Source organism: Coregonus lavaretus (assembly GCF_964263955.1).
Source record: "Coregonus lavaretus genome assembly, chromosome: 24".
NCBI classification, from domain to species: domain Eukaryota; kingdom Metazoa; phylum Chordata; class Actinopteri; order Salmoniformes; family Salmonidae; genus Coregonus; species Coregonus lavaretus.
This window is the reverse complement of record NC_140011.1, coordinates 16,419,197-16,491,285: the sequence shown is the minus strand read 5'-3', so window position 1 is coordinate 16,491,285 and position 72,089 is coordinate 16,419,197. Positions and strand designations below refer to the sequence as shown.

At 42.4% G+C, this 72,089-nt stretch overlaps 1 protein-coding gene across 1 annotated transcript; it reads left to right on the top strand.

Moving 5' to 3' along the window:
- The first annotated feature begins 27,831 nt into the window (after positions 1-27,831).
- Positions 27,832-63,017, top strand: LOC311100001 (tumor necrosis factor receptor superfamily member 10B-like). The gene is made up of 10 exons (XM_084140730.1): positions 27,832-28,084; positions 50,096-50,267; positions 53,109-53,240; positions 54,775-54,886; positions 57,424-57,557; positions 58,189-58,281; positions 58,386-58,444; positions 58,763-59,068; positions 59,503-59,539; positions 60,777-63,017. The coding sequence occupies exons 1-10, from the start codon at positions 28,052-28,054 to the stop codon at positions 61,076-61,078; spliced, it is 1,380 nt and encodes a 459-aa protein (XP_083996856.1). The 5' UTR covers positions 27,832-28,051; the 3' UTR covers positions 61,079-63,017.
- The last annotated feature ends 9,072 nt before the right edge of the window (positions 63,018-72,089 follow it).

Sequence of the window (72,089 nt, the reverse complement as noted above, 5' to 3'; positions counted from 1 at the left end):
GTAGAAAACCTGTGGAGGGAGCTGAAGGTTCGAGTTGCCTAACGTCAGCCTCGAAACCTTAATGACATGGAGAAGATCTGCAAAGAAGAGTGGGATAAATCCCTCCTGAGATGTGTGCAAACCTGGTGGCCAACTACAAGAAATGTCTGACCTCTGTGATTGCCAACAAGGGTTTTGCCACCAAGTACTAAGTCATGTTTTGCAGAGGGGTCAAATACTTATTTCCCTCATTAAAATGCAAATCAATTTCTAACATTTTTGACATGCGTTTTTCTGGATTTTTTTGTTGTTATTCTGTCTCTCACTGTTCAAATAAACCTACCATTAAAATTATAGACTGATCATTTCTTTGTCAGTGGGCAAACGTACAAAATCAGCAGTGGATCAAATACTTTTTTCCCTCACTGTATGCTTAGTCTAATACAGTGACAACTAAGATACCAAAAACGATTTAGTCCAATCAACGTAAGCTAAATATGATATGGCTGTCCATGGGTACTGATTTCTCTGTGTGTGTGTGTGTGTGTGTGTGTGTGTGTGTGTGTGTGTGTGTGTGTGTGTGTGTGTGTGTGTGTGTGTGTGTGTGTGTGTGTGTGTGTGTGTGCAAGTAGAAAAAACATGTTGACTCATCCAGAAAATCCAATGCCATCCTCCTCTCTTTCATGACTCTGTCATAGAGTACACGCTTTTAGTTTTTATTGTCCTAATCTACCTGGCTAAAGTGTTTGCTTGCTAGCCTAACTTCCTTTCATGGGAAACAATGCGCCAGGCCAGCTAGTTAACATTAGCTTACTACATCTACAGTTAAAGTCGAAGGTTTACATACACCTTAGCCAAAAACATTTAAACTCAGTTTTTCACAATTCCTGACATTTAATCCTAGTAAAAATTCCCTGTTTTAGGTCAGTTAGGATCAACACTTTATTTTAAGAATGTGAAATGTCAGAATATTGGTAGAGAGAATGATTTGTTTCAGCTGTTATTTCTTTCATCACATTCCCAGTGGGTCAGAAGTTTACATACAATCAATTAGTATTTGGTAGCATTGCCTTTAAATTGTTTAACTTAGGTCAAACGTTTCAGGTAGCCTTCCACAAGCTTCCCACAATAAGTTGGGTGAATTTTGGCCCATTCCTCCTGACAGAGCTTGTGTAACTGAGTCAGGTTGGTAGGCCTCCTTGCTCGCACATGCTTTTTCAGTTCTGCCCACACATTTTCTATAGAATTGAGGTCAGGGCTTTGTGATGGCCACTCCAATACCTTGACTTTGTTGTCCTTAAGCCATTTTGCCACAACTTTGGAAGTATGCTTGGGGTCATTGTCCATTTGGAATACCCATTTGCGACCAAGCTTTACTTTCCTGACTGATGTCTTGAGATGTTGCTTCAATATATCCACATAATTTTCCTTCCACATGATGCCATCTACTTTGTGAAGTGCACCACCAATCCCTCCTGCAGCAAAGCACCCCCACAGCATGATGCTGCCACCCCCGTGCTTCACGGTTGGGATGGTGTTCTTCGGCTTGCAAGCCGCCAACTTTTTCCTCCAAACATAACGATGGTCATTATGGCCAAACAGTTCTATTTTTGTTTCATCAGACCAGAGGACATTTCTCCAAAAAGTACGATCTTTGTCCCCATGTGCAGTTGCAAACCGTAGTCTGGCTTTTTTATGGTGGTTTTGGAGCATTTATGGCGGTTTTACATTAATCTCTAGGAGACAGAACGCTTCTCCTTCCTGAGCAGTATGACAGCTGCATGGTCCCATGATGTTTATACTTGCGTACTATTGTTTGTACAGATGAACGTGGTACCTTCAGGCGTTTGGAAATTGCTCCCAAAGATGAACCAGACTTGTGGAGGTCTACAAAAATTTTTCTGAGGTCTTGGCTGATTTCTTTTGATTTTCCCATGATGTCAAGCAAAGAGGCACCTATCAGAAGCTTCTAAAGCCATGACATCATTTTCTGGAAATTTTCAAGCTGTTTAAAGGCACAATCAACTTAGTGTATGTAAACTTCTGACCCACTGGAATTGCGAGACAGTGAATTGTAAGTGAAATAATCTGTCTGTAAACAATTGTTGGAAAAAATTACTTGTGTCATGCACAAAGTTGATGTCCCAACCGACTTGCCAAAACTATAGTTTGTTAACAAGAAATTTGTGGAGTGGTTGAAAAACAAGTTTTAATGACTCCAACCTAAGTGTATGTAAACTTCCGACTTCAACTGTACATATTGAACTTAGGCCAGGGGCACAATGTATGAATTTATGGTTAGATCAGAATCGCCGTTATATCATTGGCCAGTACGGAGAATTAAGTAAAACCACAAGTCCGAATCTCTATCTCCATCCATGGCTAATTTAGGAAAGGGACGATTTTAGCTAGCGAGCTATCCACCAGGACAACGACATAACGAGATGCAACAATTCAAGTTTTTTCTGTAAATTAAGTTTGTCTTGTGATTGGTGTGAAGCCAAATCCAAACTGTCTTCCCTTGACAGTTTGGCTTCCTTCTTTTGGTGCACCAGGGCCATTCACAGTTGAGCTCACTCAGTTTAGTTCAACGCTGATTGGCAATTATTTTTTTATTAAGGGAAGCCAAATGCTTGCATTCAATGCAACGGGTAGCAATAATGTCATAATCTTTTTGACCAGACAGCATCAGATAGATGGCCTACGCATACTGAGACAGAGGGGCGCTGTTTCGCTTGCTCGGATGCTTTCTCCGATGAGATACATTCAGCCTCTTGCGAATTGAAGTGTTATGAAACACAGAGAGACGAAAGATAAATTATTGAAAAAAATTATTGGTCATTTTTTGGGGGAAGCCTGGCTTCCCTTGGCAATCATGAATACACGCCACTGGAAAATACATTTAACCAAGACAAATATGATTCTTTGTGTTCTGAATTGTTCAGTGGGGTCTTTCTCTAACGTATCATTAACGTTATATAAAAAAAATATGGATTTTGTAACCTAATACATAATAAGCACTCAGCTGAGCACTGTTGACATTTCACAGAGACACGCTTGTTTTTGTGAGAAATCTTCGAAAAATAACAGGAATTTCGGATTAATATGAAAAGTGTATACTAAAATATGAAAATACTACATGTCATGTCTCAAAATCAATATCTATCTTACCTCTATACTGTTTTAGGGGTAACACTTTACAATAAGGTTCAATTTGTAAAAGGTATATGAAGGGGTTATAATTACATTATTAATGATTAGGCCTATTTAATTGTAAATGCATTATAAACCATTAATAAATGGTTATATCGCATTGATCAAAATAGCGCAATAACTGGTCAGTGTTTGCCAATAAGTGAGCCAATACAGTGCATTCGGAAAGTATTCAGACCCCTTGACTTTTTCCACATTTTGTTACGTTACAGCCTTATTCTAAAATTGATTACTTTTTTTCCCTCATCAATCTACACACAATACTCTATAATGTCAAAGCAAAAACAGGTTTTTAGAAATCTTTGCAAAAAAATTTTTTGACACAGAAATATCACATTTACATATGTATTCAGACCCTTTACTCAGTATTTTGTTGAAGCATCTTTGGCGCCTTTGGCAGCGATTACAGCCTTGAGTCTTCTTGGGTATGACGCTACAAGATTGGCACAACCCATTATTCTCTGCAGATCCTCTCAAGCTCTGTCAGGTTGAATGGGGAGCGTCACTGCACAGCTATTTTCAGGTCTCTCCAGAGATGTTAGATCGGGCTCAAGTCCGGGCTCTGGCTGGGCCACTCAAGGACATTCAGAGACTTGTCCTGAAGCCACTCCTACATTGTCTTGACTGTGTGGTTAAGGTCGTTGTCCTGTTGGAAGGTGAACCTTTGCCCCAGTCTGAGGTCCTGAGCGTTCTGGAGCAGGTTTTCATCAAGGATACTTTGCTCTGTTCATCTGTCCCTCAATCCTGACTAGTCTCCCAGTTCCTGCTGTTGAAAAACATCCCCACAGCATGATGCTGCCACCACCATGCTTCACCATAGGGATGGTGCCAGGTTTCCTCCAGACGTGATGCTTGGCATTCAGGCCAAAGAGTTCAATCTTGATTTCATCAGACCAGAGAATCTTGTTTCTCGTGGTCTGAGAGTCCTTTAGGTGCCTTTTGGCAAACTCCAAGCGGGATGTCATGTGCCTTTTACTGAGGAGTGGCTTCCGTCTGGCCACTCTACCATAAAGGACTGATTAGAGGCCACTGTGTTTTTGGGGACCTTCAATGCTGCAGAAATGTTTTGGTACCGTTCCCCAGATCTGTGCTTCAATCCTGTCTCAGAGCTCTATGGACAATTCCTTCAACCTCATGGCTTGGTTTTTGCTCTGACATGCGCTGTCAACTGTGGGACCTTATATAGACAGGTGTGTGCCTTTCCAAATCATGTCCAATCAATTGAAATTGCCACAGGTGGACTCCAATCAAGTTGTAATAACATCTCAAGGATGATTAATGGAAACAGGATGCGCCTGAGCTCAATTTCGAGTGTCATAGCAAAGGGTCTGAATACTTATATAAATAAGGTATTTCTGTTGTTGATATTTTATAAATTTGCTAAAATGTCTAAAAACCTGTTTTCGCTTTGTCATTATGGGGTATTGTGTGTAGATTGATAAGGAACATATTTCATTTATTCCATTTTAGGATAAGGCTGTAACGTACAAAATGTGGTCTGAATACTTTCCGAATGCATTGTATTTACCTCCAGTTATTACCCATTTATTAATGCACTTACAAATGCTTATAAGATTAACCCTTTTGTATCATCATGCAACCTTATTTTCAAAAGTTGCACAGTTGAACAATAGTTACAATAGTGTGATGCATTGGTGCTGTCCCAGGAACAGAAGAGGTTGGTTTTCATGATGTGTCTTGACCCACCTTTGAAACCCTGATGCTTTGGCCAAATTTACGTCCAGGACATTATTCAATCATCATTCCTAACATATTACCACTTACCAGATTATATGAACACACTTACCACTTCTCTGTGATAGTCCAAGTATGGTGTGAAATGGTAACCGTAATACCTTCTTTGGTTGGTGAAACAGTGGAAGAGGTATCCTCTCACCACGTTGAATGTTTTGGTCTTCATACCCACCATTAATTGAGTGAACATATTTAACAAAGTGTTGAAACTTAGCTGATAATAACAAAAGAAGAACAATATTTACATGGCTCAAAGAGAAGGAATATAATATCTATTGTATACAGGAAACTCATTCAACAATTCGAGATGAAGTTGCGTGGAAAAAAGAATGGGGGGGGTGGGGGGGGTGGGGGGGAATATACTTCTCCCATGGGCAAAGAAATTCAAAAGGGGTGATGATATTAATTAATAGTAATTTCGATCCGAATGTGCAAATTGTCCAAATAGATACGCAAGGTAGATGGATTATTTTAAATATGTTATTGGACCATAAACAGATATGGCTCATTAACCTTTACGGACCAAATAATGATGATCCACAATTCTTTGACAATATAATAAATTATCAACCCAGCAAGCAATTCAAGACAATATTATTATGGTGGGGGATTATAATACTGTTTTAAATAGCTCAATGGACCGTAAAGGAAATCACACCACAGACAATCACCCACATGCTCTTAAGGAAATTGTGAATGTCATGGATACATTAGAACTAGTAGATATATGGAGGCTTAAATATACTGATCTAGTGAGATATACATGGCGGAGACTGAATCAAGCTAGTCGTCTTGACTTCTTTCTTATCTCATTCTCGTTGGCACCAAAAGTAAAAAAGGTGTTGATAGGGGACAGAATGCAGTCGGACCATCATATAATAGGCATATACATTACTCTTACTGAATTTCCACGTGGGCGAGGATATTGGAAATTTTATCAAAGCCTATTGGATGATAATTTATTTATAATTAGAACAAAGGAATTTATAACAGACTTTTTCCAACATAACATAGGTACAGCAAATCCCCTTATTGTATGGGACACCTTTAAATGTGCCTTTAGAGGCCATGCAATTCAGTACTCATCTCGAAAACAAAAGTAATTTAGGTCAAAAGAGTTTATACTAACAAAGGAAATAGAAAGTCTAACAGAACAGATAGATGGCAATAAAAGGAGGAGGAGGAGGAGGAGGAGGAGGTCGTCGGGTAAGCTTGGCTTTATACATAGCTTGGCTTTGTCGAGTAAGGCTTAAAACTATGTATTTTGATTGTAGTTAGGTATTGTAGGTAGGTATCGTGGGTTGTTGTAGGTAGTTATTGTATGTAATTATTGTAGGTTAAGTATTGTATTCGGCGGTGCCGGGTGTAGCACGAAGCTAGCTAGCTAGCTAACTCACCACCTGGACTAGCTGGCGAGTAGCTATTAGCAACGGTATAGTTGTTTCACGCCTGAGAGTGCCTATAATTACGCCAGCTGGCTGCCTACAATAATTACATACAATAATTGCCTACCATTCAGCTGTTTTCTAACCTCATTGTCTGAACCGTTAACGTTAGGTAGCAAGTGGCTACTGCGCTTGAAAATTAGCAAGCTTGTTGCAACCTGGATAGCTACTTGTAAACAATAGCTGGAACGACCGAGCGAACAGACGCGAACTGGCTGAGTCAATTCAGTGGCTAGCTTTGCACTTGGCTAGCTAACACTAGCTGCTAGGAGTAAGTCATAACCTACACTTGTGTTTTGTTTTTTTTACATATTGATAGCCCGAGTCGCTCAAGGAATTCGGGACATGGGTGACTAGTTAACGTTAGTTTGGCTCTCTCTGTGTATTCGTGCCGTGAAAGGAGATGTTCTTCTTTGTCTGAAAGCAATGGCTAGCTAGTTTACTAACTATTCTAGCTAGCTAACTAACTAGCTATCAGCAACGGTATAGTTGTTTCACGCCTGAGAGTGCCTGTAATTACGCCAGCTGGCTGCCTACAATAATCGCATACAATAATTGCCTACCATTCAGCTGTTTTCTAACCTCATTGTCTGAACCGTTAACGTTAGGTAGCAAGTGGCTACTGTGCTTGAAAATTAGCAAGCTTGTTGCAACCTGGATAGCTACTTGTAAACAATAGCTGGAACGACCGAGTGAACAGACGCGAACTGGCTGAGTCAATTCAGTGGCTAGCTTTGCACTTGGCTAGCTAATAGTAGCTGCTAGGGGTAAGTCATAACCTACACTTGTGTTTTGTTTTTTTCTTCATATTGATAGCCCGAGTCGCTCAAGGAATTCGGGACATGGGTGACTAGCTAACGTTAGTTTGGCTCTCTCTGTGTGTTCGTGCCGTGTGTTATGACGAGGTGCCCGGACGTTTTTCACGGAATAATACTGCACCTAGTTAGCTAGCTGAATAAACTAGGTTAGTCTATTCCTAGAAAACATTGAACCGCTGTAGTTTACAACAATTATAGTTTCTGAGGTGGAAGTTGGGAGAGTTATTTTTGGGAGTTGTGGCTCTCTCCTTTCCCAGATGTTTAGTTCATTTTATTCCGATCTCCTCTGCATTATTGTAGCCATCTGCTGCAGCCTGTCAACTATGCCTCTGCCTATCCCTGTTCTCTCCTCTCCGCACAGGCTACACAAACGCCTCACACCGCGTGGCTGCTGCCTCTCTAACCTGGTGGTCCCTGCACGCACCACACACCTGGAGTTCCAGGTCTCAGGCAGCCTCTGGAACTGCCGTTCTGCTGCCAACAAGGCTGACTTCATCCCAGCCTATGCTACCTTCCAGTCCCTCGACTTCCTGGCGCTGACGGAAACATGGATTACCACTGAAAACACTGCTACTCCTACTGCTCTCTCCTCGTCTGACCATGTGTTCTCGCATACCCCGAGAGCATCTGGTCAGAGGGGTGGTGGCACAGGAATCCTCATCTCTCCCAAGTGGACATTCTCAATTTTTCCCCTAACCCATCTGTCTATCTCCTCATTTGAATTCCATGCTGTCACAGTCACTAGCCCATTTAAGCTTAATATCCTTGTCATCTATCGCCCTCCAGGTTCCCTTGGAGAATTCATCAATGAGCTTGATGCCTTGATAAGTTCCTTTCCTGAGGATGGCTCACCCCTCACAGTTTTGGGGGATTTCAACCTCCCTACGTCTACATTTGACTCATTTCTCTCTGCCTCCTTCTTTCCACTCCTCTCCTCTTTTGACCTCACCCTCTCACCGTCCCCCCCTACTCACAAGGCAGGCAATACGCTTGACCTCATCTTTACTAGATGCTGCTCTTCTACTAATCTCACTGCAACTCCCCTCCATGTCTCCGACCACTACTTTGTATCCTTTTCTCTCTCGCTCTCCTCCAACACTACTCACTCTGCCCCTACACAGATGGTAATGCGCCGCCGCAACCTTCGCTCTCTCTCTCCCACTACTCTCTCCTCTTCCATCCTATCATCTCTTCCCTCTGCTCAATCCTTCTCCCTCCAATCTCCTGATTCTGCCTCCTCAACCCTCCTCTCCTCCCTTTCTGCATCCTTTGACTCTCTGTGTCCCCTATCCTCCCGGCCGGCTCGGTCCTCCCCTCCAGCTCCGTGGCTTGATGACTCATTGCGAGCTCACAGAACAGAGCTCCGGGCAGCGGAGCGGAAATGGAAGAAAACTAAACTCCCTGCCGACCTGGCATCTTTTCACTCCCTCCTCTCTACATTTTCTTCATCTGTTTCTGCTGCTAAGGCCACTTTCTACCACTCTAAATTCCAAGCATCTGCCTCTAACCCTAGGAAGCTCTTTGCCACATTCTCCTCCCTGCTGAATCCCCCCCCCCCCCCCCACCCCCCCCCCCCTCCTCTCTCTCTGTGGATGACTTCGTCAACCACTTTGAAAAGAAGGTTGACGACATCCGATCTTCGTTTGTTAAGTCTAATGACACTGCTGGTCCTGCTCACACTTCCCTACCCTATGCTTTGACTTCTTTCTCCCCTCTCTCTCCAGATAAAATCTTGCGACTTGTGACTGCAGGCCGCCCAACAACCTGCCCGCTTGACCCCATCCCCTCCTCTCTTCTCCAGACCATTTCCGGTGACCTTCTCCCCTACCTCACCTCGCTGATCAACTCATCCTTGACCGCTGGCTATGTCCCTTCCGTCTTCAAGAGAGCGAGAGTTGCACCCCTTCTCAAAAAAACAACACTCGATCCCACTGATGTCAACAACTACAGACCAGTATCCCTTCTTTCTTTTCTTTCCAAAACGATTGAGCGTGCCGTCTTTAGCCAACTCTCTTGCTATCTCTCTCAGAATGACCTTCTTGATCCAAACCAGTCAGGTTTCAGGACTGGTCATTCAACTGAGACTGCTCTTCTCTGTGTCACGGAGGCTCTCCGCACTGCTAAAGCTAACTCTCTCTCCTCTGCTCTTGTCCTTCTAGACCTGTCTGCTGCCTTTGATACTGTGAACCCTCAGATCCTCCTCTCCACCCTCTCCGAGCTGGGCATCTCCGGCGCGGCTCACTCCTGGATTGCGTCCTACCTGACCGGTCGCTCCTACCAAGTGGCGTGGCGAGAAGCTGTCTCCGCACCACGTGCTCTCACCACTGGTGTCCCCCAGGGCTCAGTTCTAGGCCCTCTCCTATTCTCCCTATACACCAAGTCACTTGGCTCTGTCATATCCTCACATGGCCTCTCCTATCATTGCTACGCTGACGATACACAACTAATCTTCTCCTTTCCCCCTTCTGATAACCAGGTGGCGAATCGCATCTCTGCATGTCTGGCAGACATATCAGTATGGATGACGGATCACCACCTCAAGCTGAACCTTGGCAAGACGGAGCTGCTCTTCCTCCCGGGGAAGGACTGCCCGTTCCATGATCTCGCCATCACGGTTGACAACTCCGTTGTGTCCTCCTCCCAGAGTGCGAAGAGCCTTGGCGTGACCCTGGACAACACCCTGTCGTTCTCCGCTAACATCAAGGCGGTGACCCGATCCTGCAGGTTCATGCTCTACAACATTCGGAGAGTACGACCCTGCCTTACACAGGAAGCGGCACAGGTCCTAATCCAGGCACTTGTCATCTCCCGTCTGGATTACTGCAACTCGCTGTTGGCTGGGCTCCCTGCCTGTGCCATTAAACCCCTACAACTCATCCAGAATGCCGCAGCCCGTCTGGTGTTCAACCTTCCCAAGTTCTCTCACGTCACCCCGCTCCTCCGCACACTCCACTGGCTTCCAGTTGAAGCTCGCATCTGTTACAAGACCATGGTGCTTGCCTATGGAGCTGTGAGGGGAACGGCACCTCTGTACCTTCAGGCTCTGATCAGTCCCTACACCCAAACGAGGGCATTGCGTTCATCCACCTCTGGCCTGCTGGCTCCCCTTCCTCTGCGGAAGCATAGTTCCCGCTCAGCCCAGTCAAAACTGTTCGCTGCTCTGGCACCCCAATGGTGGAACAAGCTCCCTCACGACGCCAGGACAGCGGAGTCACTCACCACCTTCCGGAGACATTTGAAACCCCACCTCTTTAAGGAATACCTGGGATAGGATAAAGTAATCCTTCTACCCCCCCGCCCCCCCCCCCCTAAAAAAAAAATATATATAAAAAAAATATAAAATAAAAAAATTAAGAAAAATAAAACAAAAACAAAACAAAACAAAATTGTAAAGTGGTTATCCCACTGGCTATAGGGTGAATGCACCAATTTGTAAGTCACTCTGGATAAGAGCGTCTGCTAAATGACGTAAATGTAAAAAAAAAAAAAGTTAAAGAAAAACTGTAACATAGAATATATTAGAGGAAAAACAAAAAGAAATGGAGAAACTTATTCAAGAAAGATCAAGTGTAATATATTATAAAAATAAAGCAAACTGGATGGAATATGGGGAAAATGCACAAAATTCTTTTTTAATCTTCAAAATAGGAATGCTACCAAAAATAACTTAATGAAACTGGTTACAATTGACGGAGTCACCCATGATTCACCAAATGATATTTTGAAGGAAACAAAGTACTTTAAGCATATGTTTTCTTTTCAGTCGCCTCCATCTCCAATAACTGAAGCTAATTGTAGAGATTTTTTTTCTATTGATAATGTCAAATTAACAGCCATACAGAAAGACTCATGTGAAGGTGAAATTACAGAGGAGGAACTTCTGGATGCAATTAAAGACTTTAAGTCTGGGAAAACTCCAGGGTTGGATGGCATACCAGTCGAGGTATACCAAACCTTTTTTGATATACTAAGAGGACCGTTATTAGCATGTTTTAACCACTCCTATGTAAATGGTAGATTATCTGACACTCAAGAAGAAGGTCTGATCTCATTATTACTGAAACAGGATACAAGTGGAAAATATAAAGATCCAGTCCATTTACAAAATTGGAGGCCCCTTACACTTCAGTGTTGTGATGCAAAAATTCTAGCAAAATGTATAGCGCATAGAATTAAAAAGGTATTGTCGGATATTATTCATTCTAATCAGACAGGTTTTTTACATGGAAGATACAGTGGGGAGAACACGTTTTTGATACACTGCCGATTTTGCAGGTTTTCCTACTTACAAAGCATGTAGAGGTCTGTAATTTTTATCATAGGTACACTTCAACTGTGAGAGACGGAATCTAAAACAAAAATCCAGAAAATCACATTGTATGATTTTTAAGTAATTAATTTGCATTTTATTGCATGACATAAGTATTTGATCACCTACCAACCAGTAAGAATTCCGGCTCTCACAGACCTGTTAGTTTTTCTTTAAGAAGCCCTCCTGTTCTCCACTCATTACCTGTATTAACTGCACCTGTTTGAACTCGTTACCTGTATAAAAGACACCTGTCCACACACTCAATCAAACAGACTCCAACCTCTCCACAATGGCCAAGACCAGAGAGCTGTGTAAGGACATCAGGGATAGAATTGTAGACCTGCACAAGGCTGGGATGGGCTACAGGACAATAGGCAAGCAGCTTGTTGAAGTGTACCTATGATAGAAATTACAGACCTCTACATGCTTTGTAAGTAGGAAAACCTGCAAAATCGGCAGTGTATCAAATACTTGTTCTCCCCACTGTATATGGCAAATAGAAATAGAAAATAGAAAGTCCTTCCATCTACAACTAACTTGTACTAGGTTGGCTACCCAGCCACCCAGGAACTTCAAACCTTCACATAAGGAAAGACAAACATTCACAATGGTTAACTTGATTAATAAAGCATAAAACACAGGATTAATAGAACACAAAACACAAGATTATTAAAACATAAAACACAAACAGGGAAGTAAATTTTGGCCCCCTTTAGACACCCTCTACGGTGTCACTCCACCAAGCCTGGTAGGTCATATCCTTCATTCCTTAGGTCGGAGTCCGGGATTGGGCCGTATCTCACCATCTGTTGGGAAACCGCCTTCTCCATCGCCTTTCTCACCAACCCTCGGACACAGGGAATAAGACAACATCCACAAAGAACAAGTATACCCATAGAAGCTATAACTTCACCCAGAATAGTTACAACAATAGTTTTCCATTTACCAAATATGTTATCAAACCAACCGTTTAGGGAGCTATCAATACCAGAGTTCTCAACCAGTTCGTTCGCCAGCGTGGTGAGTCCCTGAAGCGCTTTGGTCACGGACCCGTCCGGTGCTGTATTGTTGGGGATGAAAGTACAGCACATAGATCCAAACAGAACACAAACTCCGCCCGCCCAGCCAAAAGCATATCTAAAGCTATTCTATTCTGCCATGCCATTAAGCTAGTTGCCGCTGTCTGCTCAGCCAATCCCTTTATTGCATCACGAGTGTGGTTTATAAATCTTGGCTGGTTATAGTAAATATAATTTATCCAATCTACATTTTTATTAATAGTTGACCACCAGAAAATACTTGATTCAAACCCAGCTGCGATCTGATTCCTAGCTTTGAATTCTTCTGGAACCCCTCGAGGTACTCCTATCCCATCACTATATATCCTTTCATCAAAGGATCCCGGGAGGTGGTCCCACTTTCTACGTGACAACTCACCAGTCTCTGACATCTAAGACTCACAGCTGTAATCACTGTAATCACTGCCAAAGGTGTTCAACCTTCCCAAAGTCACCCCGCTCCTCCGCACACTCCACTGGCTTCCAGTCGAAGCTCGGCATCCACTACAAGACCATGGTACTTGCCTACTGAGCAGCAAAAGGAACTGCCCCTCCCTATCTTCAGGCTATGCTCACACCCTACACCCCAACCCTGTATATGGCCTCGTTATTGTTATTTTATTGTTACTCTTTTATTTTTTTACATTAGTTTATTTAGTAAATACTTTCTTAACTATTATTTTTCTTATAACTGCATTGTTGGTTAAGAACTTGTAAGTAAGCTTTTCACAGTAAGGTCTACACCTGTTGTATTCGGCGCATGTGACAAATATAATTTGATTTTATTTGAACCAGAGTACTCCGTTCTGCCACCTCTGGTCTCTTGGATATCCCACCCCTACGGGAGGGCAGATCCTGCTCAGCCCAGTCCAGTCCAAGCTCTTCTCTGTCCTGGCACCCCAATGGTGGAACCATCTTCCCCCTGAAGCTAGGACATCAGTCCCTGCCCATCTTCCGAAAACATCTGAAACCCTGTAAGTCGCTCTGAATAAGAGCATCTGCTAAATTGCTCAAATGTAAATGTAAAATGTATTGACTCAGGGGTTTGAATACATATCTAATCAAGATATGTTAGTGTTTTATTTTTCATTAATCTTTTACAAATGTTAGAATTTTCCACTTTGACATTACAGAGAATTGTGTGTAGATCGTTTGACAAAAAATACAATTAAATCCATTTTCATCCCACTTTGTAACACAACAAAATGTGGAAAAAGTAAAGGGGTGTGAATACTTTCTGGGTACTGTACTGACAGTGATTTGATTTCATAGAGATAAACAATATTGGTTTGATAATGATACAGACTTACCACCACCTTAATTATTGTAGGGAGTCCAATCAAAAAATATGTTAATTGTGTCGATACTCCTCTAAAAAAAACAATTGTCCAAACCTTGTGTCTCTATCATAATCTGTTATTGGAGATTTTACCATTGTAGGATAGGCAAAATTAGGCTGACTAAATCAATGGAGGCCAGGGAAAAATAAAATAGCATTGCGTCAGCTAGGCTGGATGCTGTGCGAGAATTAAGGCTTACTGACAGGCTCAACGTTGAACTTGTCATCTTTCTTCTCAAATTCGGAGGACATAAAACGGTAACAATAAGGGTCAATTTGTAAAGGTTTTATAAAGGGGTTATAATTACGTTATTAACAGTTATTCATAATTTATAAATGCATTATAAACCATTCATAAATGGGTTATAACAAATTGGTCAAAATAGTGCGATAGACAGTAAGTGCTTGCCAAATAGTGAGTCACTATTTACCTCCAGCAATTAACCATTTATAAATGCACTTAAAAATACGTATAATATTAAACCTTTATGTATCATCATGCAACCTTATTTTCAATGGTTGCAGAGTTAAACAATAGTTATTTTATCACTTTTGGGTGTGATTGATTCATTGTTGCCCTGTCCCAGGAACAGAATGGTTGGTTTTCTTGCTCCACGTTTGAAACCCTGATGATGGATTGGTACACTTATTTATTCCAGGAATTAAGGCCTCATCTGAAGATCTCAAGACATATTATTGGTATGGTTCACTAGTTTTTGAGAAATTCCCCCGATCTGCCCATCTGTGAAACACGCTTGAAACAAAGACGAACTGGAACGTGCCCAGAATTTATGTGTTGGCACTGACATCAAGTGACAGTGCGTCGTGAAGACTCAGGATGGCAGGCTATGGTGAGAAGAAATGGCAGAACTGCAAAGTTGGTGAAGATGAATGTCCTGAATGGACAACAGTAGGGTCGGAAAATGGAGCAAAAAGGAAATTGTCTAAAATTGGAGTGGATGATACATACAGTGGGGGAAAAAAGTATTTAGTCAGCCACCAATTGTGCAAGTTCTCCCACTTAAAAAGATGAGAGAGGCCTGTAATTTTCATCATAGGTACACGTCAACTATGACAGACAAATTGAGGAAAAAAAATCCAGAAAATCACATTGTAGGATTTTTAATGAATTTATTTGCAAATTATGGTGGAAAATAAGTATTTGGTCACCTACAAACAACCAAGATTTCTGGCTCTCACAGACCTGTAACTTCTTCTTTAAGAGGCTCCTCTGTCCTCCACTCGTTACCTGTATTAATGGCACCTGTTTGAACTTGTTATCAGTATAAAAGACACCTGTCCACAACCTCAAACAGTCACACTCCAAACTCCACTATGGCCAAGACCAAATACAAAATTGTAGACCTGCACCAGGCTGGGAAGACTGAATCTGCAATAGGTAAGCAGCTTGGTTTGAAGAAATCAACTGTGGGAGCAATTATTAGGAAATGGAAGACATACAAGACCACTGATAATCTCCCTCGATCTGGGGCTCCACGCAAGATCTCACCCCGTGGGGTCAAAATGATCACAAGAACGGTGAGCAAAAATCCCAGAACCACACGGGGGGACCTAGTGAATGACCTGCAGAGAGCTGGGACCAAAGTAACAAAGCCTACCATCAGTAACACACTACGCCGCCAGGGACTCAAATCCTGCAGTGCCAGACGTGTCCCCCTGCTTAAGCCAGTACATGTCCAGGCCCGTCTGAAGTTTGCTAGAGTGCATTTGGATGATCCAGAAGAGGATTGGGAGAATGTCATATGGTCAGATGAAACCAAAATATAACTTTTTGGTAAAAACTCAACTCGTCGTGTTTGGAGGACAAAGAATGCTGAGTTGCATCCAAAGAACACCATACCTACTGTGAAGCATGGGGGTGGAAACATCATGCTTTGGGGCTGTTTTTCTGCAAAGGGACCAGGACGACTGATCCGTGTAAAGGAAAGAATGAATGGGGCCATGTATCGTGAGATTTTGAGTGAAAACCTCCTTCCATCAGCAAGGGCATTGAAGATGAAACGTGGCTGGGTCTTTCAGCATGACAATGATCCCAAACACACCGCCCGGGCAACGAAGGAGTGGCTTCGTAAGAAGCATTTCAAGGTCCTGGAGTGGCCTAGCCAGTCTCCAGATCTCAACCCCATAGAAAATCTTTGGAGGGAGTTGAAAGTCCGTGTTGCCCAGCGACAGCCCCAAAACATCACTGCTCTAGAGGAGATCTGCATGGAGGAATGGGCCAAAATACCAGCAACAGTGTGTGAAAACCTTGTGAAGACTTACAGAAAACGTTTGACCTGTGTCATTGCCAACAAAGGGTATATAACAAAGTATTGAGAAACTTTTGTTATTGACCAAATACTTATTTTCCACCATAATTTGCAAATAAATTCATAAAAAATCCTACAATGTGATTTTCTGGAAAAAAAAATCTAATTTTGTCTGTCATAGTTGACGTGTACCTATGATGAGAATTACAGGCCTCTCTCATCTTTTTAAGTGGGAGAACTTGCACAATTGGTGGCTGACTAAATACTTTTTTCCCCCACTCTACAGTTGAAGTCGGAGGTTTACATACACTTAGGTTGGAGTCATTAAAACTCGTTTTTCAACCACTCCACAAATTTCTTGTTAACAAACTATAGTTTTGGCAAGTCGATTAGGACATCTAAGTCAGAGTACATTGTAGACTCTGACATTGTAGAATAATAGTAAAGACATCAAAACTATGAAATAACACATATGGAATCATGTAGTAACCAAAAAAGGGTTAAACAAATCAAAATATATTTGAGATTTGAGATTCTTCAAATAGCCACCCTTTGCCTTGATGACAGCTTTGCACACTCTTGGCATTCTCTCAACCAGCTTCATGAGGTAGTCACCTGGAATGCATTTCAATTAACAGGTGTGCCTTCTTAAAAGTTATTTTGTGGAATTTAATGCGTTTGAGCCAATCAGTTGTGTTGTGACAAGGTAGGGGGGGGGGGGGGGGGGGTATACAGAAGATAGCCCTATTTGGTAAAAGACCAAGTCCATATTATGGCAAGAAAAGCTCAAATAAGCAATGAGAAACGATAGTCCATCATTACTTTAAGACATAAAGGTCAGTCAATACGGAACATTTCAAGAACATTGAAAGTTTCTTCAAGTGCAGTCGCATAAACCATCAAACACAATAATGAAACTGGCTCTCATGAGGACCGCCACAGGAATGGAAGACCCAGAGTTACCTCTGCTGCAGATGATAAGTTCATTAGAGTTACCAGCCTAAGAAATTGCAGCCCAAATAAATGCTTCATGGAGTTCAAGTTACAGACACATCTCAACATCTACTGTTCAGAGGAGACTGTAAATCAGGCATTCATGATCGAATTGCTGCAAAGAAACCACTACTAAAGGACACCAATAAGAAGAAGAGGCTTGATTGGGCCAAGAAACACGAGCAATGGACATTAGACCGGTGAAAATGTGTCCTTTGGGCTGGAGTCCAAATTGAAGATTTTTGGTTCCAACCGCCGTGTCTTTGTGAGAAGCGGTGTGGGTGAACGGATGATATCTACATGTGTATTTCCCACCGTAAAGCATGGAGGAGGAGGTGTTATGGTGTGGGGGTGCTTTGCTGGTGACACTGTCTGTGATTTATTTAGAATTCAAGGCACACTTAACCAGCATGGATACCACAGCATTCTGCAGCGATACGCCATCCCATCTGGTTTGGGCTTAGTGGGACTATCATATGTTTTTCAATAGGACAATGACTCAACACACCTCCAGGCTGTGTAAGGGCTATTTGACCAATAAGGAGATTGATGGAATGCTGAATTAGATGACCTGGCCTCCACAATCACCCAACCTTTACCAAATTGAGATGGTTTGGGATGAGTCGTACCGCAGAGTGAAGGAAAAGCATCCAACAAGTGCTCAGCATGTGTGGGAACTCTTCAAGACTGTTGGAAAAGCATTCCAGGTGAGTAGCTATTTGTGTGCAAAGCTGTCATCAAGGTAAAGGGTGGCTATTTGAAGAATCTCAAATATCAAATATATTTTGATTTGTTTAACACTTTTTTGGTTACTACATGATTCCATATGTGTTATTTCATAGTTCTGATGTCTTCACTAGTATTCTACAATGTAGAAAATAGTAAAAATAAAGAAAAACCCGTGAATGAGTAGATGTTCTAAAATGTTTGACCGGTAGTGTAAATCAAAACTGGAACTCGGCCACTCAGGAACATTCACTGTCTTCTTCGTAAAGCAACTCCAGTGTAGATTTGGCCTTGTGTTTTAGGTTATTGTCCTTCTGAAAGGTGAATTAATCTCCCAGTGTCTGGTGGAAAGCAGACTGAACCAGGTTTTCCTCAAGGACTTTGCCTGTGCTCCATTCCTTTCCTTTTTTATCCTGAAAAACTCCCCAGTCCTTAACGATGACAAGATGCAGCCACCACTATGATTGAAAATATGGAGAGTGGTACTCAGTAATGTGTTTTATTGGATTTGCCCCAAACATAACACTTTGTATTCAGGACTAAAAGTGAATTGCTTTACCACATTTTTTTTACAGTATTACTTTAGTCCCTTGTTGCAATGAGGATACATGTTTTTGAATATTTTTATTCTGTACAAACATCCTTCTTTTCACTCTCTCAATGATGTTAGTATTGTGCAATAACTACAATGTTGTTGATCCTTTGTGGTTGAATCTGTGTTTGAAATTCACTGCTCGACTGAGGGACCTTTACAGATAATAGTACGTATGGGTTACAGAGATGAGGTAGTAATTCAAAAATCATGTTATACACTGTTATTGCACACAGAGGGAGTCCATGCAACTTATTATGTGGCTTGTTAAGCAAATTTTTACTCCTGAACCTATTTAGGTTTGCCATAAGAAAGAGGTTGAATAGTTATTGACTCAAGACATTTCAGCTTTTCATTTTTTATGAATTGGCATTATGGGGTATTGTGTGTAGGCCAGTGACAAAAAAAATCTAAATTTTATCCATTTTAAATTCAGGCTGTAATTCACCAACATATGGAAAAAGTCAAGGGGTGTGAATACTTTCTGATGGCACTTTATGTGCCATAGAGTGCAGTATATATAATCAACCACTAGATGGCAGTATATGTAAGACCTATGTTTTCCCCAGCTATTTCGAAAATGGTGAATTGGCATATACAGACATCTTCATGTTATTAAACTTTATATGGTAAGTAGTTTCCAGGACATATTATGCAGCCTCACACTCTGGTATGTGTAGCACATTAAACCTCTGTGTAGGGTCTCAGTTTACCATGGCACTGTGTGCAGATAGCTACACCCTGTCAGTTCATGACAGAAGCCTCTCAACACTTGGACAGGGGACAGGGAATACAGCTCATAGAAGTAGAATTAAAAGAACAACAAACATCCCCAACCGCTCATAGAATTAGAATAAGTAGAACAAACATTCCCATTCAAACAAATGTTCTGTGCACTGGAAAGAAAGTGTTCCCAAATGTGCTTCAGCCCAGCTTGAACAAAAAGGGAATCAGGTGTTCGACTAAGGGAAATGAAAATCCCCAAAACATTCCTTACCTCAGGACACTTCAACGGGAGACTATCCAGGAAAAGAAAGAAAAAGGAGCAGTCTGTTTCTGCATAGATCTGATAGAATTATTGACGGGACATACAAACAGGCGAATGTGTTCTGTGCAAGGAATCATAATACATTATGCTAAAATACAGAACTTTCCCAGTTTTATGACCTACAGATATATTTGATTTATGCTTATTGCAACAGATTTAGAATTTCTAAGATTTGGATTAAGATTTAGAATTCTATACTTATCACGCCATCTCTCAGAATCTAATGCCTTTCTCAGACAGTTCTCTACACATGATGCAACAATGGCAAACTTTACATGCCAGCCACCACAGCTCATGGTGGAAAATGTGAAAGATTCAATGGATTCTAACGACAGGCTTGTTCTCCTCATTCTCCTAATGTCCAGCTAGAATTAGCTCAGTGAAGAGGCCCAGCCATGCAAAGTGTATCTCTCTCCCAGGCAGGCAGGCAGGCAGGCAGGCAGGCAGGCAGGCAGGCAGGCAGGCAGGCAGGCAGGCAGGCAGGCAGGCAGGCAGGCAGGCAGACCTTATGTGTCCAAGGGCCGGCTACAGTGAGGCCAGCCAGACCGGGCCTCCTTCCTTCCAGACGCTACACATCCTCTCCCCCCCCCCCCCCCCCCCCCCCCCCCCAACACACCCTAATCCACCTTCCCCCCCTCCTCTCTCCCTTTTCACCCCCTCCCCCGGCCTGCATGCCCCTGAACAACTGCTCTGACTCAAACGGATTAAAGATGACTCTCTTCTCTCTCTTTCTCTCTCTCTTTTTTTCATTCTCTCTCTTGACTTGTCTTTTCTTTCCATGCCGGATGAAAGGGCTCCCAGACACCCACTCCATACGCATACCATTCAGGCCGGGACACACAGGAAGTCTGTGTGCTCGCTGCTGCACAGAGAGGAGGGGAGGGGTCAAGAGGGGGAGGGGGGGGAGAACAGAGTACAGAGGGAGAAAGTGGGAGAGTAAATAGAGAGAGAGAGGGACTAGAGAGAGAGGGGTAAATGCAAGTCATGTGAACCTCATGAGCGCAAACTTTTACAAAAGTCGGAATCTTGTTTTCTCACTCACCAACTGGCCTTGTTTTGGACTGAAATCTTTTATTAGCCTTCTTTTCTCACAGTCTTTTACTCTCTCACTTCTCTGCTGTTGTGTGTTGTAGTTGGGACCATACTCATTTGTGTTTGTTGAGTTGGCCAATATTGCTATATGTTCCTGCATACAATCAGATATGTAGGCCTACCTTTAATTGAGTTGGAATTTGGAACAAAACAGCGCAGTCTTTCCTGAGTGCATTGAACCAGAGGTGCTGTTGTGTTGCTCGTCAAACACTAATTGAAACGTTAAACGTTAAATCTGAGGTCCTCTCTCTGAGGAACCTTGGGATTTTGTGGATGCAGCAGATAGTATAGCTATAGCAGCTATATACAGTATATACGTTGCTTTATAAAAAGGCAGTGAAGCCATTTGAAATATATTGTTTTTCTTCAAGGTACCATTGCATTGAAAGGTGATTAGCTTTAGTATGCATTTGCTATGGAAATTGAAATAATTGCAGTCACGTGTGTGTGTGTGTGTGTGTGTGTGTGTGTGTGTGTGTGTGTGTAACCACACATCTCCCACTCCCAAGGACCGGCGTCAAGTCGCATGCTTTGAATTACTGTACATTTGTGCCTGCTAGAGAGCCAACTGCCTCTCGCTGGATCAGACAGTGGCTGAGGCATGGTTCCTCCTCCAATGTCTCTGTTTCTGTCTCACACACTTTCTCTCTTTCTCTCCCCTCTTTTTCCTTTCCCTCATTATCTCCCTCTCTTAAAATGTTTCCTTTTGTTATTTTTCTCTTTCACACTTTCTTTCTCTCTTTCTCTTCCCTCGTTTTCCTTCTCTGTTCCTTCTCTCTCTCTCCAAATGTTTCCCTTGTCTCTCCAATAAACACTCACATACTATACATATACACACACACACACACACACACACACACACACACACTGAGAGCAGAGACTCATTTTCCACCCTATTCATGGTGTTAATTCTGTGGTAAACTGAGGCAGCCTCCCTCTCCTCTGCTAGGTTTGGTAAGGGAAAAAGTGTCAGGTGACTAATCAGGCCACATTACAATACAGCTTGATCATGCCCTCCTGACTGCCTAGCTCTGACTGTGTGTGTGTGTGTGTGTTTGTGTGTGTGTGTGGCTGGTTGGTTGGCTCCTCCCGTGGAATCTGCAGAGGTGCCAGGGAAACACTGTGACGTCACAGGCCCGCTCCAGGACCCTACAAAGAGAGACACATTCCTCTCTGTCAGATCTGAGCCTTCACCATGTTAACACTGACTGTACTGCACCGACCGACCGCAGCCAGACTGAACCAGTCAGGAGTCTCCCTCTTACATTCCTTTTCTATCTCTCTCTCTCTCTCGCTCTCTCTCTCCTTTTACCAGGCCCCGACCCACCAACGCACGCTTGCCTGTTTTAGATCTACCGCTTGTGTGTGTGTGTGTGTGTGTGTGTGTGTGTGTGTGCGCGCATTCCCCTAACCCGATGAGCAGCAGCAACATAAGCAGTTGTAATCCCCTGCCTTTCCGGCCTTGACCTCCATCTCAACAGAACATTCACCCCCACGACCCCTGACCTTTGAATGTAAACAGACAGGTCAGCTCATCCGGTTGTTGCCCTTGAGCTATCTCACTCTGCAGGCACTCCTTGCAGCTCTTAAAGTACCCCTGTACTTAAAAAGAAAAACACTTCCTTGAATTCCCAATGAGTGTTTGTGAGATAGTCAAGAGAAGAGCTCCTCTAAAACCGTTGTATTGAATTCCTAAATGTGTGTTACATATTCAAGAGAAAGGCTCCTTTAAAGAGATAATTCAAGATTTTGGGAATGAAGCCCATTATCTACTTCCCCAGAGTCAGATGAACTTGTGAATATCATTTTGATGTCTCTGCATGCTAGCTGATCCCGAAGTCTTTGCGCTAAGCTAGTTAGCATTGGCTCGCAAAACTACCTCTAACTTCATACTGGACGCAGAAACATACATTTTTATCCACTAGTACATTTGATTCTGGGGAAGTCGATAAATGGCTTCATTGCCAAAATCCCCAACTATCCCTTTAAACATTGAATTCCCAATGTGTGTTTGTGAGATACTGAAATTATTTTGCTACTTAGCAAGAATTGCTACTTAGCAACACCACAAGAGTGTGTAGTGTGTGTACCACAGGAGGTTGGTGGCACCTTAATTGGGGAGGATGGTCTCATGGTAATGGCTGGAGCGGAATAAGTGAAATGGTATCAAATAAATCAAACACATGGTTTCCATGTGTTTGATGCCATTCCATTTACTCCATTCCAGCCGTTATTATGATCCGTCCTCCCCTCAGCAGCCTCCACTGGTGTGTACACTGACCTCTGTAGTCTTTACTGAAGGAACATGTACAGTTTCTATGGCTGTATTGTTCTGTGTATGTCAGGATGTTGACAGCCGAAATGCTGTGAATGCATAGGTCATGTGGGTTGAGGATGGCGTGCACAACTGCTGTGTACTAAGTCATGATCCCACTGTCTGGTTTGTCAGTTTGTCTCTGCCGTCAATTAGTGTCGTTGAACAACTCACTCACTCTCACCCAGTGTCAACCCACCCTGACATCCATTCCATTCCTGGTGCCTATAAGGTCATTATAATGCTGCATAGGGAGACAACCCTATATACAAATGTTCCTGTCTAAGTCAAGTCTGTCAGCTAATGCTTTGGGTGCTGTAGTAGTGGTTACACTTCTGAGAAGGTTATTGCTAGTTTGTGTAGATTGTCGCATCATAATCTGAACAAAAAAATGTAATTGTGTTTCGGTCACACGTGTTACCACTTAGTGTCTTGTAAAGATAAATCCGAAGGGGGTTTAGAAACAGTGCTAGGGCTAATGTGTCGATCGAAGAACATGATGGAAGTGATCAGATGTTTAGCATTCATGAGGATAAAACAGTTGTGTCCAATGCAGGGACACTGTAAAAGAGCAAATCGAAGTCTTTCAACTCAGTCTTTTGATAGAGCAGAGCAGATGTAGTGAAGGGCAATATCATATTTTCATAGAACTGCACAGCCTGTTGTTGATTAGCCCTTGGATGCTGTAGAGTTCCATACCTTAGCAATTAACATGTGATTACTGCGATATTACATGTTTAGTGCAACATGAGACATCTCTATATCTGTCTGTTCAATCTGCACAGTAAAGTATTTCATGCAGTAATTCGTGTATTTCATGTAGTAGTTCATGCTCAGTAAACCAGAGTATGTTGTGTAGTATTTCATGACATAGTTCATGCACAGTAAACAGAGTATTTTCAAGCATAACCGCACCGAACCACATGAGATCTCCCCTGAAAGTGAATTTCAAAGTGAGTCCTCCAGCCAGGTGCAAACAGAATCCCTGTTCCCCCCGTTCTCAACAGGTTAACTGGGCTTTAAACCAACATCTCCCTTCCAAGCTCAATTTCTCTCTCTCTTTTTTCAGCCTTCCTCAATAGCCCGGAGAAACAATACCCAGCAGGCGTCACAAGATAAGTTGTTGACGCTCAGGAAGGTTTTCCTTCCCTTTATTTTTGGTTCCCTTTCCCTCCACAGGTCAGTGCTGGTGTAACAGCCAACCCACTCCCCTCCTCCAAGTGGAGTCCTCCTCTATCTGACTTCCCATCCGTCCACACAGGAAACGCAAGATTACCACCGTCAACTAATTCATCTAATGTAATCACTTAATGAAAAGGGTATTTATTTACTGATTGGATGATTTTGGGGTGAATTCTTAAAAAATAGGTTAAGTTTTTGAGTGCTAAAATTCATTGAGTACATACAGTTCCAGCTCCTGTGCCCAAACTAGTCAGTGTGTAATAGCAACTTCAGGCTCTTTCAGGAGAGGCCAGAGAGGCTTGTACACAAGCCTATCACAACACTTCCTGTTGTTGAGCACGTCGTCGAATGGCCTCACCAGAAGCACCAGAAGCAACACAGGAAGTGATCCGGGTGGAAGAAATGGTCGCTAATGATTTCCTAGATAGTACAAAAGCTGAAACACATGTTTATTTTATGTGAAAACTTTTGAATGGGGATGATGCAGCTGTTATTCAACTCAAACTCTTTTTCCATGCCAAAATTAGGCAGTTTGAAGTGTTTGGTTACATCATGTTTATATCTTCTATTCAAACTATGGTAGTGGGAGATGATGGATTTGGCAGAGAGTTTTTACCTGAGAAGACTGATGGTGAAAATATTATTTTCAACACTTCCTTTTAGTATAATGCTGTGAATGAACCCACTGCACCGTATTACTCTCTTTCTCTTTCCCTCCGAAATTCAGTGTGGGATTTCATTACTAAAGCCAAATAAAGTGGCAGTGCGAGTAAACAGCATCTCTGTGTGAAGACTGAGATGTTTAAACTCGCCAGGATTAGGGTTTCCAATGGCAAGCCACAAGAATGAGTCAATGTCCCGAGTCAAGTCCTCTGCAGTTTGATGGTTACCCACAAGTCTCACTACAGTGGCACTGAAATGTTTTTCTACAGTGTTCCTTTTCACAACAGAGGTCAAAATCAAATAAAAGTTATTGGTTGCGTACACAGATTTAACAGATGTTATAGCAGGCGCAGCTAAAGGCTTTTGTTAATAAATCAAATCAAAATAAAATAAAATAAAATGTTATTTGCCACAAGCGCCAAATACAACAGGTGTAGACATTACCGTGAAATGCTTACTTACAGCCCTTAACCAACAATGCATTTATTTCTTAATAAAAAAGTAAAATAAAACAACAACAACAAAAAAGTGTTGTGAAAAAAAGAGCAGAAGTAAAATAAAATAACAGTAGGGAGGCTATATATACAGGGGGGTACCGGTGCAGAGTCAATGTGCGGGGGCACCGGCTAGTTGAGATAGTTGAGGTAATATGTACATGTGGGTAGAGTTAAAGTGACTATGCATAAATAATTAACAGAGTAGCAGCAGCGTAAAAAGATGGGGTGGGGGTGCAAATAGTCCGGGTAGCCATGATTAGCTGTTCAGGAGTCTTATGGCTTGGGGGTAGAAGCTGTTGAGAAGCCTTTTGGACCTAGACTTGGCGCTCCAGTACCGCTTGACGTGCGGTAGCAGAGAGAACAGTCTATGACTAGGGTGGCTGGAGTCTTTGACAATTTTGAGTGTGCTCAGTCCTCTTTTTTTTCCTGTAGTCCACAATCATCGCCTTTGTCTTGGTCACGTTGAGGGAGAGGTTGTTATCCTGGCACCACACGGCCAGGTCTCTGACCTCCTCCCTATAGGCTGTCTCATCGTTGTCGGTGATAAGGCCTACCACTGTTGTGTCGTCGGCAAACTTAATGATGGTGTTGGAGTCGTGCCTGGCCATGCAGTCATGGGTGAACAGGGAGTACAGGAGGGGTTTTAAGCACGCACCCCTGAGGGGCCCCCGTGTTGAGGATCAGCGTGGCGGAGGTGTTGTAGCCTACCCTGACCACCTGGGGTCGGCCTGTCAGGAAGTCAAGGACCCAGTTGCAAAGGAATGGATTCAGACCCAGGGCCCTGAGCTTAGTGACAAGCTTGGAGGGCACTAAGGTGTTGAAGGCAGAGGAGTAGTCGATGAACAGCATTCTCACATGGGTATTCCTCTTGTCCAGGTGGGGTAGGGCGGTGTGCAGTGCAAAGGCGATTGCGACGTCCGTGGATCTGTTGGGGCGGTGATATGATACTTCACTCTCAAAGCACTTCATGATGACAGAGTGCTACGGGGCGGTAGTCATTTAGTTAAGTTGCCTTAGCTTGCTTGGGTACGGGAACAATGCTGGACATCTTGAAGCAAGTGGGGACAACAGACTGAGAAAGGGAGAGGTTGAATATGTCAGTGATGGCCAGATTTTACCAAAGATAATAGTTTTAGTCAGAGATGTAGAAGTGGAGGTCTTAGTTTGTCCAGTGGGTAAAGGGACATTCCTTCATTCTCTCCATGTCTTTTGTCAATGGAGCATTTTCCTAGCATAGTTGGCATACCAGTTGTCAAGATGGACCCAGACACCCTCATACAAATGCTGCTCAACTCAGGCAAAACTGCATCCTACATACAGTAAGATGATCAAGCTGCAATATAGTCTTATTCGCCATCTCAAATCAAATCAAATTTTATTGGTCACATGCGCCGAATACAACAGGTGCAGACATTACAGTGAAATGCTTACTTACAGCCCTTAACCAACAGTGCATTTATTTTAAATAAAAATAAATGGGTGAACAGAGAGTACAGGAGGGGACTGAGCACGCACCCCTGAGGGGCCCCCGTGTTGAGGATCAGTGTGGCAGATGTGTTGTTACCTACCTTACCACCTGGGGGCGGCCCGTCAGGAAGTCCAGGATCCAGTTGCAGAGGGAGGTGTTTAGTCCCAGGATCCTTAGCTTAGTGATGAGCTTAGAGGGCACTATGGTGTTGAATGCTGAGCTGTAGTCAATGAATAGCATTCTCACGTAGGTGTTCCTCTTGTCCAGGTGGGAAAGGGCAGTGTGGAGTGCAATAGAGATTGCATCATCTGTGGATCTGTTGGGGCGGTATGCAAATTGGAGTGGGTCTAGGGTTTCTGGGATAATGCTGTTGATGTGAGCATAGAGGAAGATGTCATCCTCCTGACGAGGATGAGCTGACCAATCAGCGGTCTACTTGCATGAATATTTTTAATGACCGGTATACGCCCACACCATTGTTGTTGGGGTACGGTCACACCATTCCAAAACAGAAACACTGGACAGTTACTTTAAAGAAGCAATCAAGTGTTGGAATTCCCCTGGGTGCAATTGTTTACTCCTAATGAATCAGATGATCTGAGAGCCATACCTATGGCTTATTCAGGTAGGCCTACGTTACAGAAGGTTCAGATATACTATATTTGATATTATCGCCAAACATTGTAATCCAAAATATATTTAACACACAATGTCGGAATGAATGAAGAAGGTTGCAGGTAGCCTAGTGGTTAAGAATGTCAGGCCAGTAACTAAAAGTTTGCCGGTTTGAATCCCTGAGCCAACTAGGGGGAATATCTGTTGATGTGCCCTTGAGCAAGGCACTTAACCCTAATTGCTCCTGTAAATTGTTCTGGAAAAGAGCATCTGCAAATGACTAAAATGTAAAGAAGAAAAAATACTCTATCTAATGTACATAAAATATTGTTTCTTTATTGATGTCAGCCTACTGTCGCCTACTTCTTGTTTTTTCACTCCAAATTGAGTAATGTGATTGGTATATGGGCATGACGTCAATGAGTATAGATGACTTTCTTTGAAAGAAGTATGCCATTGGTGGTGGGACTGTCCCAAGTTAGAGTGCTCAAGGCAGACACCTCTTCAGTATATATTTTTATAACTAAATGCATGGAAACAACCGGATGTTTTAATAGTGGATTTTTTATTTACAATGTGTTTCTTTTGCAAATAGTCGTGGTTTGAGGAAGTTTTAAATTTCTAAACGAGGTTGAATTTTGGATGATAGTCGCGTGAGTTCGGAGTTCCAAGATGAACTTCAATCTGACGTTCATCAAATGTTCGGTAAGAAAATAAAATATTGTACAGTGCCACATAGTAAACTATGTTGTTTTCTTATGTTTTGATAACACTGAAATGTGTGAGACGTGTATCACTCTATTCGAGAAGTGTGTAAGTTAGTCAAGAAGTGCAGCCTATAGCCTGTCAAGACCACTGGTTGAACTGAAGTGATTAGTTTAGGTTTGAACGATACCAAGTAACTTTTACTCCGGCTGAAATAGTAGCCAATGGGCCGATGCTATGCAGATTAAATACTTTATTTAACCTGTTACAAACGAAGACTTAAGTTTACCCGAAGTTTACAACTTGCTCTTGGGCGAGGGGCCACGCTCGAGCAGCCGCTGCGCCGCTGACCAAGAGATGCAATAGGCTACTGCAATCTCAGCCATCCATTAGATAACATTTCTCAAGACGTATTGATTCAACTGTAACTTTCGGTAGTGTCTGAAATTGTAGCCCACGTGCACTTGAACATCATTGCGTGATCACTGCTGCGCATTTTAAGTGGTGTTTGTTTGTTTACTGGGAAACAGGATTGGAAGTTTATACTGTGGCTACTCTACTGTACATGTGTTGTATAATTTCGACCCCTTCCCCCATGACAACAGTCACCATCTGGTGCAGAACATGATCCCACCCTATTAATTCAGCCCCCAGGCATCAGCACTGTCTTGGACATTGGGTTAAACAAACCAGACCCTGCTGGTGTCTTCTAAATTGGTGTCTTATAACATAACTCCAGTTATGATTGTATATAATTTGTTATATTCATGTATAGGCTAGTTATTACCTTGATGTCAATGGGGGTACGCCTACTTACAATTTACACAGCTAACTACAGTATAGCCAAAGCCAACCTTTCAATGTAAGCCACCATGTTGATCAAAACATGGTTTAGCACCTCTTTACTAGAAGTTTCAAAGTATACAGAACCCTTGGTATGCAGAGAAATGTGGTCTGCAAAATATCACAGCTTCAATATTCATGAATACATTGCGGAAAATGAACCTAGATTCCTAGGTCACGCACCCACTCACTCACACACACACGCACACACACTCACACGCCTATATATTTAATATAGAGTCGTAGTAAGTCCTGCCAGTGTAAAGTTTATTCCACACAGAAAGGGCCATTCAGTGCTGTGCTGTTGTTTTTTCCAGCCGTGCAGTGCCAAAGCCTGACACTATAAATATGGCCTCAGTAAAACCTGAAACACTTTACCTTGAATAAAAGACCCTTTGGGTTTGACACTAAATATTAGAAAGTCATAGACATAAATACGTTGGGATTGTTTTTAAATGTGAAGACTTGCAATATCAACCAATTAGTGAGTCATTTTCATGGAAATAACAATCAAACAGATTCATTTATTGCCACACAACCATAGGTTGGTGGTATTTGTTATTTTATTGTCAGTTGGTTAATGGTTATTGTCAGTTGGGTAGGGGTAGGCAACATAAAAGGACATAACTTTTCCATTTCTACAAGCCAGCACCAGAGGTTGTTTTGGACAGAGTAGCCTAATCACCAGATCCAAGTTTGAAGTCATGCATTGTTCTGCTACTTAGACCAAATGACTTCGCTTTCTGGTGTGGCGATGTCATTGTTGATATTTTCTGCAAACTACAGAAACTTCTGGAGTCTTCTCACCAGTCAGTGCTTGTTGCTAGGGGACTATGCGGGGGACTTTCAAACCCACTAACCCCTCTCTCCATTGCAAATGACTGCAGTGTACGTGCATGTCCCTTTAGTAAATACTGATTTACAGATTATTAGTGGCATCAATCTAGTCGTGCCCAGCCCACGCTCATTTACACTAGATGTTATCTGTGGTTTGGTTTACTGTGCTACTGGGTGTGGGTTCACACAACAAACAAAAAGACAACCATCAGGGAGTTATTACATTTACATTTACGTAATTTAGCAGACGCTCTTATCCAGAGCGACTTACAAATTGGGTTATAGGTTATAGGCCTACTACTTCTATATTAGTAGAAGAACAAGTTCAACAGTGTTGCTTAGGATATTGGTCAACAAAGTGATTGTTTCTGGTACTTCATGATAGATATTGGTCACGTGGAAAACATAGGCCTATTCTCTAGAACCACATTTTAGAATATGTCTCTTTAACTCTAGAACCGTTGGGCCTAGAGGGACCCCCCCTTCAAGCTAATGACCATTCAGAAAATTTGAACAGTGTAATTAATAAATGTCACAAACTGTCGCCCAAAAAATAATTTGGTTGTGTTTCTGAAGGTAACAGTAGAATACACGTTTATTTTTTTATTATAACACAATAGCATTTAAGTATTGTCTTTTTGAATACCGTCTCAAAGATGCAAACCCTGGTACAGTGAAATAGAATGGTACCAGGCTGGCTCTTCTTACATTCCACTGCAAGCACCAGCATTGATAAAGTAGAGAAGTCACTTGCAGACTACAGCCTACATTACGATGCAACCCCTGTGCAAGCGTTGTAATGAGAAGGCAGGTGTCTACACTCACTCACATGTCTCTCTGTTCTGTTGTCAATTAGAGTTTATATCAAAACTCAGAAAGTAAGAGGAAGGATGTGGGGGGAAGCTCTAACAGTGTCAATGTATCTTCAAAAAGAAAGTGACGTTTTAATATTTACGCCATTGAAGAGACGTTCTACGTACTTTGAATCACCTGTTACTGTAGAAAGACTTGTTTATCTGTTTTAAATGTTAGATTGACGTCATGTGTTGACCAAGATTTATCAGGAAATACACCTGTTGCCAACGCCTTATGCATGACTCAGTTTCCTGTTTACTGTAGCCCCTGACATAGAGCCAGACAGAGCGACAGACATCGAGCCAAACAGAGAGAGAGAGAGAGAGAGACAGACAGACAGACAGACAGACAGACAGACAGACAGACAGACAGACAGACAGACAGACAGACAGACAGACAGACAGACAGACAGACAGACAGACAGACAGACAGACAGACAGACAGACAGACAGACAGACAGAGTGCCACCTGACATAGCTGGCATTTATGACACCCACTCAACCTGAGGAACATGCCAAGACGTGTTTGATGTAGTTGAAGTTGCTCTTACATTCTCAAGTTGGTGCTTTCACTATTATTAAGTGTTATTAATTACATTTTGATGTTGTTTGATTGATGAGTAGCTGTCAAATGAGTGTCCATTATGATTAATTTACTTTACCCGAGACCTACAGTAGACCGATCTGCTTGATGCAGTTGTTATCCACCAATTCTCTCAAGATTACCTGTTACTCAGGGAACATACACTCAGTGGACAGTTTATTAGGTACACCCATCTAGTACCGGGTCGGACCCCCCTTTGCCTCCAGAACAACCTGAACTCTTAGGGGCATGGAAACATTTCTCAATCAAGGTAAATAACTTGTGTCAGGAAAACATTCCCCACACCATTACACCACCGCCACCAGCCTCTACCGTTGACACTAGGCAGGATGGGGCCATGGACTCATGCTGCTTACACCAAATCCTGACTCTGCTGTCATTATGATGCAACTTGAACCGGTATTCGTCGGACCAGGCAACGTTTTTCCACTCCTCAATTGTCCAGTGTTAGTGATCACGTGCCCACTGGAGCCGCTTCTTCTTGTTTTTAGCTAATAGGAGTGGAATCGGGTGTGTTCGTCTGCTGCAATAGCCCATCCGTGACAAGGAACGACGAGTTGTGCGTTCCGAAATGCCGTTCTGCACACCACTGTTGTACTGCGCCATTATTTGTATGTTTGTGGCCCGCCTGTTATCTTGCACAATTCTTGCCATTCTCTACCTCTCTCATCAACGAGCTGTTTTTGCCCACAGGACTGCCGCTGACTGGATGTTTTTTGTTTGTCACACCATTCTCAGTAAACCTTAGACACTGTCGTACGTGAAAAGCCCAGGATGCCAGCCGTTTCTGAGATACTGGAACCGGCGCGCCTGGCACCGACAATCATACCACGCTCAAAGTCACTTAGGTCACTTGTTTTTCCCATTCTAACATTCAATCTAACAGTAACTGAATGCCTCGATGCCTGTCTGCCTGCTTTATATAGCAAGCCAAGGCCACGTGACTCACTATCTGTAGTAGGGGTGTGAAAGGGGTGTTGTACCTAATAAACGTGAAAAGGGGTGTTGTACCTAATAAATTGGCCACTGAGTGTAGATAGTGAATCTTGTACTTTATTTCATGCTACATCAGTTACCAGGTATTTACTAAGACTGACATAGTAAAATGGTAACTACATGGTAATAACATATTAAATACATGTTTGTTTCTTTGGGATTCATAAACCATCTCAGTGCTTTATTGTGTAAAGAACACATTTCACTGACTGTACTAGTAAAGTATAGATCTACTGAACTAGTAAAGTAGCCTACTAGTTCAACTAGAGCTGAATTAAAGAAAACTCAGAAAGTTTGTGATTTATCACCAGTCTGAATTGAACACAGACATCCGTAACCGTGGCTGGGAGGGCATATGCTATCATTGACAGTGGCCACACTTTTGTTTAAAAGTTGAGTTCAAACTGTCTCAAAGGTGTCTCACAACCCTGCCAAGTTCTCTATGTATTTTTCCCTCCTAGATCTTAGATCAAATAATGCTAAAATGTTCAGAGGATGTTGAACGAGCCCCAACCTTTGTTCATAGGGTGGGATAGTGTTTACAAAGAAATAAATCACACATTGAGATAGTCACTTAGGCCCTATAGATCTGTTGGCCCAGACACATAGTTTGAATTTTTCCTCAGATGTGTTTATGGAGAAGACTATAAACTGTCCAGGGGCTTCAAATAGCTTTTTAATTGGAGACACCCCTGTTATGGAGCTAATGTGATTGTCTTTGGAACATGGTAATGGATTCAGGATTCTCTAAAGAGATTTGTGAGTGAGTCACTCTTCTCTTTCTCTCCGTCTTCCCATCTTTCTGTCTCTCTCGCTCCGCACTTTCAACAGCCTACCTGTGTCATTCCTTTCTAACTCGGGCAAATTTGATATACATGGGTTAAAAAGAACATAACTCTGCTCTAAAAAACCTTCAACTCAATCTAATAGGTTAAGTTGGTTAAGTATGGTGTTACCGTGAAGCTAGTTTCACATAAAGTCAAACTCTTTGTAAACAAGAGGATGACTCACTTTGAAAGGACCTTTTCAGGTCAAAGTTTTTGTGTGACGCTGCTACCACACACACGTATGCACATACGCACACTAGATGTGTTGAAACATGAAGAGTAGTTAACTCTATGGAACACCTGTTTGCGTCTCCTTACCACAACTCTTAGACATTACAGTGCACTTCTTTCTCACACTTCATCGAGGCACTAAGTCAGATTTATTGTGGTCACTCAGAGCCTCATTGTCAGTCATGTCACCAACCACAAGTGTTTCCTTTGAGCAGGAAATTCGCCATAGCTAACGTCACAAAGGTTGTAGTTTACAACTTGTACTGAGGTGAAAACCAACTAACCTAACCTGTCACTCACTGTAACCCAGCGTCACACACACCCAGCGTCACACACACACCCAGCGTCACACACAGGCACACACACAAACACAGTATACACACACTGTGCTATGGTACAGTAATCAGTGAACCTTACCCCCATGAGGAAACTCACGTGTGTGTGTGTGTGTCTTCCCTGAGTATAAATAACTGCCGGAGCGGATACTGCCCAGTGGCTCTCGGCCTGAGCCAGGCCTTGACTAGAAGGACTAGGACTGGCCATAGAGAGAGAGACAGAGAGAGAGAGACAGAGAGCGAGAGAGAGAGAGAGAGAGAGAGAGATAGAGAGAGAGAGAGAGAGAGTGGAGCTGAACCCGGCATGAAGCCTCTTCATTGTCTGGGCCTTCCTGTACTCCCTGGGAGGAGGGGGCCACACTGTTTCACACGCTCCCTACTGATACGCTGTGCGTGTGACTGTGGATACTGTATGTGTGTCATTGTATTTTGGTGGCTTCGTGTCGTGTTTTAGTGTGTTTTTCTGTGTGTGTGTGCGACTGTGCGTGTTTATGTGTGGTGTGGTTATTGTTGTGGCTTTTTGGTGGCTTTATCTACTGCACCATATTTGTCTGTGCAGTTTCTCATATAACATGAAGACAAACTTTCACCCCCACATACAGTCGTGGTCAAAAGTTTTGAGAATGACACAAATATTAATTTTCACAAAGTCTGCTGCCTCAGTTTTTATGATGGCAATTTGCATATATTCCAGAATGTTATGAAGAGTGATCAGATGAATTGCAATTAATTGCAAAGTCCCTCTTTGCCATGAAAATGAACTTAATCCCCAAAAAACATTTCCACTGCATTTCAGCCAATCCACAAAAGGACCAGCTGACATCATGTCAGTGATTCTCTCGTTAACACAGGTGAGAGTGTTGACAAGGACAAGGCTGGAGATCACTCTGTCATGCTGATTGAGTTAGAATAACAGACTGGAAGCTTTAAAAGGAGGGTGGTGCTTGAAATCATTGTTCTTCCTCTGTTAACCATGGTTACCTGCAAGGAAACACGTGCCGTCATCATTGCTTTGCACAAAAAGGGCTTCACAGGCAAGGATATTGCTGCTAGTAAGATTGCACCTAAATCAACCATTTATCGGATCATCAAGAACTTCAAGGAGAGAGGTTAAATTGTTGTGAAGAAGGCTTCAGGGCGCCCAAGAAAGTCCAGCAAGCGCCAGGACCGTCTCCTAAAGTTGATTCAGCTGCGGGATCGGGGCACCACCAGTGCAGAGCTTGCTCAGGAATGGTAGCAGGCAGGTGTGAGTGCATCTGCACGCACAGTGAGGCGAAGACTTTTGGAGGATGGCCTGGTGTCAAGAAGGGCAGCGAGGAAGCCACTTCTCTCCAGGAAAAACATCAGGGACAGACTGATATTCTGCAAAAGGTACAGGGATTGGACTGCTGAGGACTGGGGTAAAGTCATTTTCTCTGATGAATCCCCTTTCCGATTGTTTGGGGCATCCGGAAAACACCTTGTCCGGAGAAGACAAGGTGAGCGCTACCATCAGTCCTGTGTCATGCCAACAGTAAAGCATCCTGAGACCATTCATGTGTGGGGTTGCTTTTCAGCCAAGGGAGTGGACAATTTTGCCTAAGAACACATCCATGAATAAAGAATGGTACCAACAGATCCTCCGAGAGCAACTTCTCCCAACCATCCAAGAACAGTTTGGTGACAAACAATGCCTTTTCCAGCATGATGGAGCACCTTGCCATAAGGAAAAAGTGATAACTAAGTGGCTCGGGGAACAAAACATCGACATTGTGGGTCCATGGCCAGGAAACTCCCCAGACCTTAATCCCATTGAGAACTTGTGGTCAATCCTCAAGAGGCGGGTGGACAAACAATATCCCACAAATTCTGACAAACTCCAAGCATTGATTATGCAAGAATGGGCTGCCATCAGTCAGGATGTGGCCCAGAAGTTAATTGACAGTATGCCAGGGCGGATTGCAGAGGTCTTGAAAAAGAAGGGTCAACACTGCAAATATTGACTCTTTGCATAAACTTCATGTAATTGTCAATAAAAGCCTTTGACACTTATGGAATGCCTGTAATTATACTTCAGTATACCATAGTAACATCTGACAAAAATATCTAAAAACACTGAAGCAGCAAACTTTGTGAAGACCAATACTTGTGTCATTCTCAAAACTTTTGACCATGTCAAAAGTTTGGACACACCTACTCATTCAAGGGTTTTTCTTTATTTTTACTATTTTTTACATTGTAGAATAATTGGTTACTACATGATTCCATATGTGTTATTTAATAGTTTTGATGTATTCACTATTATTATACAATGTAGACAATAGTAAAAATAAAGAAAAACCCTTGAATGAGTACGTGTGTCCAAACTTTTGACTGGTAGTGTATGTCTTTATGTTACAGTCTTAGAAAAAAACTGTGCTATATAGAACCAAAAAGGGTTCTTTGGCTGTCCCCATAGGAGTACCATTTGAAGAACCCTTTTTGGTTCCAGGTAGAACCCTTTTGGTTCCAAATATAACCCTTTTGGGTTCCACGTAGAACCCTTTCCACAAATGGTCCTACATGGAACCCAAAAGAGTTCTACCTGGAACCAAAAAGGGTTCTACCTGGAACCAAAAAGGGTTATTCTATGGGGACAGCCGAAGAACCCTTTTGGAACCCTGTTTTCTAAGAGTGTCTGATGAAGAATAGTTGTGGTGGGTGAGTAACTTGTTCTTAATGATACAAGCTGATATGTACCATACCCCAGACCCCTACCACAGAAGAGGTATGCGTACTGCATACAGTATGTCACTCTGGTTTAGTACTGAAAGACATAACCAGAGCATGTCTTCTCCTCCCAGCTTCAAAAGAAAAGCGGGATTTATCGCTCAAGTACAAGACCAGTTTACTTTCAGCGTTTTGTCAGGGTTATCTATGTGGGTTTGAATGGTAAAGTAGTTTAGTGTGAGCTTACTCAGAGTAACATGAGTCAATTAAATACACTCACATTCGGGAATTTCCTGATTTAAAGGAGAAGAGAAACTTAAGTAAAAGAGTGGTGTGTCATCAAAACATGAATGGATGAATTTCTAAATTATACACTGCCATGAGGAATGTTGCTAGAATACACTACCGGTCAAAAGTTTTAGAACACCCACTCATTCAAGGGTTTTTCTTTATTTTTACTATTTTCTACATTGTAGAAAATTGTATGAAATAACACATATGGAATCATGTAGTAACCCAAAAAGTGTTAAACAAATCAAAATAGTTGGACATAAACAGCCCCTTATTCATTGTAAACATGCCAATAGATAGACGAGGGATGGTGTTTTGTGGGTTAATTGCTTATACTAACTGTATTAAGCCAGTTTTACAACTTCCTGAGGACCTATGTTATAGGACGAAGTCTTCACACGACACAACGTTCAAGTATTACTCATCTCAGTCACCCCTACACAAAGTACCTAACTAAGAACAAGACCCTTTGTGGGTTGCATCTTGAATTACTGAAAGGCCAAAACTGAAAAGCAACAACAAAAAACAAGGTTGTGGGTTTTCAGTTTGACTGTTATTCAAGACACAAATCACATCTTGTTCTCTTTGCTTATTTGAGCTGTTCTTGCCATAATATGAACTTGGTCTTTTACTATCTTCTGTATACCCCCCTACCTTGTCACAACACAACTGATTGGCTCAAACGCATTTAAGAAGGAAAGAAATTCCACAAATTAACTTTTAAGAAGGCACACCTGTTAATTGAAATGCATTCCAGGTGACTACCTCATGAAGCTGGTTGAGAGAATGCCAATAGTGTGCAAAGCTGTCATCAAGGCAAAGGGTGGCTATTTGAAAAATCTCAAATATAATATAATATATAATATATTATATAATATAATATATTATATTCCGATTTTTGTAACATTTCTTTGGTTACTACATGATTCCATATGTGTTATTTCATAGTTTTGATGTCTTCACTATTATTCTACAATGTAGAAAATACTAAAAATAAAGAAAAACGTTGTAGGTGTTCTAAAACTTTTGACCGGTAGTGTACGTGTGCTGTCAGTCAAACATGTAATGATATACGGTATTGTACATTTGGCTGCAGGGTAGTGTTTTGTGATGGTGTTGAAGGTTACCTAAGGTTTACATGGATTTATAGGTATAAGATAGAAAAAATAAGAGAGCAAGGGTCTGAACAGACTAAGAACAAGATGACTTGAATGTTGTGTCGTGTGAAGACTTCAACCTATAACATAGGTCCTCAGGAATATGTAAAACTGGCCTAATGCAGTTAGTATAAGCAATTGACCCGCAAGACACCATCCCTCGTCTATCTATTGGCATGTTTACAATGAATAAGGGGCTGTTTATGTCCAACTATATCGCAACCCTAAATAAATGGGGGTAAAATAGGCACCGAATGAAATTAGGAATTTATACAGTCCTAATTTATTTGGTATTAGGACATAGTTAGATCTACATAAAAGATGGCATGGGACACAAACTCCTCTTGACATCAACTTTTGCGATTTCGAAACATGTCAAACAATAATTTTCATGTGAACTATCCGTTTAAGTGTATCTCCACTCACTGTGTCTCTTCATCTCAGCCTACCTTCCTCTTAGCAATACTTTCCTTGACTAATCTGAACCTCCATAGCAGGGCCTGTTTCCTCCATCCGCCTGTCCAGTTAATCCGAGTGGATGGGTGTTCAGTATCCCCACTATCACGTATTTCCCTCACAGATAATGGATGAGAGAATAGGAGAGGCTAATGGGAAAGGCACGATTGGGAAACGGAGGAGGGTCAGGGTCCCAAATCTCCCACTCTCCGGATCCAGGGGTGTAATGAGGTACAGCGTGCTGCTCCTTATCAGATACGGCTATGATTGAAATCATCTGTCCTGTATCAAATAAAGTACATTCTCCCTTGGCCCCTCTGCTGTGTGTGCATGTGTGTGAACACGGTGCACACTTGTGTGTGTGTGTGTGTGTGTGTGTGTACACTGTGCTCACTTGTGTGTGTTTGCGTGCCTGTGTGTCTTTCCCTCGCTCTCCCTGAGATAATGAGGCTCACTGTACGACCCATAGGAGGGGAATAAAACCCCTCTAAATGCCACATTGATAACCTGCTCCACTGAAAGGGGTCCTGTCATTCAGCAATAAACACAATCTCAGTGTACACAGTGGCATGTGTTGAGTGTGCCAGGGCAATTTGGAAGTACCCGAAGGCAGTGACAGCAACTGGTTGAAAGTGCAGCTCAGTGATGCTCAGGTAGGCTGCGGTCCATTCACTCACTCTCTCTCTCTCTCTCTCTCTCTCTCTCTCTCTCTCTCTCTCTCTCTCTCTCTCTCTCTCTCTCTCTCTCTCTCTCTCTCTCTCTCTCTCTCTCTCTCTCTCTCTGTCTGCCATGTGCAGGGCAGGATGTCTGCTGAACTGTACAACACTAGAGTATTTAGTATTGGTGGGCTGCCAGAGACAAGGGATTGTGGCTTTAGGACTTGGAGGGCTCTCTCTGCGCTGAGGTTAAGGTGGCCACTCTGGTCCTCTTCCTTACGAAATATCTACCACATTGTGGATGGTCTGTGTGTGTGTGTGTGTGTGTGTGTGTGTGTGCTGTCGTGTGCTGTCGTGTGCTGTGTGTGTGTGCTGCCGATCCATCACGACTGGTCTGCCGACGTAATCGTCTGTGGTTTCAACAGGCTTCCCGTTGCGACGACCACGAAGATCCATCTGCTAGCCCCGGCCCGCTAGCACACGCAATTCAACATCCGTGCTTCCTGATCGCCTGTGCTGTAGCACCAATTCGAACTGCTCTCGGACTCACATTGCTGTTCACTGGACCTTATGATCACTCAGCTGCACAGCTGATGCCTGCTGGACTGTTCCTTTACACGGTACCCTGTCCTGTTTTATCTGTTTAGCCTCAGCCCAAACTTTCATCGCCATTACCAGTTGTTGTCTTAGCTCTCTCGAATAACACCTGTGATTGCTTTATGCCTCTCTCCCATGTCAATAATCCTGGCTTAGGAAGGCCACCAAAAATTCTGAAATTTCCATCCCCAACTACAACATTTTCCGTCTAGATAGAACTGCCAAAAGGGGTGTAGTTGCAATCTAATGTAGAGATAGCCTGCAAAGCTCTATCATATTATCCAGGTCTGTGCCCAAACAGTTTGAGCTCCTACTTCTAAAAATCCACCTTTCCAGAAATAAGTCTCTCACTGTTGCCGCTTGCTACAGACCCCCCACAGCCCCCAGCTGTGCCCTGGACACCATATGTGAATTGATTGCCCCCCATCTATCCTCAGAGTTCGTACTGCTCGGTGACCTAAACTGGGATATGCTTAACATCCTACAATCCAAACTAGATGCCCTCAATCTCACACCAATTTTCAAGGAACCTACCAGGTACAACCCTAAATCCGTAAACATGGGCACCCTCATAGATATCATCCTGACTAACTTACCCTCTAAATACACCTCCGCTGTCTTCAACCAGGATCTCAGCGATCACTGCCTTATTGCCTGCGCACGTAACGGGTCCACGGTCGAACGACCACCCCTCATCACTGTCAAATGCTCCCTAAAACACTTTAGCAAGCAGGCCTTCCTAATTGACCTGGCCTAGGTATCCTGGATGGATATCGATCTCATTCCGTCAGTAGAGGATGCCTGGTTTTTCTTTAAAAGTGCTTTCCTCTCAATCTTAAATAAGCATGCCCCATTCAGAAAATGCATAACTAAGAACAGATTTAGCCCCTGGTTCTCCTCAGACTTGACTGTCCTTGACCAGCACAAAAACATCCTGTGGCGTACTGCATTAGCATCGAATAGCCCCCGCGATATGCAACTTTTCAGGGAAGTTAGGAACCAATATACACAAGCAGTTAGGAAAGCAAAGGCTTGCTTTTTCAAACAGTAATTTGTATCCTGTAGCACTAACTCCAAAAAGTTTTGGGACACTGTAAAGTCCATGGAGAATAAGAGCACCTCCTCCCAGCTGCCCACTGCACTGAGGCTAGGAAACACTATCACCACCGATAAATATACAATAATCGAGAATTTCAACAAGCATTTTGCTACTGCTGGCCATGTTGTCCACCTGGCTACCACTACCCCGGCCACCAGCTCTGCACCCTCCGCTGCAACTTGCCCATGCCCCCCCCGCTTCTCCTTCACCCAAATTCAGGGGTACAAATGAGCAAAATAAATAACAATATAGGGATGAGGTAGTTGGGCGGGCTAATTTCAGATGGGCTGTGTACAGGTGCAGCGATCGGTAAGGTGCTCTGACAACTGATGCTTAAAGTTAGTGAGGGAGCTAAGAGTCTCCAGCTTCAGAGATTTTTGCAATTTGTTCCAGTCATTGGCATCAGAGAACTGGAAGGAATTGCGGCCAAAGGAGGTGTTGGCTTTGGGGATGACCAGTGAGATATACCTGCTGGAGCGCAGACTACGGGTGGGTGTTGCTATGGTGACCAATGAGCTAAGATAAGGCGGGGATTTGCCTAGCAGTGATTTATAGATGGCCTGGAGCCAGTGGGTTTGGCAACGAATATGTAGTGAGGACCAGCCAACAAGAGCGTACAGGTCACAGTGGTGGGTAGTGTATGGGGCTTTGGAGACAAAACGGATGGCACTGTGATAGACTACATCCAATTTGCTGAGTAGAGTGTTGGAGGCTATTTTGTAAATGACATCGCCGAAGTCAAGGATCGGTAGGATAGTCAGTTTTACGAGGGCATGTTTGGCAGCATGAGTGAAGGAGGCTTTGTTGTGAAATAGAAAACCGATTCTAGATTTAACTTTGGATTGGAGATTCTTAATGTGAGTCTGGAAGGAGAGTTTACAGTCTAACCAGACACCTAGATATTTGTAGTTGTCCACATACTCTAGGTCAGACCCGTCGAGAGTAGTGATTCTAGTCGGGTGCGCGGGTGCAAGCAGCGTTCGGTTGAAGAGCATGCATTTAGTTTTACTAGTGTTTAAGAGCAGTTGGAGGCTACTGAAGGAGTGTTGTATGGCATTGAAGCTTGTTTGGAGGTTTGTTAACACAGTGTCCAATGAAGGGCCAGATGTATACAAAATGGTGTCGTCTGCGTAGAGGTGGATCTGAGAGTCACCAGCAGCAAGAGCGACGTCATTGATATACACAGAGAAAAGAGTCGGCCCAAGAATTGAACCCTGTGGCACCCCCATAGAGACTGCCATAGGTCCAGACAACAGGCCCTCCGATTTGACACATTGAACTCTATCTGAGAAGTAGTTGGTGAACCAGGCAAGGCAGTCATTTGCACATCATCTCTTGCACAGCTATCATTCCAGTGTTAATACTAAATTGTAATTATTTTGCACTATGGCCTATTTATTGCCTTACCTCCATAACTTGCTACATTTGCACACACTGTATATATATTTTCTGTTGTATTCTTTGACTTTATGTTTTGTTTACCCCATATGTAACTCTGTGTTGTTGTTTTTTATCGCACTGCTTTGCTTTATCTTGGCCAGGTCGCAGTTGTAAATGAGAACTTCTTCTCAACTGGTTTACCTGGTTAAATAAAGGTGAAATAAAATATAAAATACCAGGGTACTGTAACTACAAGGAAATAACCAGTGTAATATGAAAAACACAAAAAGTGTGTGAAAAGTGCTAAGGCCTGTAGGAAAGAACCACTTTGTAGCTGTAATGTTGGTCGATCAGGTTTTGATGTCTGCATTTAGGACTTGATACTGTACAATATGTCAGTCTACTGTCTACTCAGTTTCATACCAAGAGCTTAATGTATATGTTCGGAAGTCATTTTGTACAGAATACATACTTTTTTCCCAATTCAACGCTTGAGCAGCAAACCTCAGTCACACAAGAAACTCTCACTCTCTAATGGTCATGACTCAATGGGAAAATTCCATTGTTAGATATTCCTCCTCCCCATAAAGTGGCCTTTTCCCTCTGTGGGGTGCCTATAAACTGCTGAGAGAAGAACAGGTTTGTCTGTGAGGATGGGATGGCTGCTGCATGGCGCAATCTAGTGATCCACAGGCCCAGGAATGCACTCAGACAGGATATGATGTCACCGTTCAGCAGCCCTGCTTGTGTGTGTGTGTGTGTGTGTGTTTTCCAGTATAGACAGGCCACCTGGCTTTTGATTGGGCACATAACCATGGTTACCCTTCTAAGCAAGCCTGATTACTGTCTGTGGGATTCGTCATGGTTTCACTACTTATTTTTATATGATGTGGTTCCAATGCATGGCTCAAGCTCTCCTCTCTCTTCCCTAATTGAGTTTTTCCCCTCTCACAAATTTCAGAAAATGCACACATATTTGGACACTGTCATTTTCCTCGCTCGCCTTCTTTTTCACACGGCCTCAGTCACACACTCAACTATTTTACTCCCTCTATACAATCTTACAACCTGTTAGTACCTCTCTTTTCCTCTCTCCCCCTCTTGCTCTTTCTCTGTTTGTGCCTGCACTCTCTCTTGCTCTCTCTCTCTCCCCCTTCTCTCTTTGCATCTTCTCTCTCACTATAGCCCTATTCCCACTACGAGATATGAAAGAGAGTCTCTGGAGCGGAGTGGTGAAAGAGATTTCTACTTTTCAATTCACATTACATCCTTGCCTTACCTTTTGTCATGGCTGACAACACGACATTCTTGGTCCGCAGCTCAAATTGACCATGATGATCAAATTGACCGAAAATATCACAGTAGCCACTAACTAGCCAGTAAGCACAAACTATTCAACAATGACAGAAACATTTCCTCTAAAACATATTACACTAGGCTATTGAATAATGCAACCAAACCATATTACGCTCTTGAATAATGCAACAATTCACAAGCATGTGCAGACAATTAAAGGGTTTAGTTTCTCATCTGTAGGCTACACTCGTGACATTTTAGCTTCAAGACAAAAGCACAGAGTTGCTAACAGCATGTCTTCATCAAGTAACATTATCCTATCAAAAATGAACGATTAACCCTCTCATACGAATGTAAAAGTACAGTAAGCATACCTTACAACATTACAACAAACCAGGCTTCATTTTTATCAATATCATGCAAATCATTATGTGGTAAAAGCAAATTGCGACTGAAAACATGGGTATAAGTGAATTCACTGCGACAAGCTGTTTTATATGGAAGCTCATACCCGCCATTAAAGAAATTACATAAAATGCATCATGATTTGTCAACGTGCACAATTAGTCTGTTCTTCAGTCTGATCAACTGTAGCCTGCTAATAACAACCCCAGCTGCAGGTAGCCTGGAGAAGCCTATGCGCTCTGATCCCATCTGGGCCTGGCCAGGGGAAACGTAACATCATGTTTTTATTGCCTAAGCTATGTATTTATAGCCTAGAATAGCCCATTTATTTGTGAGAAAATGTGAACGTGATCAAATTTGGTTTATATTCAAACTTCGGGTTGCTAGGCTATCTAGGTCTTTTTAATCCAAAATTATTGACTGGAATTAATCAATCAACACAATAGTGATGACATACTGTATGAGTATATTTTAATTATAGATGCAAAGGCCAACACAATACTACCCTGCATACAGCAAGCTCAGCCATGTTAGTTGTATTGTCCAATCGCAGTTGTTGTCTCTTTGTCTGTGTTAAGGGTTTTAATGTTTTCAACCTCCCTAGGGCCAGGAATTTTTCCAGGAGTTATTTTTTTTAACCATTTGACCTGATTAGAAAAATAATCTGGTCCCACATAGCCCATCGAAAGCCCTTTTTACAACTGATTTATTACTATGTCATACGCTACAACAAGGGTCCGGAGTTGGTTAGGTTAGCCTACAACCAGATCAGAAAGAACTCTGGGCCCCAGGAAAGCAATTTCCTCCCACCAGTCTGGGACCTGTGGTGCCACCTCTGAAATCACCACATAATGTTACAAATGAAAAAACATATCCCATTTGTATGATCTACATTTGACATGTTTTTGGTGGTGGGGATGGGCTTCCATCGTTTTACGTGGCTCAGTGCAGCCGGCAGCTACTGCGACAATTTCAGAATGTAACAGGCTGTTACTGCAATTTCTGGTAAAAACTCAATAAAACAAGTCTCAAATGTTAGGAAAATGTCTACATTTCAGCTGTTTCAAAAACATTGCTCTGCTATTACCATTTATACTGTAGGAGGGTTGGCTCAACGAGACAATTCTGTTCGCACTGCCCTGCTTCAAGGCAACCTCCGGAGGTAGTGATCGTTAGCTAGCAAATATGCAAGTTTACATTTGAGTAATATGTGCAGTTGCCGGTATTCTTATGAAAAGTGTAGTAGGTGTGAAGAGGCTCTGTGTTTGGATAAAGCAAAATGGTGTGATTGTGAGTGCTCTGCTGGTCGTCGGCCCCTCCACTCTGCCTCCCCGTGACTGTGGAAAGTCTGACGTGAGCAGAGAGAACAGGGAAAGTAGGTGGGAGGGGGGAGAAGGAGAGAGCCATCAAGAGGCTTGATGGCTGCACAGCAGCGCTGCACCGGCCAGGAAACTCCCTGTGAACAACAAGACATGGCCGCCTTCCAGAGAACCAAGTGAGGAGAGACTGGAGCTTAGAATCAGGAGTCAACTCTGTTGTCAACATCAGCCTGTCAGTCAGGAGTCAACCTCAGTCTGACAAGAAGCAACTCCAGTCAGGAGCCAACTACAGTCTGTTAGTCAGGAGTTAACACCAGTCTGTTACAGTCAGGAGTCAACCAGTCTGTTAGTCAGGAGTCAACTCCAGTCTGTTAGTCAGGAGTCAACTCCAGCCTGTCTGAGTCAGGAGTCAAAACCCACTAGTGCTCCAGGAATCCCCCTGGTTCACCTGGAGAAGATTGACCCCAAGAGACACATGTAAGAAGGGGTGTGTTATGATGAGCCTCTGTTGGCTGTCATGGACAAAGTGGAGTTTTTATAATACCATTGCAACCGTTGCTACACACAGAAAAAAGGTGCTACCTAAAAGGGTTATTCAGCTGTCCCCATAGGAGAACCCTTTGAACAACCCTTGTTGGTTCCAGGTAGAACCCTTTTGGTTCCAAGTAGAACCGTTCTGGGTTCCATGTAGAACACAGGATTCTATGTGGAACCAAAAAGGGTTGTCCTGTGGGGACAGCCGAAGAACCCCGTTTGTAACCCTTTTTTCTAAGAGTGTATGTTTCTCCAGTGTCTTAGTTTATCAACTACTACCCGTGCACACACAGACTTATTCTGAAAATAAGTATTGGTACTACACGTTTTTATAGTACCCGAAATCTGTAAGTATGTTTACATGCACACTAATAATTCAATATTAAACTGATTGTGGCAGTAGGCCGAATATGGAAATAGTCATGTAAACACCTTACATAGTTTATCTTAATCGGCATAAGGTCAAAATCAAAGTAAGCGTATGCCGATTAAAATACCTGGTTTTCTGAACAATCATTCAAATGATTAGGACATGTAAACAGCTTAATCAGCGTTCCAGTGGTATATTTGATCTGCACATGTGCCAGCACCCGTAGCACAAGCCTCTCTCTTATGTGTGAAAAACTGAAAGTATGCATCTTAGAAATAGTTTTCACAAATAAACTTTATATGTCCAATCTCAGAATCAAATAGGCTTCACAAAAATAACATGGTCACTGTGGTAGAAAGTTTATTTTGATTGGCGATTTTCTGCATTAACAAATGTTCCATCAGTAGCCTGATTTCCATGTAAACAGGATTATTAGGGACATCGTTCTTCTTGCAAAGCATGTAAATGTTTTAAATGAATTATTAGATTAATCTGACTATCCACAATAATGGTATTATTGTGTACATGTAACTGTGCTCAGTGACTTCCATATATCTGTGATTTAATTTGACCATGGGAAATTATGGGTTTGATTAAACTGAACCCTGTGTGCCAGGTATGGGGGTTTGAGGGTGGTTGGATAGGGCGGGGTACAAGAGAGCCAAAACTAGGCTGCTCATTTAGACGGGAAGGTGTCGCGTTACGTCCGAGGCGGTTCATGGTGGTGTCGCATTTCAGCCCAGTCAAAGAGCCCGGGTTTAAGAATGTGGGTCATTTGAAGTAGAGGAACTAAAGCGTGTTGTTCGCCCGTGAATAGGGCCTTCTCACAATGACACGATGAAAAGGCGTGTGAACAAGCACCTGTGCCTGAGGGCCACACTAAAGTGCTCCGCCATATTATTTACTGTCCCTCCCTCCATCCATGCAAGCCCTGTTATTATCCAGCACATGAATGGATTACTGGGATGATGGGAATCAATCTGTTATGGGCAGCAACGTGCTAGCTTTAGCTATAAGATACCTTATCTCCTCACTAGGGAGGATCATGGTCGTCCAAGACAATAGGTTTAACCAAAATGACATTTTGAATAGGTTGAAATGGTTTGGATGAGCTTTGAACTCTCATAAGCGTCTGTTAGTCTATGTGAAAAAAAAAATTTGAGCCCAGGTTGGCGCAAGGAGAGGGACGGAAGCAACATTGTTACAAATTACCTCCACCATAATTCCCAAAATCTGTTTTTAACTCCCATCATGTCTTTAACCCTAGGATCTTCTCTGAACACCAGAACAGTGATGCCACCTGGCCATTCAACATGGCCAGAATCCTACTTCAACTGTACTGAATGGCTCATGCACTCCATACTTTAATTAAACATTTAAAACCATTACATGGTGTAAACCTGTATGCTAGGGCTGACCCCAATTAGTTGACTGGTCGATTGTTTGGTCGTTAGGCAGTTGGTCGACCGAGATAGTTTTAGTCGAGCAGTAACAAATATATATACACTACCGGTCCAAAGTTTTAGAGCACCAACTCATTCAAGGGTTTTTCTTTATTTTTACTATTTTCTACATTGTAAAATAATAGTGAAGACATCAAAACTATGAAATAACACATATGGAATCATGTAGTAACAAATCAAAATATATTTTATATTTGAGATTCTTCAAATAGCCACCCTTTGCCTTGATGACAGCTTGAGGCCTAGACTAAAAGCCAATGTATGCATGATCCGAAAATGTGGTCGGAGTCTCCATATGGAGGGTGTGACGCAATTGCGGAGCTTCCAGAGGCATGCAGAGGCCAAATCGAGCTCTGTACCGCATCGCCATGCGCCTCCCAAATGTTGTAACAATGCGGAGGGCTCTGTATAGCTCCGCATTGACATGAGTGGTTGACAGTAGGTGGGGGCGGTACATCCTGTAGAAAACATAAACTCACTTCCTTGACAACAGCTCTGCACTGGTCCGCGACACGCAAGATGTATGAATGCCATGACTTCTGCTGAGGCTGTATCACCGTAAATGCTGCATGGCCAATGCAGACGTCAGATTGACCATGCGCCCAGATGCACTTCTCTCTCCAGAATGCGCTCTCTCCCGCCAATTTGTGCACATTCATTGTTTCATAACTTAATTGTGTGAATTGTTTGTGTTTGATTGTTAGTGTATATCAATTCCCCATGACATATATCTCCAGTAGTACATTTACCTTTAATTCCTATAATGTTTGTTACTTTGGTTATGGACATTTCTGTTAATGCATTCACTATTACTATTCCAGTCTTCCCGTTATCATTTTCATTGTCGGAGTGGACACGTTTTTGGCAGAGTGCACAACATATGCTACACTTGTGAGAAACAAGTTTTGGTTTATTCATTCCATTTACTAGTTTTGCCAATTTAGTCATTGTCATTTGTTTGGAGTGCTCCTGTCAATGTTGAGTAAGGATGCGCACGCATAGAAGTATGCCTATAGCCTACCTGGCCTGGGCGCAAATGTAGGCATATAATTGTGCCCATTTGGGGATCTGATAGTATTTCTGATTGGCATAACGCACCACCACTAATGACCTGTGGAACTTCTCAAAGTAATGTTTTCTTCACCTCAAACAGCAAGCAAAATAAATCTGTTTTTACATCCATTGGGAATTACAATATTTCCTCAATGTATTTGAAAAATCTTTCCAGCCCTCTCCCTTTCGATAACCATTCAGCGTGAAAGGGAAAAATGTCATGCTCTGATCCAGTGGAAACGTCATAAAATAGGCCTACCTGATTACTTCTTATCAGTGTTTGACTTGGACTGAAACAGGTTCCGGTACTCATTTTGGGTGCTGGTACTGTTTATATTTAGGTGCAGGAGCTCCACAATACTTTTGAGCTAATATTCTATAAGAGGAACAGGAGCTCAAGCAGTAGAACATTTGAGGTGCCGGTACTCAGCTCCGGTGAGCTCCAGCCCAAGTCAAGCACTGTTTCTTATTCCTTGCGCAAATAGCCTACAGCTGTGTCTGTCCCGAGCATACTGGATAGGAAACTCTGAGGGCACAGAATATTTTATACAATGTTGCAAGTTCGTTAGGCAAGCTTCAGCCGGACCCAAGTTAATAGTTGATACAATGTTTCAAGTTCGTTGCAGACAGGCCATGTGTAGCCAATGTGATTTATAGGATATTTCTTTTTATCAGGATATTTTCTACCTGCACGCTGCAATGTTTTTATTTGTTGGCTTTATGTAGGCTATTTTACATATTTGGCATATGGCAAAATAAGTTACTTTTTAGGTTTGTATCATTTTCATTTAGATTTGGATATAATTTTGATTAACCACAAGACAATGATTTTGAGATATGACATTATTATAATTTAAATTAAACTGTTTCATGAAAATTTGCATTTTAAACCCATAACTGGCATGCAGATCGGTAGAAATTGTAAGATAAATTGGCATTCCACATGAGAAAGGTTGCCGACTCCTCGTGTAGCCTATTACCGGCAACTTCAGGAGAGTAATGGCAGAATTTGCGACAGCCAGCAGGAGCGGGAGAAGAATAGTTGGGTCAGGTTACGTTTTTTTTCTTCTGGTTATCTAGATCTCTGGCGCCCTCTTGAGGCATTTGTCTTATTTCATCAAACCGTAAGCTTAAAGCATCAGACAAGCTCAATGCATATAGTTGATTTTATATATGGAAAATACACGTTTAAAAATGTTGACCAATCAATTGGTAGAAAGAACAGGCTACCTTCGGTCGACCGTGATTTCTTTTTTGTCGGGGACAGCCCTACTGTGTACATACACATGTTATGTTGTCCTGTCTCTGTTTTCTAACTCTGGCCGGCTCTCCTAATTGGCTTTCCTCTGCAGATGTCCAGATCAGATTCAAATTAGGGCCCAGATTGCTCAATCAAGGTTTCTGTTGAGAACACATACTCTCCTCTCTCCTCACGCTCTCTGAATGTGGGTGGGTGGGTGAGAGTGAGCCTGGTAATGTGAACCTCTCCCTCCCTCCCTCTTGTTCTCTCTCTCTCTCCCTCTCTCTTTCTCTCTCTCTCTCTCACTCTCTCGCTCTCTCTCTTGCTGCACTGACCCTCACCTCTTTCCAGGCCATCATTGTAAATAAGAATGTGTTCTTAATTTACTTACCTGGTTAACTAAAGGTTAAATAAATAAATGAAACTTTCTCCTCCATCTCCATATCCCCCTCTCTCTCCCACCATTACTCTATCCTCTAGGTGGTGGTGTTCCTGCTGTGCTCTGGGCTGGTGTGCTGTTGGGCAGAGCTGAATGGCGTGGTGGCGGCCCAGTGGTCCGGCGATGACAGGAACCGGACGCTGCGACACAGAACCTGTCTGGAGAACCAGCAGTACCTCCACCAGGGTCTCTGCTGCCTCAACTGCCAGGCTGGTAAGGAGAACCCAGTCCCAAAACCTGATCTAGAACCCAAGCAAGAATGTTGCTCTTATACACTGCCAGGCTATCACTACAGGCCAGAAGAATCAGAGTTACTAAAACCTGAGCCCGGAACCAAGCCCAAGCTAGCGGCTGGGAACCCAAACCATGCTTTGTAACAAAACCCAGTAGTAAACATTCAGGGAGTAGGGTTTGTTTTAAAAGTGGTGTTACTAGCTGAAATAGTCCCATTAAAACCGAACCACTGCCTTACTGATGCCAGTGCTGTGGAATGAGCGAAGGACATTATAGCAGTACTAGCATCCTTGCTATTGCTAGGAAGCTACTGCTAATAAGCTATAACTATTGCTAGCATTAGCAAGCTAGCGATTACTTTTCTGATTAGATTACCTGTTTTGACCTTTTGGGTCAGTCAGATAAGAACAGGCAGACAGGCAGCTAGAGAAAGAAAGAGACAGGTCTAGGCTTACAGATACACCCACATTTGAAATATGTACACTAGTAATTTAGCTGCAATAAGACAGCATTTTGATAAGTCGCTAACTGTGCTGCCTCTATCTGTAGCTAGTTAGTCAATCAATTTTTCAATCAATTTTTATTTTATATAGCCCTTCTTACATCAGCTAATATCTCGAAGTGCTGTACAGAAACCCAGCCTAAAACCCCAAACAGCTAGTAATGCAGGTGTAGAAGCACGGTGGCTAGGAAAAACTCCTTAGAAAGGCAAAACCTAGGAAGAAACCTAGAGAGGAACCAGGCTATGAGGGGTGGCCAGTCCTCTTCTGGCTGTGCCGGGTGGAGATTATAACAGAACCATGCCAAGATGTTCAAAAATGTTCATAAGTGACAAGCATGGTCAAATAATAATCAGGAATAAATCTCAGTTGGCTTTTCATAGCCGATCATTAAGAGTTGAAAACAGCAGGTCTGGGACAGGTAGGGGTTCCATAACCGCAGGCAGAACAGTTGAAACTGGAATAGCAGCAAGGCCAGGCGGACTGGGGACAGCAAGGAGTCACCACGGCCGGTAGTCCCGACGTATGGTCCTAGGGCTCAGGTCTCTCAGTTGGCTTTTCATAGCCGATCATTAAGAGTTGAAAACAGCAGGTCTGGGACAGGTAGGGGTTTCGTAGCCGCAGGCAGAACAGTTGAAACTGGAATAGCAGCAAGGCCAGGCGGACTGGGGACAGCAAGGTGTCATCATGCCCGGTAGTCCTGACGTATGGTCCTAGGGCTCAGGTTCTCAGAGAGAAAGAGAGAACGAGAGAATTAGAGAGAGCATACTTAAATTCACACAGGACACTGGATAAGACAGGAGAAGTACTCCAGGTATAACCAACTAACCCCAGCCCCCCGACACATAAACTACTGCAGCATAAATACTGGAGGCTGAGACAGGAGCGGTCCGGAGACACTGTGGCCCCATCCGAAGAAACCCCCGGACAGGGCCAAACAGGAAGGATATAACCCCACCCACTCCGCCAAAGCACAGCCCCCGCACCACTAGAGGGATATCCCCAACCACCAACTTACAATCCTGAGACAAGGCCGAGTATAGCCCACAGAGGTCTCCACCACAGCACAAACCAAGGGGGGGGCGCCAACCCAGACAGGAAGATCACGTCAGTAACTCAACCCACTCAAGTGACGCACCCCTCCCAGGGACGACATGAAAGAGCACCAGCAAGCCAGTGACTCAGCCCCTGCAACAGGGTTAGAGGCAGAGAACCCCAGTGGAGAGGGGAACCGGCCTGGCAGAGACAGCAAGGGCTGTTCGTTGCTCCAGCCTTTCCGTTCACCTTCACACTCCTGGGCCAGACTACACTCAATCATATGACCTACTGAAGAGATAAGTCTTCAGTAAAGACTTAAAGGTTGAGACCGAGTCTGCGTCTCTCACATGGGTAGGCAGACTGTTCCATAAAAATGGAGATCTATAGGAGAAAGCCCTGCCTCCCGCTGTTTGCTTAGAAATTCTAGGGACAATTAGGAGGCCTGCGTCTTGTGACCGTAGCGTACGTATTGGTATGTACGGCAGGACCAACTCGGAAAGATAGGTAGGAGCAAGCCCATGTAACGCTTTATAGGTTAACCACATAAGTTTTCTTTGGGGACAACAAATATGGTGCCTTTCACGGCCCGTAGATTTTTTTGCTATAATGCAATAAATATGCGCCGTCGCCTGTTGTACGTCATTGCAACGATCCAACTAATTGGAATGCACTGGCATAGCTGTTCTTCACACACATATGTATAAAATTTGTGTGCAAAAAGGGGGTTCGCTAGCTAGCTAGCCAAAGCTAGCAGCCAGTTGAATCACTATTCTGCATTTCTAATATGAAATATTATTGGCAAACTAGTCAGAAATGCCAATTACCTTTTCAAGCTTTTCCTCTGTATATTTCTCACGCTTCCTCATTCCCTCTCTCACTCTCTTTCCCTCTCTTTGTGGTGTGATAGTATCGTACTGTCTTTTCTCTTAACACATGATAATAAGGTGCCTAAAGCATTGCGTGCATGAACGGAGCAGGAAAAATGCTAATGTTATATTTCAACCAAGAAAGAAGACACAAAACCACTAGTAGTATATAGTCTATTCCAGTTAGACATAGGAAAAGCACGCACACACACCCACACACACACACACCCACACACACTACCATCACAACGCACATATACACAAGCACACCACCCTTTGTGTTACTCAAAGAAATGCTACAGGCTAAATGTGTCCTAAATTTGGTTGAAGGTTAAATAAAACAAATAAAAAGGCTATAACAGAGTATTTGTATTTGTGTAAATGTTTTATTGGTTGTTTGGTTTATTGATCGACAGGTACGTTCGTGCAGAGGGCGTGTGACCGGAACATGGAGCAGGGGACGTGCATGCCCTGCGAACATGGCTTCACCTACACAGAACACTCCAACGGGATGAACCGCTGCCTGCCCTGTACCCACTGTCGCATGGGTAATGGAGTCCTCTGACTTTTATTTGTAGTCCTGTAACTGTTGTTTGTTGTTTTACCTGTTACCTGCCCTCTTTAGCTGTCCTTAAAGGATTATCTTACAACAAGTTTGTGTCGTTAGAAGAAGAGACTCTCCATTTTACATGAAGTTAGCTATTTCTGGTCAATCAACCAGAGTGCCTCTCTCTTTTGTCTGTTGCCAATTCATAAACTATTAACCAAGGTAAACACCCATTCCGGGAGTTTTTTCATGGAGCATTGGGCAATCACAGTTTAGCTTGATAGACTTTTGTTCCGGAGAGGGCAGAATAATACATTGTGGCTTTCTCCCTGTCTTAAAAGCTCCATGATCCAGTGGTATTACATGGCATATGTTGGTGTGTCTTTGTGGTTTTGTTTCACACACACTGAATGCAGATTGTTTGTTACCTGTCTCAGGAGAGTCATGTGTGTGTGTGTGTGTGCGTGCGTGGTTGCGTTACCTTGCACAGCAGTTGGGTGTGGTTGTGTTGTATTGTCTCCCACGCCATATGAAAGGCCTGACCCAAAGAAAAGAGACTATGGAGATTACTGTTACAGGGGAGTGACATGTTTTGTGCTTCCCCACTGGGAAAAAACTGGTTGAAGCAATGTTGTTTCCATGTTCCAAAAAAATAATAATCGATGTGATGGCGTGGAAAACAAATTGGATTTGCAAAAAGTCATCAACGTAAGGGCATTTAGTAATTTCACCCAACTTTTAACCTAAATCCAATGACATAGGGATTTATTTTGTTGATTTCATGTTGAATTCACATTAGTTGACAACTCAACCAAATGTAAATCAAAACTAGATGTTGAACTAACGTCTGTACCCTGTGGCTAGTCACTGAGGTATTGAGAAAGAACATTATTATATGAGTGCATCAGTGCATACACACCTCACAGTCCACACTGTGTAAACATAATATATACAAATCTTTGTCTTAAAACTCTCGTTCGAAATCACAATTTTATTAAGTTGTGGTTTAGAAAATGCTGTTTCAGAAGGCTTTCATCAAATAGTCTCTCACGCCCTATACAGAGAGAACATCTAAGAAAAGACAGATTTCAATCAAAACTCAGACATCGTATTTAAGAAAATGTATTTTCCAGCTACTATATCATCTTGTTAGTCTTTTGCTTTAGCTAGCTATATTACAAAGTTACTTTCTGCAGAATTCATTTTCTTATCATTCACATGTTGTAAAATCGTGTTTTTATGGTTCTTGTTGGGTCATTGTTTTAAAAGATTTTACGACCCAGTCAATTTAGTGGCTATTTTTTACCTTGGCATCGGTTTAGTTTATTGGTCCGACTCATATAAACATATGACTACACCTTACTTTACATTACCATACATTTTTTAAATGTCTGATAAGGATATAGTTACATAATAATAACCTAGTGATATATACCAGCAGAAACAGAACAGAACTGTAAAATAAACTGCTACCTGTATTATTGAATGTACAATATATCAGTACTCTCTCCCTCCCTCCCTCCCTCCCTTCACAGACCAGAGCCAGACAGTGCCCTGTACCAGTACAACAGACACCCAGTGCCAGTGTCAAACTGGCACCTTCTGCGTGCCAGAGCAGGCCTGTGAGGTCTGCAAGAGATGTGCCAAGTGAGTGCCAACTTCAAAATGTACACCCAAGGCTAAAAACAAAACAAAATCAAAGTTAGGCAAACAACATACAATTTAGGAGCACCAGAATCTTAACAAAATTGATTGAGATACAGCCTATATTGGGCCTATAAGAATTCTAGCTACTTTTGAAGCACATGTTTTGCCCTAGAAGCGAATATGTAATCCTGTAAAGACGTGTTTATTATAAAACTGTTGATACAAATACCTGTCATTGAAATTAAAAAGTAATTTGTGGAATATTATGTAAAAAGCACTATTTCCTATTGAGATGCATTACATTGAAAATTGTACACTGTTTCTTTAAGATTGTCAAACTAGTGAGTGAAGACATCCAAGCGATCTGTCAGAAGCCTTCCCTTTTCCTTCTGTGCCCCTAAGTGTTTGGATATACTGGTAAATTGCCAGATTGTTAGCTACCTAGCTAATTAGGTAACGTGACTGAACAAGGTGTCAACAAATGGTTAATGTTTCGCGAGTAGTTTTAGAACGGCCCATAACATCGTTTATGAATGTAAAAAATGGCCGCCAAAGCGTGATGGAAGGAAAAAAAACGTAGTGCTGGTAATATGGGTAAAACTTTTGAACGGTTTGGGCTAGAAACAAGCCGTTTTCTCGGGCTGGGTGGTAAACCGTATTGTACTATACACTGAGTTTACAAAACATTAGGAACACTTTCCTAATATTGCGTTGCACCCCCTTTTGCCCTCAGAACAGCCTCATTCGTCGGGCCATGGACTCTACAAGGTGTCGAAAGCGTTCCACAGGGATGCTGGCCTATGTTGACTCCAATGCTTCCCACAGTTGTGTCAAGTTGGCTGGATGTCCTTTGGGTGGTGGACCATTCTTGATACACACGGGAAACTGTTGAGAGTGAAAAACCCAGAAGCGTTGCAGTTCGTGACACACTCAAACTGGTGCGCCTGGCATTTACTACCATACCCCGTTCAAAGACTTTTGTCTTGCCCATTCAACCTCTGAATGGCACACAAACACAATCCATGTCTCGATTGTCTCAAGGCTTAAAAATAATTGTTTTACCAGTCTTCTCCCCTTCATCTACACTAATTTAAGTGAATTTAACAGGTGACATCAATAAGGGATCATAGCTTTCACCTGGTCAGGCTTTGTCACGGAAAGAGCAGTGTTTTGTACACTCAGTGTATAGCGGTATTGCCTTTACGAAAAAATATTGCTGTTAGAGTGCAGTATAACTGCAGTATACTGAAAATACTGCATCCAAAATAACACGTTTTTTGCAGTGTAACTGCAGTTACTGTGCAGTATCACTTCAGTTATTCTGCAGTTACTGCGTTCAAAATACTACAGTTGACTGCAATTACTGCACATTTACTGCAGGTTCAAAACTGCTATCTTTTTTTGTAAGGGTGATGCATGGACCGGTTTGGATTTTTTACTTTACCTTACATAACGGTATTTCAATGTCTGGGTTGTTTAATGTAATATAAATATAATAACTGAGTGATGAAACTCGAAAAATTATGGCAATCGTTAGCAGTAATAGAGTGCTAACAGTTGAGAACTGCCAATTTTCTACCAAGAGCTTTGGGTGAGCGCATGTACTTTTTTTACCATGAATATTGCCTGTGAGGCAGCGTAGGCGCCAGAAGCACCCTAGAAATCAGTCCCTTGTGGCTAAAGTAAGAACTGCCATTGAATCCATTGAAAATACATGGTTTTTGATGATAATAATAAATAATAAAAAGGAAACCTGACTTTTCACCAAATAGAGGCATACAAAGACAAAACAAATGTGGTACAGTGTGGAAATTATAACAAATGAATTAAGGAAATGCAGAAAATTATTTTGGGTTGAAGTTTGATTGAACAGTTTAAAACAATCAGAAAGCCCCATTAAAACCACTTACAATGTATGTGTTGCCACCCTAGGGTCATGCACTACTCATGAAGCATATTTGGAACTTGTATTATTCAAAAACATAAAAATACTGTCAAAAACCATCATACCGTCAAAAATAAGAAAAATATTGTGATATGATATTTTGGCCATATCGCCCAGACATATTTTCTCTGTAGTAATGGTGCAATCATGACGGTCACAAATCTGCGCTCGCTTTTTTTCTCTAGGGCACTCGGAAATAGCGGTACAGCGAAGCATCATCATTACAACAATTATTATGTGGGTGATTTTTTTTCTAGGCGCACTGGTCCTCCCAAATAAAAATTAGAGGTCGCACAGAAAAATATTTAGGAGCATATACGACCAAAGTTGTCACAATTTAGAGCCATGTTTACACCTCCAGACCCCAGTCCAGAGATCACACCACTAGGCATACTAAACAGTAGCCTGGTCCCAGATCTGTTTGTGCCGTATAGCCAACTCCTATTGGCATGACCATAGGAGTTGGCAAGACTACACAAACAGATCTGAGATTAGCATTATGTCATATTTTAACCAAGTCTCTACTGAACTAACACTAGCCCCTTCAAAAAATATTATACTAATTCCTCTATCTCTTTTCTTGTCTTCGCAGTTGTAAAGCGGGGGAGGAGGTGGTGAAGAAATGCACCCCCATCTCCAACACTGTGTGTAGGAAACGGGACGTCTCTCCTACCCTCCACCCGACTGCCCTCCCCACCCCCGCCCCCAGCTCACCAGAGACCATAGGTAGGTCTACATAAGTCTTTAGCTCTCTGTCTTATAGTCTCTGAATCATTTTTATTGAGGACCAATCAAATAAACAGAATGAACAGCATACAGTTGATGTCACATGCTCGTCAGTGGAGAGCAAATTCCTACTTTAGTAAAGTCATAGGTTATGAGGTGTTTTATTGCGAAAGAATATGCATATTTTCTATGAAGTCTGAGACATGATTCTAAATCAGTGGTATTCAAAGTCGGGGTTGCGACCCCTAGTGGAGTCTCGGGGGAACTGCAGTGGGGTCGCCCCAAATATTTGTTAGTTTTATTATGTACACCAAATTAAGAGTACAGATTATTGTATGAGACAATATGCAAACGTTTTTGAAAAAGATCATTTGAAAAATACAATTGTATTGAATTAATGTATTTATTGGTTTCTGATGAAAATGCAATGAATTTAAGGTTATTTGTTGATGTAAAAATCTAATTTTACAGATTTGACGGTTGTGTCATTAGATTTGGGGTGGGGTCACGAGAAATGATTGTGGAAAAAACAGGATCCCCAGAAATCTTGTAGAAAAAATGGGGTCCCCACTGAGAATGTTTGAATACCGATGTTCTAAATGGTTGTTTCCTCATTTCCCCTCCCCAAAAGTTACGCCATTGGTCATTCTGCTCTTGCTCTTCCTCCTCGCCATCGGGATTGGTGTGTGGCTTTGGATCAAGAGGCCATGTACATTTCGGCCAGGTGAGTAACCAAAAGAAATGTCCCTTGCCACTCCTGTGTATTGAAATAAATATTGACTCAAAACATTGTAGATTGATTGTCTAATAGTTCTCTATGTGTTTTAGTTTGTCTCTCAGGTTCAGACAGTTGCTGTGACTCCAGTGACATCGTGAAGATTGCCATTGTAAGTTTTCCCATCTCTATTCCTTTAGTTATGCCATTGGGGTTATGTTATATACTGTCAGTGTAGATCAATATATGTATGTTGGATTGATATGAATCTCTGGTGGTGAAATGTTTTAATGCGTCTTCTCAGAATGTCTCTCTCTCTCTCTCTCTCTCTCTCTCTCTCTCTCTCTCTCTCTCTCTCTCTCTCTCTCTCTCTCTCTCTCTCTCTCTCTCTCTCTCTCTCTCTCTCTCTCTCTCTCTCTCTCTCTCTCTCTCTCTCTCTCTCTCTCTATATATATATATATATATATATATATATTTCTCTCTCCCTCAGGATGAGAGTGGGCCCACAGCAGAGGAGAGACAGAACAGCCAGAATGCTGGCCTGGAGGGGGAGGTGGGCGAGGAGGTCCGTCCCGAGTCACGTCCCCTGCTGCAGGAGACCCAGGATGGCCTGATCAAGGCCTCCCCTCCCCTGGGACTGGGGGAAGATGAGGACCGGGGCCTGGGCGACAGCCTGCCCAACACCACCAGCTCCTCCCAGACCAGCCTGTCGGCCCTGCCCACCGCCGGGGCAGCCTCGTCGGGCAGCTCCCCCCGACACAGCCCCTCCGCCCAGAGACTGCAGCCCACAGCCAGGGTGAGTGAGGCAGGGGAGATGGTTGGGGGTGTGGGGTAGGAGAGCTTGAGGGATATGGGGGCAGAGGAGGTTAGATGAGGACAGGGAACTTGGGAGAGAGTGGAAGGTAGGGGGCACGGTGATAGTAGGAGGGGGGACAGAGGGACAGGGACCCTGGGGCTAGGTTTGGCCCAGGACACAAAACCACACAAGCCCTGCTTGCACCAGATCATGTGAGCACAACTTCAGTTCTAGAGGGCAGATAATGGAGTTGTGTATTCCTGCAACAGACACATGTCCTATGAAGTTTTCAGTATTTTTACCAAGGCAGACTTTCATAATACTAATAATATTTTATTTATTTCTAAACGGATAACAGATTTGTCCCTGGTGGCCCCTGGTGGTCTGTAGAAGGACTGTGGTTAACTATTGTTTTTCCTTCTGTTGTGTTTCAGGATGATCCTCTGCAGAATAGACTGGTGTCCCTGCTAGGTAAGAAACCCCACACAGAGCTGGAGGGTGGGCCGGGTCCTAGTAGGGAGAGGTTCCACACACACACACCATAAAGAACACATTCATCATGTCCTGACTGGGGTCTGTTTAGAAGAGATCATTTTTACAGAACGGTCAAATAGAAATGTATTGTGTAGAACAAATACTGTGTGATCGTCAGGTGAATAGGGTGTACTAGTTACATTTCTATATGCAAAGTTCTGAGCGTTTCACCTCACTGAATACACTCCATAGAGATGGAATACCGTCAAGTTAATGTCAGGCCTCAGAAAATCTAAACAATCATGAATTTGATTCATTATTAAATTATGGATTTTATATGGGGTCCTTTCATCCTACGATTTTAATTTGATGAATAGGGACTCCTATAGGGTATTTAACTAGTAGTGCGTGCTACTGAACTATACTATTATGTAGTCAATATAGCTTGGCTTTGTGTGTATCTCTCCCTGAAGTAAATTCTGTGTGTGTAGCACTTATTTACTAACGGCTCCACGTTTAAACCTCGTTACCTCTGTATTCAGTGGTTGATTGCTTTATGAGTTAATTCTCCGGCACTATAAGGTTAGCAACAATTTACAATTTGGACCCTAACAAGGAGCTCTATTGTAAGGCTGAGAAAATTGACAAAATGTGACGGGGGAAGCACACTGCCTGAACAGACCCCCACAGAATATTTTTTTTTCTTTATTTTTGTAAAAATAATTTAATTTAGTTTTCTAGACAATACACAAATATACATATAAAAAGACAATAGACAGCTTAACATTCCACAAACATAGATCCAAAACTAGACATGACGTTGGCTGGGACTTAATGTCCAAACTTCAACATAAAGAAAAAAGATGAATAAAGACAAACCATCAATTTAAACGTACATACATTTCAACAAACATTAATGACAGACCACCACAGATTCTGAAATAGATAATAGTTGATGCAGAGCACCATTAAATCAGTGCAGGACTGTACATGTTTATCTATAGAAAAGCTCTCTTATTACTGTTTTTGCTGCTTACCTTTTTTAAAATGAATTATTAAAGTACAATAAGTTTTTGTCCTGACCATGTGACTGGTTCAGGAAAAAAGTTTGGATCTCGGTTATTGTCTATAACTAGAGCCACATTTTCTTGGTGGAAAACAGGAAATAAATCCCCTATTTTTGATAGTAGCAACAATGAACCAAGGTACCACTTCTTCTCTTTTCTCTCCCCAGGGGATGAGACATCCCTGAAGAAGAGCTTTGACCTCTTCGACGAGTGCCTGGACATACGGATCCACAACAAGTTTTTCCGCTACATCGGCGTCAATGACAACCACATCAAGATGGCTGAGAGTGCCCCCCCTGGCGACAAGGTGTATGACCTGCTGAAGAACTGGATGCAGAAGGAGGGCCTGAAGGCGGACATCAATGCCCTGCTCCAGGCCCTTCTCAGCCTGGACCAGAGGCGCTCCGCTGAGAGCATTGCATTCGCTGCCATCCAGAAGGGTTACTACAAACACGCAGACACGCCCTGACACCCCCAGCCTACTGGGGGGCGCTGCCTCAGAGACATGTGTGGATTGAGATTAAATCAAAAACATTGTTGAAAGACAACTTCAACTCTTATCGGCCTAAATGGCCTGATGTATTCTGCCAAATGCCTGTGCTTCTAAAACAACACCAATGGAGGAGTTGGAGATCAACAATGTTGTCTTTCGAATATCTGCTGGTGTATGGTCTGGTGTATTTGGCCTAAAGGCCAGTGCTCTCTAAAACAAAACATAAAAAACAAAATGGAGGAGTTGGAGATGGACGTTGTTTTCTTTGGAAGATAGCATTATTGTCCAAAAAGGCCTGGTGTGTCCAGTCGTCATGGCTTTCTAAAACAAAACAAAAACATAAAATGGTGGAAGAGTTAAATGTTGTTGATAGATGTTGATGTTGTCTTCCAAGATGGCCTGATTTATTTAGCCTTGCTAGGCCTGATGTAAGCTGAGAGCTGATTGGATGGGTCTGGAGCTCACCTTTGACCTCCATGATTTTACGCCCCGCCCCTTCTCTCTGAGCGACTGACATGGCTTATAGGCCAATACCGACCCCTGGGACAGGGACATACACTGGTTTGTAGGAGTGGCATTAGCTAGCACATTCTTACGCCCAGGCGTTGCTGACGCCTGCCAGATATTACAACGCCTGGATAGGTATTTTAAGTATCAGCTAACCACATCATATGTTATACCAATCTGTCAGTCAATGACACAGTCGATGGCGTGGCACGCAACCACTGTGTCTACTTGATGCACTGGCCTCTGGCACATGTAGGGTTTAGAGCTACACGTAACAAATGCCCATATTAGGCAGAAGTTTATATGTTTAAACTACAGGTAGAGATAGGCCATTTAAGCATAATGCTGTTAACAATTACAGTAAAATATGGACCATATTGTACTCTGTTAGTTTAAAATGCAGGTTAATATGAGTCATGACCATATTAGAAGTATTTTAGCCACAGTTAGATATGGTTCATTTCAATATTTACATATTTCTGTGTAAATATGTGTCATACGGTGGTCCGTTACTGTTACTGTTTTTTTTCCAGAATTCATTTATGAATTAAAACGTGCCATAGGCTCATTTAAAGTGTATACGTGCAGGTAAGGGCAAGGACGTAAACATTTTTTGTTTTTCATAAGTGACTAAACTGAATGTTTTATAGACTGCATTGTTAGTTATTTAGTTTTTCAGTGTTAATGCATTCTCACACTTGTTGGAAGGAGTTTCTGTAGCTATTTCTTTTGTTCGTGAAATGTTTCTCAAATGTTTCCTACAAACACTCAGAGCCCTCAAGGTTTCATATTTTTGTATTTATTGACATATTTATTTTAAACGAATTATAATTACGTGTCATTATTTATGCAATTACGAACACAGCAGCCCTGGAAAACTAAATAGGGCAGTAATGTGTTGCTACATTATCATGACTACATTTATCTAGAGGGCAACATGACTGAGGTCAAATAGACAGACAGGAGTGGCTGACCTGCATTTGGGGTTAATCCTGTCCTGCTCGATGGCGCCGAACTGATCAAAGACTATGTTCAGTCAGTGCACATACAGTCAAAGAAGTTCATAGTTACCATATGCCATTTCTGCACATAGAGTTTCTTATTCAATCAAGCATGTTATCATAATGTCACTTTTGTGTTTTGGCTCTTGTAATTATGCTTAACTCGACATTTGTCAGTCCATTGGTGGACTATTGAAAACGTCTCTCTCTGTGTTAGAGGGCCGGCTTTTCAAGCCACAAATTATATGCCTGATTCACACTGTAGGGCCGACGTAAACTGTACTTTTCACATTGTCCAGTATAGCTCTGCTCGGTTTGGCTCAGTAGTGTGAAAAGGTTAATAATGTATTGATAAAAAGTTGGACTCCTTTATACATGTCAACAAAGACATGAATATACAGGTACGCAAATCACGTTGTTTCTCATTGTTTGGCTCTGTCGAGAAGATGAAGGAAAGCTTTTCTGGATATTTAAGTCCCAAGTTATTTAAAATTTTTGAAAAGTCCAAGTTTATTTCCTGTAGCGTCCTTTGTACCTACATTACAAAGAGTGGATTTATGTGCTTCACAAAATATATATATATATATATATATATATATATATATATATATATATATATATATATATATATATTTACAGTTTTATTAACAAAAAAAGAAAAGCCTTAAAACAGAAGGAACCAAATGAAGTGTGAAGTAAGATGCTTAGAATAGACCTAGCGAGGCCATAAGTGGTTAATTGTTAGACCTAAGTACTAGCATATGATTACTAAGTACTAGCACATTAAACTTGGTTTGGCCCCTTTTTCCCTCCAGTCTAGTGGCTACACTTATGTCAAAGAGGGAAGAATTATATTTTAGCCAACAGATTTGAAGCTACAGTGCTGGCACTGCCATCTAGTGACGGACAATGAAAAAACAGCCTGCATCAATTTCAAGGGACCTTTTTTTTCCTAATTCTTCCTAATGCTTTTCTACAAACTTTTTTAACACATCTCTTCCATTACGATAGTACCTTTGAGACTGCTTTTGGCTCTTTTTTTATGAAGTTTTAGGAGTTAGGATTATACATTGGCATTCATATCATGTTTGCTCTGTGGCAGTCTCACACCTCACTTCTGTTTATTTCGTTGCATAGCTCCAAAACTTGTTTATACTGCCTATGTAAATGTTTTATGAACAAATGTTTTTTCTTATTTAAGTCATTTTCTCCCTTAGACAATTGTTTGCTAGTGTCTGGATTTCAGATAAGAATGTGTCAAAGCCATTGTATTTGTTTAATGTCAATTTGAAATAAACATTTTGTACAAATATCCCATCTTTGCCTTTTGTATTGAATCTTGTATTAAAGGGATAGTTCACCCAAATTATAAAATGACACATTGGTTTCCTTACCCTATATGCATAAGGTATAACAGCAATTCATGCTTTGGTTTAGTATCCCTGGCAATATTTCCACATGCTAACGTTTTAGCATTTGTGGCACAAATCCCATTCAAGTCATGGGACTGATATTAGCATTTTTTTTGCATCATGTCCAAATAATCTAAAAGTATCTCAAATGTATTGTGAAGCTCCACAAAGTCACTTATAGATGATTTGAACATAATACGAGAAAAACGCTAATATGACTTGAATGGGATGTGTGCCACAAATGCTAAAACATTAGCATGTGGAGACAGAGCCAGGGAGGCTAAACGAAGGCATGGATTGCTGTCATACCTTGTCCATAGACTGCTACAGAGTAAGGACAACAATATTTTGTAATTTGCATATTTGTATTCCAAAACTGAATAACTTCAACAATTAATTTCAAATTATTTTAATACTGCACTACAGTGAGGGAAAAAAGTATTTGATCCCCTGCTGATTTTGTACGTTTGCCCACTGACAAAGAAATGATCAGTCTATAAATTTAATGGTAGGTTTATTTGAACAGTGAGAGACAGAATAACCCATGTCAAAAATGTTATAAATTGATTTGCATTTTAATGAGGGAAATAAGTATTTGACCCCCTCTCAATCAGAAAGGTCCCCCTAATCAAGAAAGCACATATACAGGGCCGTCTGAAGTTTGCCAATGAACATCTGAATGATTCAGAGGAGAACTGGGTGAAAGTGTTGTGGTCAGATGAGACCAAAATCAATCTCTTTGGCATCAACTCAACTCGCCGTGTTTGGAGGAGGAGGAATGCTACCTATGACCCCAAGAACACCATCCCCACCATCAAACATGGAGGTGGAAACATTATGCTTTGGGAGTGTTTTTCTGCTAAGGGGACAGGACAACTTCACCGCATCAAAGGGACGATGGACGGGGCCATGTACCGTCAAATCTTGGGTGAGAACCTCCTTCCCTCAGCCAGGGCATTGAAAATGGGTCGTGGATGGGTAGTCCAGCATGACAATGACCCAAGACACACGGCCAAGGCAACAAAGGAGTGGCTCAAGAAGACGCACATTAAGGTCCTGGAGTGGCCTAACCAGTCTCCAGACCTTAATCTCATAGAAAATCTGTGGAAGGAGCTGAAGGTTCGAGTTGCCAAACGTCAGCCTCGAAACCTTAATGACTTGGAGAAGATCTGCAAAGAGGAGTGGAACAAAATCCCTTCTGAGATGTGTGCAAACCTGGTGGCCAACTACAAGAAACGTCTGACCTCTGTGATTGCCAGCAAGGGTTTTGCCACCAAGTACTAAGTCATGTTTTGCAGAGGGGTCAAATACTTATTTCCCTCATTAAAATGCAAATCAATTTATAACATTCTTGACATTCGTTTTTCTGGATTTTGTTGTTGTTATTCTGTCTCTCACTGTTCAAATAAACCTACCATTAAAATTATAGACTGATCATGTCTTTGTCAGTGGGCAAACGTACAAAATCAACAGGGGATCAAATACTTTTTTCCCTCACTGTATATTATACAACAATGAGTGAAAGAATGGCGTATTATGAAGTATTTAAGAATATTGTTATATACAGAGTATTCATGATCTATTTGTTTCTTCATTTCAATAAACTAGCTAGCTAGTGTGTACTAGCTAGATAGTGTGTACTAGCTAGCTGCTCTAGTAACAGTGGTTAACATAATGCCCTGGACCAGAGTTAATGTACCGACTGGTATGTGCATAGCACACAGCGCTGGAACAAAGCTACTGAAGATCCATGTGACCAAAAAACATCTACAGGTTGCGCACGCACATACCATCTGAGATGCATGCACTTTGAGGTTCGCAGACTAGGCGGTCTCAGCGCGCATAATTTGCAGCTGGATGCTTCTGTCGATTCAGGAAGTCAACTGAAACTCAAATTCAATAAAGAGGCGGTTACTTTCAATTACTTCTCAATAAACTGAATTTTTGAATTTTTAATTCAAATTACTTCCGGAATTGAGTGACAATTAGAATTGACCTCAACCCTGTTCCACATAATGCTGTTCCACTGTGTAGTTAGTTCCTTAGTGGTGTCATAATGCCATTCTACTGGGCAGCCTGTGATGTCAAAATACCACAACATTCCTATGGGGCTCTCGAGTGGCGCAGCAGTCCAAGGCACTGCATCTCAGTGTTAGAGGCTTCACTATAGACCTTGGTTCGATTCCAGTCTGTATCACAATCCGGCTGTGATTGGGAGTCCCATAGGTCCGCGCACAATTGGCCCAGCGTCATCTGGGCTTGGGTAGGCCGTCATTGTAAATAATAATTTGTTCTTAGCTGAGTTGCCTAGTTAAATAAAGGTTAAATTCACATCACTTTGTTGTCCTGCCTAATTTTTAAGATAGTGCAGAGACTGACCTTTTCCGGTCTGGCCCTGGTGGTTTTGTGGGTGTGCAGATGGTGAGGAAGAGCAGGACGTTCGACAGCTGGACAACGCCAGGAACCTGGTACATTTCAGGGGCCGCCAGCAGAGAAGGGCCCTGCTGGAAAGGCCACTAAGTCTCCGGGCTGAGTTCCAGGAGGAGGAGGGGGAAGCGGTAAGGGCTCACAGGTGCCGAGCGGGAGCAGTTCTGGGAACTGTACTAGGACCGGGTAAGAGGAAACGTACAGAGAATGGTGTGTCCATGTTGGCAACACCAGTAGCTGATCTTCCAAGGCGGATGTCTGGCCATAGGTGTGTTTCCCTGCTTGAGAACCAGCAGAAGCAGGACCAGGGGGAGGTCCACCAGCCACAGGCTGGGCTATAACTAGAGCCAGAGGCCCTCCCTCTCCAGAGACTCCACCATGAGAGAAGAATAAGCAGGGGAAGCCAGCAGCACAGCAGACGCAGCAGCAGGAGGAAGTCTGGGCCGCAGGACAGTCGTTATGTTATTGCCATTAGGTTAGGTTAGGTTAGGTTAGGACACCAGGGACAGAGTGTACATTGACCACAGTAATGAGTGAAGATGAGACAGCATTCCAATACGAATTTCCAGTGAAACGAGAGGACAAGGCAACCCACTACTCTGGCCCCGTCTACCCTCTGCTCCTACACCCACAGGATTTGCTGCCACAACAACAGCCCTTCAGATTCCCTCCAGCACACCTACTTCAGCTGGAGACCTGTCCTCCTGCCCACGTTTCCCCACCTCAGGTGCCTCTTGCTGGGCTAACTCAGCTTGAGCCGCAGGGTCCTTCTGGAGCTTTCCTTCGGGAGCCATCTCCACTCCAGCTCCAGCCCCAGGCATATCCAGAGCCTACCCTGCCAGCACCAGGCCCTTGCGGGGCAGCCATGGAGGACGGACGGGGCCAGTGGTTCCAGAACACTCAATGTAAGATCTGTGGAGCTCTGGAGAGGTGCTGGGCCAACCTACAACGCTCACGGTCACGACCGCACCCACAACGCACTGCCTCCATAGAGACGAGAGGAACCACAGTCCTCCAGAGGAACCAACTGATCCTGGAGGAGAGAAGGTGCAGCAGGAAGAGGAGGAGGGAGGAGTGAGAGAGTGAGAGGAGGGAGGCTCGAAGGAGGGACAGAAAGGAAAGGGAAAGAGCACTGCAGGATGGCAGGAGCCAAGCAGAAAGTCCCAGACAGCAACAATGCATAATTTATTGTTCTTTATCCAGAGTGGCATCAGGCCTTACCCATGTCAAGAGCAACTAAGAACCAAAATGCTCCCAAAATATTCCCAAAATACAGAAGTTCATCCTACAGTCGACTTTGTTCTCCTTTTTGCTATTATTATTGAAGGCACGGAGGCGAGTGGGGCTTGCATTAAATCCAGCTGTGACAATGGTCAGTTTTGGTTATAGTTCTCTGCCTCATTCACCTGTGACCTGCTCTGTCCACAGTGAGTGGCCAATGACCTTATTCCTCTCCTTCTTGTGTTCTGTTCAGTAGGTGGGAAACATTTCTAAACCTGTCCTATACAAACACATATTTTAGTTTTTGGTTGCAAAATGTAATAACTGTGCATTGTGTTGTTGGTGGAACTGCTTTGATTCTCATTCAACCACATTATACCCCATTTCCTTAGTTTCGTTTGGAGTTCTCATATTCCTAAGATTTACACTATGTGCTAACATGTGGGTTTCGTGATCTGATCAATACTATCTGATCAAGATTTGTCGTTTCTACACATGGTATTAAAATGTGTCTCTTATCCATTCACAGTGTCTGCATTGTGACCAGATTTCCTAATATGCAAATTATTTCACTGATATTTTTTCTACATAAAATGTACTTATTTATTTTAAGACACATATTGATGCCGTAAGTCAATGGTGCCACCTGTCAATGATTTTAGAGTGCAGGATAATTATTATTTAAATGGTTTTACTGTCTAGCTCCGTCTACACTAGATCTGTCTAATGAAATCCAGACACAATCTGATCACATTCAGATCACAATGCGTCTTTTAATCATCTACACCTGTCTATAAAAATGTTAATTAGGCACCAAATGAAAGAAAACTGACTGAATCAGGCAGGAACTACCTGGACTCATTTTCGATTTCCGTTGCAAAACATTTTGAAAAGTTTCTGTTGCATGCCCTAATAAATATAACCCAGGCTATGATTGGTAGAAAATTATTGGTAGATCCCCAATGATCCACACCTGGTGATCTTGTTGATCTCGGAGCCGAACAGCATCTGGAACATGACGTCCATACAGGACCCCCATGGTGGCCATGGGGACCAGGAAGACCAGCACCGATAGGCAGGTGGTGTAGGCCCGCCTCTTCTGCGCCCAGGTCACACCTCCAGGCACCAGGTGTGGTGGATGTCATACAAGGAGTCATACTTTTTCTGGGAGGAAGGGAAGGGGTTAAAGGATGTAAGCTCGGTTTGAAAACAAAAAACAAAAACTGTAGTCTCTTTTTTTTACCCAATCCTAGACTAAATTAGTTATCAGTGACAAAAAAAACTCATTATGATATATTGTAGTAGCACGCTCTATTAAAGGTCTGAATGTCCGTCCATATCAGCAGAAACATCCCTAGCCCATAAAACCGTACCCCAAGGGCTAGATTCAATCCGGAGCGTGGAAGATCTACATTATAGCACGATTGAAATTGAAAGGTAATTTCCCATTAACCTCTACGGGATCGGCGTCCCTATACCGGGATGGTTGCTGCTCAATATGCACTATGTGACTAGAATGGCGTTGTAAACAACAGCCAACTTTCCAGAACATAGACATGTCTTATATGGGCAGAAAGCTTAATTTCCTGTTAATCTAACTGCAGAGTCCAATTTACAGTAGCTATTACAGCTAAAAAATACCATGCTATTGTTTGAGGATAGTGCACAACAACAAAACACTTTTGTCACGGCAACTGGTTTGATACATTCACCTCTGAAGGTAAATAATGTACTTACATTCAGTAATCTTGCTCTGATTTGTCATCCTGAGTGTCCCAGAGATAAAATGTAGCATAGTTTTGTTTGATAAAATAAATTTTTATATTCAAATGTAGGAACTGGGTTCTACAGTTTGACCCCCTGCTGTCTCTGGCCATCTAGATGTGTGAAGGTTAGTGTATTTTCTGTAGGGAAGCTAATGATCCATCATGTATGACATTCCTGGGAGTATGTAAACTTAAATGTTTTATTATCATAGCATTTTTGAAAGTGTATAAATTGACCAATTCGGAACATTTGGGAAAACTCCTGGCATACTTGATACAAAATATTGTGTACATTTACATTTTAGTCATTTAGCAGACACACTTATCCAGAGCGACTTACAGATATTTAGTGCATACATTTTTCGTGTTGGTCCCCCGTGTGACCTGTAGTCTCGTGTAGCTCAGTTGGTAGAGCATGGTGCTTGCAATGCCAGGGTTGTGGGTTTGTTTCCCATGGGGGACCAGTATGAAAAATGTATGCACTCACTAACTGTAAGTCGCTCTGGATAAGAGCGTCTGCTAAATGACTAAAATCTGATGTAATCCTTGGAGTCATTAAAACTCGTTTTTCAACCACTCCACAAATTTCTTGTTAACAAACTATAGTTTCGGCAAGTTGGTTAAGACATCTAGTCAATTGGAGTCAATTGGAGGTGTACCTGTGGATGTATTCAAGGCCTACCTAACTCAGTGCCTCTTTGCTTGACATCATGGGAAAATCAAAAGAAATCAGCCAGACCTCCACAAGTCTGGTTCATCATTGGGAGCAATTTCCAAATGCCTGAAGGTACCATGTTCATCTGTACAAACAATAGTACGCAAGTATAAACACCATGGGACCACGCAGCCGTCATACCGCTTAGGAAGGAGACGCGTTCTGTCTCCTAGAGATGAACGTCCTTTGGTGCGAAAATTGCAAATCAATCCCAGAACAACAGCAAAGGACCTTGTGAAGATGCTGGGGTAAACAGGTACAAAAGTATCTATATCCACAGTAAAACGAGTCCTATATCGACATAACCTGAAAGGCCGCTCAGCAAGGAAGAAGCCACTGCTCCAAAACCGCCATAAAAAAGCCAGACTACGGTTTGCAACTGCACATGGGGACAAAGATCGTACTTTTTGGAGAAATGTCCTCTGGTCTGATGAAACAAAAATAGAACTGTTTGGCCATAATGACCATCGTTATGTTTGGAGGAAAAAGGGGGTGCTTGCAAGCCGAAGAACACCATCCCAACCGTGAAGCACGGGGGTGGCAGCATCATGCTGTGGGGGTGCTTTGGTGCAGGAGGGACTGGTGCACTTCACAAAATAGATGGCATCATGAGGAAGGAAAATTATGTGGATATATTGCAGCAACATCTCAAGACATCAGTCAGGAAGTTAAAGCTTGGTCGCAAATGGGTATTCCAAATGGACAATGACCCCAAGCATACTTCCAAAATTGTGGCAAAATGGCTTAAGGACAACAAAGTCAAGGTATTGAAGTGGCCATCACAAAGCCCTGACCTCAATCCTATAGAACATTTGTGGACAAAACTGAAAAAGCGTGAGTGAGCAAGGAGGCCTACAAACCTGACTCAGTTACATCAGCTCTGTCAGGAGGAATGGGCCAAAATTCACTCAACTTATTGTGGGAAGCTTGTGGAAGGCTACCTGAAACGTTTGACTGAAGTTAAACAATTTAAAGGCAATGCTACCAAATACTAATTGAGTATATGTAAACTTCTGACCCACTGGAAATGTGATGAAAGCTAAAATAAATCATTCTCTCTACTATTATTCTGACATTTCACGTTCTTAAAATAAAGTGTTGATCCTAAGACAGGGAATTTTTACCAGGACTAAATGTCAGGAATTGTGAAAAACTGAGTTTAAATGTATTTGGCTAAGGTGTATGTAATCTTCCGACTTCAACTGTAGATTCCTACATCACTGGCCTTTCTCTTGCATTTCAAAGATGATTTTAAAAAACAATAATAGAAAACACATGTTGTTTTGTTTGTATTATCTTTTACCAGATCTAATGTGTTATATTCTCCTACATTAATTTCACATTTCCACAAACTTCAAAGTGTTTCCTTTCAAATTATATCAAGAATATGCATATCTTTGCTTCAGGTCCTGAGCTACAGGCAGTTTTAGATTTGGGTATGTCATTTTAGGTGAAAATTTAAAGAAAGGGTACGATCCTTAAGAGGTTTTAAGCCGTAATATGCAGCGTTTAACTTGAACACAGGAACATTGCCTTTAAATTTAAATTGCTCTATAACTCGAATCTAGCCCTAAGTCTTGTTTGCTTCTTATAGATCTGGAGGCATTGGACACGCTAGGGCATTTTCCACTTTTCCACTTCCATTCTCCCACTTTTCTTTTTATCTGTAAGTACATTTCAAAGTGTCTAGGAGCTGGTGGTTGATTTTGTATCACGATGTAGTGAGATTTTCAGGTATTTAGCAGAACCTGCTGGTATGCTACATGTTGCCATTTTCTCAAAGTAACATTATGTTGTCGGAGTTGGGTGAAGACGTATGTTATACCGCACAGTTCACAGTAACTCCATCATGTTGATTTTTCAATCATTTATTCTTGAATAGACAAAAGAATCGATAATCGTCCATTAAGTTTTGGCTAAGTTTTCCAAATGGCAGGC

What these genes read in the sequence shown, in the direction of transcription:
- LOC311100001 (XM_084140730.1), top strand. Translation starts at nt 28,052, where the DNA reads ATGAACTTCAATCTGACGTTCATCAAATGTTCG. An exon ending in TGACGTTCATCAAATGTTCG is followed by an intron (nt 28,085 to 50,095) that starts GTAAGAAAATAA and finishes TCTATCCTCTAG; the next exon opens with GTGGTGGTGTTCCTGCTGTG. An exon ending in CTGTACCCACTGTCGCATGG is followed by an intron (nt 53,241 to 54,774) that starts GTAATGGAGTCC and finishes CTCCCTTCACAG; the next exon opens with ACCAGAGCCAGACAGTGCCC.